We start from the raw sequence: 72,089 nt of genomic DNA, 5'->3' as shown, positions 1-72,089 counted from the left end.
GCTGCTCCTTTGAAGAGAATAACACCTTAGAATCTCAACCTGCCAACTATCCCTCTTAGAACGTTCCTCTTTTTGTATTTCGACTTGACGGTTCTTGTCAGAGGACATAAACTAACTATTTGGTCCCTAGAGACCCTAGATTCAGAACCACCACTTATTGGCAACTCCCGGCAAAATCACCACCTGTCAGGACCTAAAACAGGCCTGACACTAGCTCTCTAGCACTAGCTGGACCTCTAAGACACACAAGACACCCCACACGGCCTTGCGGCCACAAGCATCTAAGGCTCACACTATGCTAAACTCTAATATCGATTTTGCATTTGTAATAGGACACAGTCCAATGTTTGCCTTTCCCTACTCCTCAGAGCGAGATCCCATAACATATATGTATAATACCTCGTATCACATACACAAGAGGCAACCTCTTGGAAACACTACGGCCTCACTATAGCTCTCCTACATCAAGGGGATTGGCCCAAAGATGCGATGCCTCAACATAAAGAACAAGTGTACAAGCTCCACTCTTTGATTTATCGAACGATCCAGGAGTTGATGTTTCCTCACTGAACTTACCCCAAGGAACCACTCATCTATCCTATAGTAAGGAATTCCTCACACTCTCAGCGTTGGTCAATGTTTGGCATACAAGTGCTATGCATCCAGGATTTTATACCATGTGGCATGCAAAATGCAAATGTGGATGCCTATTGTGCACAAACATTTTATTCTAAAACAAATCAGTAAAGTGGAGTGTAATAATCAACCCTTCAATAATTTCTAATCTATACATTGTTGTTATGTTGCTAGAGACTAGCATCGAGTTTCCTCGTGCTACTAGTCTCTTTAAACTTAAATGATTATCACCCTATATGACATGCACAAGAGCAAAAGATCAAGCTTTACTTCATTTTTCACACTTAAACGCTTCCACAACCCTTCTTTTTCCCCTACTGTTTATGTGTTGAATCGTTGCATAGGTGTAGGGTTTTGTTTTTTGTCATTTTCAATGTACAAAGCAATAAAAACGCACTAAAAAATACAAAAAAGGATGAGCTGAGACTACACCTCATGCCTCAACTTTGCTAAACATTCATGAACATAATTCATATTTTTCCTTAATTTTTAAAGCATGAAAATTCATTTTTATCTATTTTTCCTATTTATTTATTCATAAAAATAGGTTTTTTTTGCCTATGATGATTGACTAATTATGAAAGCTGAAAGATGATTTTTATCGGGATTTTATTCCATGTGAATCTCTTTTCCCCACCCGAAACCAACAAAATCTTCATTTTTCCTCGAAAAATGCACATTTCATGTTGTAATTTAATTATTGTGACTATGTATCATTATGATTTTGCATTTCTTTTATGTGTAGCCCTCAATCATGATGCAAACAAGATCCAAACAAATTTTGGTTCCATATGAATTTCATTTAGACCACCAATCATAAAAAAGAAGCAAATTTCCTTTATAAAAATGAGACATACCGCTTATTTGCATGTTACGGGTTTTTTGATAATTAATACGCATTGCCAATGGACCAATTAGTGATCATCCTTCAGTGCTGAACACCTTCCCTCAATCTCCTCTTAATCTTGGAGTGATCCGATCACTGTCGAACAAGTGACATAGCATTTGCAATGGAAGTTGTGGCGTTGGGTTGCCGTCAAGGGTATCATGAGATAACTCAAAGAGCTATATGCATATGTTATGGTGGCTAGGATATAGGAGTCGTGGGGTACAATGACTCCGATTATATAGGGCATGCAAACAATAGAAATTCCACCTCTGGCTATGTCTTCACCTTTACAAGAGGTTCTATTCTTGGATGTCTAGGGTGCACAACCCTCTCTACTACCAAAGCAGAGTATGTTGCAGCCACTAAGGCTTACAAGGAGGCTCACTAGTTAGGCCATCTAGTGGCAGACCTTGGTATTACTGACATTGTCCCAACACTACATTCAAATTCTATAAGTGCTATCCAATTAGCCAAGAATCCAATCTTCCATGTGAAGACGAAAGACATTGAGGTACATTAGCACTTCATCAAAGAGGTCGTTTAGGACCAGTCTGTTGACATTGTCAAGATCTCAATTGACCAAAATCCTACAGATTTGCCAAAAAAAGTCTCTCCATGGAGCATTTTGCCTTCCTTAGGAAGTTGATGGGCATTGGATGAGATGACGTCTTTCCTCATCTTGTTGTACTTATGTACATTTGTACTTTGTCACTTTTTTCTTGTTCTCTCCTCACTATGGACACAATCACCTTTAAGTGGGAGGTTGTTGGGGGTGCCTTCACCTGTACCTAGCCACCCATGTATTACTACACAAATAGTACTTGCACACCTGTATACTGCAGGTGGTGGGAGCCCATCACTATCACTCCACTCTTTATTATTTAAATGACATTTGAATAAAGGGAAGGCCTGTCACACATTGTGACTATTGGAGTTTCCACATCTTATGTCTCTGTCTCTTGCTCTTGCTCCTTCCATCATAGATGTTACTGCTACTCGCATGCTTCCACTTCAGACTCACTCCCTTCAATATGCTATTACAATGGTGTGGTGATAAGGCGATGCTTGTCCCATAAAAATTTACCCACTAGTTAACTTGAGTTACATGGCTTACTTTTTCTTGTTAAATTTTTAAAGTGCAAAATCGATTGTTGTTTTAAAATTACATATATTAACTAATAGAAGTGACAGTTTCTCACGTGTCTATAGAAGTCACATTTGATTAGAGACATGCAATGGATGTTTCTTATGTCTCAAGAGTCACATGTAAAGAGGGACAAGCAGAGAGAGAGAGAGAGAGAGAGAGAGAGAGAGAGAGAGAGAGAGAGAGAGAGAGAGAGAGAGAGAGAGAGAGAGAGAGAGAGAGAGAGAGAGGGAGGGAGGGAGGGAGGGAGGGAGGGAGGGAGGGAGGGAGTTCAAAACACTCACCATTGCCATGGGTGTTTCTTATGTCTCAAAAGTTTCATGTAAAGAGGTATAGGCAGAGAGAGAGAGAGAGAGAGAGAGAGAGAGAGAGAGAGAGAGAGAGAGAGGAGGGAGGGAGGGAGTCTAAAATGCTCACCATTTCCATGGGTTGAAGGGTGTGACCATCTTGTGAGTTGGGAGAAAGAGAATGTCTCCAATGAAGCTTTAGAAGCTACTCAAATTGCCTACAACAAGTATAAGACCATGTATGTTGGGAAATATGCCTTCCAATCGAGAGTCAAGGTGCACCCTTTTGATATCCTTTGCAAAAATAAGATGCTTTATTCTTCTAGAGCTAATACACTTCAAACAGGAAGAGGTTTTTTGGAAAGCCTCTTGGAACTTATGCTCAAGTTGCCATTGACAGGTCCTATTGTCAATATACTACAAAGATAACAATGGCACCCATGCATAAGAGGCTCTTTGGTGTGCCAAGTTCATGTTTCCAAGTCTACAAGAGGAGATAATAGTTAGTAGAAATTTGGTTTTCACAAAAAATTGAACTTTACTGATTATTTCAAGTGGAAAGAAGAGAACAAGATTGTGAGTGATGGAGTTAATTCCAAGCTTCTTGGGTGCCATGTCCCTCTCAAATCACAAACAGGCCAAGCTTTCTTGTCAAAAATGATTTTTGTGTGCTCTTTCAAATTAAGAAGTGCTTATATATAGTTGTAGAGACTAGCTTCATCCCACATATATAAGCTGTTGGACATGTTGAATGCTCTACTTAATGGAAATGTAAAAGTACTTTTTTAAAATTAATCATGGCTATCAATTTTTGTGGTTGTGTCTAGTTAAGAATGGGCAACCTATTTATTGATGTGTGCCCTATAAGTTGCGATGGTACTATTGGATGTATGAGAAGTTGAGTGTGCAAAAAAGGAAAACCATGTTTACTACTTAAAAAAGAGATTCTAATGAATAGAGCATCTTGTTTGAGTTCCCCCCTCTCCTCCAAGATAGCCATAGACACAAGGACATTCCCATCTTCCTTAAGATAGCTAGCATGCAGAGGGTGTCCTCCTTGTATACACTCAACTAGGGCAACTCTTGTAATGGAGATTTGGCTCATCCAAGGCCCCGCCTCATGGATTGTGGGATAAAGTCTTGCCACAAAAGATGAAGCCAATGGCCTACTTGAGCTCCATAGTCTCTTCACGTTCCTCTCTAGATGCTTGTACACTCAAATGATTGTGGGATCAAGTGCCTTCATGCATGCCAAAGCATTAGGTTGCCAATTGTAGAGCCATAGGCTTGAAGTGGCCCAATTAAAGCCATAAGTGTGGTAGGCAATCAAAGCTCAAAATTGTTGTTAGTAGCACACTTCCATGAGCCTTTGAGGAATGAGTACGGAAAATCCATTACCTAACAACTCAAAAGAAAAATGTGAGGCACATCAAGGCAACATTGGTAAAATTAGCCCTAATTTTCATAACGGAAGGTAGTTAGGAGTTGGAATGAGCACTCTTGTTGGATTGAGACTTGCTCATTGCAAACAACAAGTGTGGCATTGGTCACTAAAACACACCATGTGTTTGACATGCTTCCTTCCATGGGATGCTATGTTGTGGAGTGAATTTTCAGTAGGGTATACCAAGCATGGGGTTCGGGATGGGTTGCAAAAATCCTTTGGATAGATGCAACTAGTGAGATGCTCATAAAAACAATTGAGAGAAGTTTCTAGCCGAGGGCTTTGCTCAAAGTACATACACATAATGGCCCACAAAAGAAAATCCTTCTTTGCACCCTCTCCCCCTCTGTCCCCACCCTTTTAGCACGTCCCTCTTTTTATTGAAAAACATAACGAAGCATGAGAGGGAAAAGGAGGATGGTATCCCTTTCAAACTCGTTTTCATACCAATTCACCCCAGCTTGAATTTGGACATGTATTCACTTATCAACAAAGAAGCTATATGATATAGAAACACCATGAAGACACAAGTAACTTCATGGGATGGCTACTTTAAATTATGCTTCTTCCATTTGAGATGCATGATGAGATTCATATAGCTTGGTATTTTTTGTTAGTCATGCATCTGTAAGTATGCTATACTTTAAGCAACAAGGCAAGCTATTGGAAGAGCAAATATACATAAATATTTATTCACATTTACAACCTTGAAACTCATGCAATCATCTAAGTGTTCTCTATTTTCATTAATAAGACAAGGTTCGAAAGACTTTACCTAGAATCTTACTCAAATAAAGGAAATATATTCATTTATGCTATGCATGAGCCTCATTATAGTAGACAAGACTGCAAAATGGCAAGTAGTTTCCTTTTCCCATTTTATTTTATATAGATAAGGGTGGTTCCTCTAAGAATGTCTTTAGAGCTTGCATACTATAAAGCATCAACAAAGTACTCATCGGATGCAAATGACATGGGCATTGCACAACTTTTACCACACATGATAAATGCATGGATATCCAAGGCTAGTGAACTTGAGGCAACCTTCGAAAGTTTGACCTACATAATGTTGTAATTTCTTTGAGGCTTTTAATCCATTTTAAATCATTTAGATGCCTCATTAACGATACATAAGTCAAAACTACATCTACTTTCATTCCATCCCTTTAGTGAATACCTTTTTACAAAAGTGGTTGATTGTATACTAAGCATATTCTAGGGTGGATTGCATCTTGCTCCATTTAGATTTTATACATGAACAAATGGCATAGTACCTATAAGGGATCGATTTATGAAGCACAAACAACAAGATATCCTTACAGAACTATTTAGATGGTTCAAATTGGAATATGTTGAAATGGCATTTAGGCATAAAGAGCAAGAATCCATTACTTGTTTTTGAACAATATTTTAAGCTAAGGCAACATCTATGCAACAAGGATCCCAAGAATGTTTCACTTAATAATTCAAACTCATCGCCTTCTCATTGAAAATATGTTTACAATCATGTGACTTGGATTTTTCACTCCCACCAAGGCACACCATGTCTTGTGTAGAAGTTGAGGTCTTCCATCTGAGCTTCGGCAATGGGGATCATGAAATGGTCACATCCCTATCCTCGACTGTTTAAGGCAGTTACAGCCCCAAGCTCTCTTAAGCTTCTCAATGCTGCCTAAGGTGGCAATCCAACATTATGCTCGATGTTTTCTATTGATTGGTTCATGGCCTTGGATATCAACGTCTAAAAGGTACTTGAGATACTTAATAAGTATTAAGCATCGAAGGGCAAGCAATGAAAGCTTGGTTGTGTAACCAATGGTCAACCTAATAAAATGGACTAAGGACTTCATTGATCTCTTAGCTGCTCCATGTTTTTAATGTTTTTATTGATCTCGATGGTGTGTCCTGGCTCATGTAATCGAAGGTGTGCGCAGAAACGAAGAAGATGAATCGTTCGTTTTCCTTGTCTACTACGTCTCACATCTTTCTCTGCTCCATCCAACCATCATCTTCATCATGGTCTCAAGGCTATCGATTGGTAAAGCTGAAGCCTGCAAGTAGGTGTGTCTTCCCGATCCCTGTTTAGCCTCTTTGGTTTTACATATCTGAGAGAGAGAGAGAGAGAGAGAGAGAGAGAGAGAGAGAGAGAGACCGACCTTGGGCTTCTACCAATTGGTGCTTGCAGGCTGTCTTGCCCTCTCTGTCTACCAATTCTGTGCAGAAGCAGTCAGAAAACACGGGCCTTGAGAGAACAGGAAGATCAGAGCGAGAAGTCCTTCTCATCCTCAAGATTTACCCCGCCATTACCCAACTCTTTTAATTGGGATTTTGAAGATGATGCTGCCGGGCCGCTTGGCAGAGCATCACGGCCAGGGCCTATCATTGAGGATGAGGACTTGACTTCATCTAATGCTGAATACAGGAGATACAGGAGAAAGGCTAGAACCAATGAGCCAGATGGGTCTTCACTTCTGAGTGGCAGGAGAAGGGCTAGAACCAATGAGCCAGATGAGCTTTCTTTTCTGAGTGGCAAAAACAACTTCATCCTGGCTGGCATCTTTGTGCTTGGCATTGGGGCAGGGATTGCTCTTGACTCTGGTCTGAATGTGGAACCCAACAATGTTGCATCTCGGGAGGTCATCGATCGTCAAACACCAAACCCGGACATATGCTTGGCCAATGGGATGAGCGCAATGGTTCTTGACCATCGTCTATTCATCACCTTCAATCCGTTGAGTTTACTAACCTAAATACTTTCTGTTGTAGTTTTTCATAACATGTGCGTGACATATGTAATAGTATTTTAATGCTCTTTCATAGCATTTTTATTTATGCTTTATCTTTTTGTCTGTGAGATAAAACTCCCTTCTCTAGGTCACTGGATTCCTCTTTTGTTTGTCGATACACGTCTTAGTTATTCTAACACTTAATAGTAAACCAAGCAATTTACTCATGTTTAACAGCAGTATGTACACTAGGGTTAGGTGAGAAGGCTGGGATCAGCAAATCCACTGCACTCCAGCCTTGCGCATAGTCCTGCACTCTCATGCTCCATATGGATAGAGTGTGCCTGCTGTCCTGTCCAAGGAAGATGTCTGATCAGCCATGACCACTCATACTTGTGATATCTTGATCTACAAATTTGTTGTCCAGCTTTCCATTCTTGCTGATGATTATTGGAAAGGGAAATGTGCTCCTTTATAGGAGGAAGTCCAGAATTGACCGACCAACCAACCAATCCACCGATTACTGGTTCAATGTGGTCTTTCACATCAGCAATTTGCCTACTTGTGCCTGCTTTTGCTGCTGGTACATCCATGCCCAACCTCCCTTGTATCTCTCTTGATGATGTGACATATTATGTTCTCTCTCATGGTCACTTGGTTGAATCCACAAATTTGAAACCAATGTCTCGAAGATTGCTTAAGGCTCTAACTCATGCAGTGAGGACTCGAACTTGTTAATGTTTCTTTTTAGCAAGGATTGTCCTCTTTCATGGACAACTGTTAATGCTACCATAATAATTTAGCATGACAAGTTGACCAGCCAAATGCCTAGTCATTCTGAGTAAGCAACTCTTATGCCCACACTTGTCCAAGCAATTGTAAGATCTGACAACTCCATTTATGAGACATCATCAGCTGGATGCCCTGAAGAAGCCTTCGAATTACTAACTAGAAAATGCGGAGTTGGTTAACCATCTTAGGATAGTGCTGAGGTCTTCTTTGAGTAGATGCTTCCAATTGTGGACCTCCTTCAATCTTACTGAGGCATGCACTAGGTCCTATTGTTAACACTCCTCCATTGATTGGCACAACCAAAGCAGATCCATCTCCCTAGACAGATGAGACACACTTGTTGAAGAGCCATCGACAATAAGGAGGAGCAAGAGTAACTGGCTGTAATGATGTAATCAAGGAATTATGTATGGATGATAATAGAGACATGATGTGTGACTGCCTATATATGGGCATTGGATGCATGAATAGATCGACTTGATGCCAAGGATGGCACCAGCTGAAAATGGCTGCCCAGCTGCCGACATGGCTTGAGGACAAATGCATTCTGATCGGTGTGCAATGTGAACAGGCCTACTGAACTGGTGTTGTATGAAATGGAGAAGAAACCCTAATCTCTACCTAATGTGCTTGAAATGGAGAAAACTAACACACGAGTGACCAACAGACACTGGCAGTAACAGAGCTCTCAAAAGTCTTCATGTTGGTCGGATTGAGTCTCACAACTAGATGTACACAGGAGAAGACAATGAGCAACATGTCTGCTGACACATAACCATGCTACTTTGAGGCAAGTATCATTGCAAACTATTTTACCGATAGATTAGTCAATTCAACATGCTAGCTTTCCCAACTTATGTGAGAAACAGTCTAAATGGGAAGTTTGACTGGACGGCACTCTTGTGTTATGCTGATGTTATGCCATTATAGCTTGTATGCTATCACTGTTTGCAGTTCAGTGCATCATTGGATCACATGCTTTGTTATTTGCAAAATGAATGCTCACTGTAATACTACAGGCGCTTTATGTTTGCTTTCGTGTTTTGTATTTTACATTATGTATATTCGTTTTGCAGGTTCAATGTCTTTGTATCTCAGGCAGAGGTAAAACCAGGTTGTGTGCTGAGGCAGAGCAATTGGAATGTGCTGGAATCACGCGGTTTAATTTCAGCAGATGATGTCAGGGACTGTCAGAGAAATATGAATACTTTTGGTTTTGTTGGAGATTTGAGACAAGCACCTGAAATCAGCTGTGTGTATCACAGCGAAAGTGCAGAGAATCAGTTCTTGAAAGATCCAGCAAAAGCTGCTCTCGGAGATGGTTTTCAACCCAAGGATTTCAAAGAATAAAGTTTATGCAGCTGTTTACAAGTTTCTCACTTACCATTCATCAAGGAATCCTCATCCCAAACAGGCAGTTTGAAGGGCTGTTTATACAAGTGCAATGGATGTGCAAAAAATCTTTACAAGCTGGTCTTCAATCTTATGAAGCAAGCGATCAAAGAAGGCGGCTGACTTTTACTAAAGTCACCTGCTTGATGGTGATAGGATCAAAATATCTTGAGGTTAAAGTGATTAGGTATTTAGTGATTGTGAAGTATTCACATGTAAATATGTAACATAATTCATGTGGATAAAAGCAAAGACAGATTATCCTGTACACAGATTGGCTGCCTTTCTGTGGAAAGTAACAAATCCAAATTTTGTTTCTTTTCCCACTAAATAAAATGAATTTATATATATTCACAAATGTTCAGGTCCACCAATGGATTCTGCAGGTTGGGTAGAAGGGTGCTAGAAGATGGTTACAGTGAATGCCAAAACTGGCTGGCAGTTATGGTAATTACTATTTTGCAGCTTCTAAAGTGAATTGTTTTTTTATTATATTTGTCTGCTCTAAAACTGACTTAGCAATGAGGCCAACTTTATTTCTTATGCAGCGTTGGCCAAGTGTAGAGAAAAGTCTCGTTGCAATCTGCATTATTTATTATAGTTGCATGACTGGAGTAGCAATTTGCTTGGTATCAACAGCTCTCTGGAGTTGAAAAGCTTGCCTAACGTATTATTTGGAACGGTCATCACATTGTCAGCTTATTGAATGATCTCTTTGTTATTTGACATGGTACTCTGGACTGGTTTGCCTTCTTTCCTACCATATACTAGCAAGGGTGGATTGTACTTTCATTTATGATTGATAGCAATCATTCAGTTTTCAGATTGACATGGAACTTGAAGGTAAAATTTCTCAAATTTTGAAAAATGCTGGCCCCTCATTCTCAGGGAGCCCATTTCTATTATATTGACTATGTGGGTCTGTCACAACCAAACCCTTATTTTTGGGTTTTTTGGTGAAACTGCTGGTTTTCAAAGGTCTGATTGGTGATTGAGCAAAAGTGGACACAGACACACGGGCTCACACAAAAACTCACACACACATTGTGGAATGCTTGTTTCATTCAAGAATTTTATAATACATTGATGTCTTAGGGTAAGGCATCTTATAGCTGATTATACTAGAGTATGAGAAAATCGAAGTAACACTCAAATATTTTACTTTCTTTATGGTTTAAGTTGTATTGCATGAAGGAAATGTTTTCTTATGCTGATGATGGCTGTTTTAAGGAAGAAGGTAATATTTTTAAATAGATTAGGTGGCCTAATCAATCACAAGAGCAACATAGAACAACATAAACTAATCTCTCCAAGAATTGTATCCTCAAATTGGGCTGTAACATTAAGCTATCCCTTCCATACTATATGAGAGAGAGAGATTTACTCGTCTTTTGAGATGCCTCATAGATTACAAGATCAATACCATATGCAGTTAGATATCTAGATGCAACTTGCATAAGGGTGTGAAGAGCACAAATCTAACCTAAAAACTACATAGGAATTAAAATATTCAAACCTTAGAAAGAGGCCCCCTTCATATGGGGTCCTTGAAACTCCCGCATGTGAACCTTGCTTGCTTGACATGCAACCCACTTGGCTGCCTTGTGTGCCACCTTCATCTTTGGGATTTGATTTGGCTTCTTTGTGGGCTTATTTGGTGAGAGCTTCTTTGCAACCCACAACTTGATGCACTTAAGTTTCTTACATTGTCTCGAAAAATTGATTTTGCTATCAAGCCCACCAGAAGAAAGGATAGCTTGATGGTCTCTCATTTATGGATCTACCATGGCTTTCAAACACCTAAAAAGCTATATTTCTTGAAGATATTGATCTTAGTATTGAGATTATCAAGTTTTAGTGTGTTCTCTTGGCACTTATTGTTTGCAAATCTCTTCAATTGCATGATGCCACCTTGTAAGGAGATCTACACACGTGCATGTGCACGTGCACACACACACACACATGGCTATGTTAACATTCTTTTATATGCATCAAAGACATATAGGCCAAAAAGACATACATCAAGGTTCTAGTTACAAGCTGGTGTCTTATTGGCACAAAAAGAAACTTACTTCATGGCACCATTGGCACAAAAAGAAAAGCAACTACTAATATTATAAAAATTATTGAATACTTAATGGTCCAAATTTTAACTTAGTGCAATTCTTTGGGTACATCTCATTGTTAGGGTAAAAGTTGAGGTCTAACTCTCATCCCTAGGTGTTGCCCTGTGAGATTAGTGATATTAAGAATTAACATATGTATGAACAAGCCCTTGCATAAAAAAGGGAGGGGAGTAGAAAAAGGAGAGAATTGCTCCTCAGGAACAAAGACTGTAGAGCACAAAGATTGTTTGTGTATTCCACCAAGGAAAGTGAGTGTAGAAACACAAGGTTGTTTATTTGTATTGCTAAGGAAAGGGCGTAGAAATGCAAGTTGATTCATCTGACAAAATGATTAACAAGCAAACAGATGAACTATGTAATGGACCTACTACGAAGAGGATTGTGATAGATGGTAAATGACTTTTTGATGGAGGTTGTCCCACTCACACAAACAATGTCGGAGTGTGGTGTGGATAGAAGAGAACTAGTTTTAAATGATTAGCATATGGTAGGTGGTTTTCTAGTGGGCTACTTTTAATGAAAGATGGAGGTACTAGGATATAAGAGACTCCTTTTATTCTCTAAACAACAGAAAATGAACTAGATTCACATGCAATAGTTTCAAACTATCATTCAAACTTCACATTTGCAAACAAAAACTTGAGCACTTAATACAATGCACTTCTAATTAGCCTTGTGGAAAAAGTTAGAATTTGTAATTAAGGACGCATTTGATTTGTACTTGGCCTTTCAAATCCAATTTGGACCAATTACTTTTCTATGTTCTAGTGAATTAACCAAGTCCCAAGTCTAATATAATGATGCTAGTATACTCATATTGCATACTCTAATTGCATGCTAACTTTCTACTTTTGACTATGTATAGCCTTACCCAAACATAGCCATTTGTGCATGTTCACCCATTTATCCTTTTTTCCTCCAATCATATGGTCCAAAGTTGAAATTGATTCTTACACATCAAGAAAACTAGAGTAAGTGTCAACAGACTCATGGCTATGAAACATGATTACTCCCCCAAGTCACATGGTGGATTGAACAACCTTCATTAGAATGTACTAACACAGAATTCTACTTTATTGTAGAATTTTATTTAAGGATGTCAATGTTGTACTGAAGTGCTAGTTGCTTTTATGCTTTCACTTCATAATTAAATTTTGCATTGGAACGATGTTTTTTTTTCTTTTGTGGCTATTGTAACCTAGAAGGCTTATTTCTTGCAATCAAATGCATTTTTGGAGTGTGTATTGTGCTCTTTCTGCAAGATACTACAACTTTTCCCCAAGCTTATAGGATATATGCTTTGATTCATCTCATTATATGCCTATTTAGACTCTCATTAAAGTATGACTGGGCTTTTTCAATCACTTTTAATATGAAATACGGGGATAGATTACAACATTGGAGTGTTTCATACAATGGTAAGGATTATTCCTTCATGATATGATTGTGAAAAGTATATATCATACGACAAGCGAACCATTGGATATTTGGACACAGTAATTTGCTTTGGAGGAGTTGTACATATTCTCTTATTCAATGGCATTGGAGACTAATATTTGGACCAACAAACTTCCACTTAAAAAGTGCCTCTTCCTTTTGACATGTATTATTAGTGTTGTTTCTATGGGGTTCTATGCTTGCCATTGAAGAAATGCCCATCTTACTTGTCATGAATAGGATGCTACAAATAAGAAATCTCCATGTAACTTTTTAAAGTTGTCCTTGCTCACAAGAGCTTATTCAAGAGGTGTTTGATTCTCTCAACCTCCATTTTCCTTCTTTAGGATTTGGCAAGCTCTTTTCTTTGGTTCTTCCCAATTAGATTCAAGTCCTATGTCTCTTTCTTTTCAAGGTATGCCTTTGGACACTTGGGACTAATTCAAAACTTCATAACCTAGCTATCGTCACAAATATGTATATTTTAGAATGTTCTAGGTTTTGACAAAAAGTCCTTAAACATTCGAGAAGGAAATTTTAGAAGCTTTCTTTAGAAGAAGTTTGTAGATCACCCAGGTAAATGTTATGTTAGTAGTGCTTATTATTGATGTAATCAAGGCTCATATCATTGCTTATGTCATCAATGCTTCTATCGTGACTTATGTTAGTGCTCACCTAGAAGCTTCCCACCAATTAGTATAAATAGGGATCTTGGGCTACAAGACCTTAAATCTTGCCAATACCATTTGTGAGACTCCTAAGGCAAGTCCTCTTCCACTTCATGTCTTATACTCTATTGGCCTTGTATCTAAGTCTTGTCTTGTACCTGCTTTTGTGTAACAATCTTATACTTTAATCTTGTAATAAAGAAAATAGCCTCATATTTGAGCTTATTATATCAATTTTCTATTAACTCATCATCTTGTATTTTTATAATACATGTGCAACCAACAATGCTCATTCTTGTGAAGTTCTTATCACACATGTCAATTTGGCAACATTCCCACTTTCTTGTGAGCTATGATGGAGAAAGTGTTGGAAGTGTGGTTGCCGCCTTAGAAAGCATACAATAGTAGCTACAAGAACTACGTGAAAGCAATGCTTGATCTTAAGTGGAGAAACCCAAATCCTTGAGTCTGGTCGTGCAAGGGCTCCAACAACTATGTGGAGCCAATAGGAGAAAACACCAAACAATGTCATTTGACCAAACTTCTACACTAAAACAAAAGGAGCCAAAATAAATTTAATCGAGCAAGATCAATGTTTAGAGATCTTTTACAACAAGAACTTGGGTTATTCATTTGCATGCAACCAAAACATTGTCTTAATGATTCTTCCTAAGCCAATCTCCTCTTGGGTACAACCCTCACTTGGTTTTCTCCCTTGTGCGAGAGAGAATCATTTCTACTCAATGGTTTTGAATCCTTTGCATGAAAGCATTGTCGATAGCAACTTCCTCTAGCTATGAGACTGTACAATGAAGCCATGCAAATCTCTATCGCTCCCTTCAAACCAATTTCAACACAAGAAAGATAATGACAATGAGTCAATGGCTTATGTATGTATTGTAAGGAACGTAGACATATTGCCCAAAACTATGCTAAAAAAGGTGCACAACATTGTAATCCGATGAGCCTAGGAAAACATTAACATCCAACCTCAATAAAGACCATATTCCTAGACTACAAAGATTCCTAGATTGATAAAGGCCTCTTATTATTTGAAAATCCCACATCTAGTTTCATCATGCTAAATAATGATTGATATACCAAATGGTCAAAGAAGCATTATTATTTAGCGGAGCTACATCATGATTCTTGGACAAAGATTTTGCAAGGCAACAAAACATCATGCTCATAGAAAAATCGTGTCTAGTGGTGGCTGCAAATGTTGTCAATGGTTAGTTGCTTGCTCATGGAGATGTAAAGAACAAGACCTTGCCTATGGGGGTAACCTTGAGTAAGGAAGCATTTAGGATAGTTCTTAATATTATCCAATGCCCAACAAGTCCAATTGTTATTGTTTTACCCTAGCTTGAATTACACAATCCTAATGTTGATTGGAGATGTTGAAGGGTAGAGCCAAGACAAGGACATTGTGGTAAAAAGCAACATTTGCGACCACTTTATGTTGGAGCAAAAGAGTTTATGCATATTGCTAAAATCCTTAATTTATGCAACACCAATTAATTCTTTCACCAAAAAGAGCATAGAAACACTATCGTCCCAATATTTTGATTATGAGGATGACTAAATACTTACTTCTTAAGCATCAACCCCATGATTGTGCCATTACAGTACAAGAGGGAACCCAACCAATGTTTGGTCCAATACTCAAATTATTACAAAATGAGCTTACGAAGCTCCAAAAGCATGTTGATAAAAGTATAACCAAGGGGTTTATCCAAACATTCCAAATTACTAGAAGGAGAACCATATTGTTTGTGAAGTAAAAGGGAAAATGCCTTTAAATGTGTTATACTATATAGGCCTCACCAAAAGTCACTACCCTTATGAGCAGAGGCTGCATGGCAAGTATTTCATAAGTATTCAAGATAGAGACTAGTAATGGAGTGCCTTTCTTTGCTGAAGGGGCGAGTGCTTTGGAATGTTTGGAATGTTTGGGTTTATCCAAACATTCCAAATTACTAGAAGGAGAACCATATTGTTTGTGAAGTAAAAGGGAAAATTTCAAGATAGAGACTAGTAATGGAGTGCCTTTCTTTGCTGAAGGGGCGAGTGCTTTCAGGCAAGGAACTTTCATCACAAAAAAGTAAACAGTGTAGCCACTCATGATTACTTAAGTTTTGGACCCCAACACTAGATAAGATTTGAATACTTAAATAGCAAATGATCTCTTTTCATGTCCATGGAAGACCAATTGGCATCATCGACGGTATCATCAACCAAAAAGTGGATTTATCTTATAGGAATGGATATCCTTTTTAGGCCATATTGTTTGTGAAGTAAAAGGGAAAATGCCTTTAAATGTGTTAGACCATATAAACCTCAACAAGAGCCACTACCCCTATCATTAATATAAGAACTTTTTGACCAACTTGATAAAGCCAAGATAATTATCAACATTGAGCTTCATGGCACTTATAACCTTGTCCAAAAAAGGTAAGGATTTGAATGGAAGACAACCTTCCACTTAAGATATGGCCATTATGAGGATGTTGTCATGGCATTTGGACTTGGTCCAACATTTGATGGCATTTTGGTTATCTCAAAAAATCAAGAGCAATATGAGCATCATATACGCAACTTCATGACAATTTATGAAAGGTTAACTTATATAAGAAAATAGAAAAATGTTTTTCCATCAAATATAGTAGAGTTTTTTGGCTATATTATCTTTGAAAGAGGAATGTCTGTGGATAAATTAAGGTGAAGACAATTCTTAAATGAGAAACATCCACCTTTGTCTAAGGATGTATAATGCTTCTTGGGTTTTGCAAATTGCTATAGTGTTTTCATTAAAGACTGTTTTGAGATTGCTACTCCTTTAACGATATTAACTAAGAAGGATAAATTGGTAATGGGAGTTTGAGGTAGGCATTTCAAACACTCAAGAAGGCCTTTGTAATAGCACCAATTCTAATCCATGCAAACCCATCTAAACCTTCTTTTTTTCAGGTCGATACATAAAAAATTGCACCTACTGCTATCTTACCCTAAATAGGTGATAATGGTCAACAATACCCTATCTACTTCCACTCTAAAAAATACTCAAAAATAGAAATCAACTAATAGATTCATGATAAGGAGCTTTTGCCTAAATTCTTTGAAACTTTGTGACACTTTCTTAGAGGAGCACCTCATAAGGTTACACTTTATACAAATCATCAAGATCGAAAGTACCTCATGACTTTCTAAGTCAACCACTGACAAGACAAATGGACTAACCCCTTGTCTAGATGGAGTAACTCCTCTTGTGGATTTGACTTCATATCTCTAACTAGTTCAGTAGTCAACTAGTTATATCCAATAACTAGTAAGTTTTTTATGACTATGTTTTCCCTCTCCAAGTTTTAAAAATTGCTCATCATGAACCTTTTGCTAAAGATATCAAACAACAATGACAACAACAAAGAGGAAATAGTCTAGGAGACTTTGAGAAATTTGATAGGCTGCTCTAGCATTAGGGTCTTATCTACACACAGTCAAAAGCAACCAAATTGCAAATATGCAAAAAAAGACATGACCTTTGAACATCAAGGCCTTTTGGAGTGAAGAAATCATGCACGCTCATGATACTTGTAATAGAGAAAAATTTCTATGACATCATCACATTTTTACTTCAATTCTCAACTATCCCTAGCAAGCAATGGTTTTCTATATCAATGGGCTTCATAATACATCTACCTTCTTCAAGGGTTTGGACTTTGTGCTTGTGATGGTTAAAAAGTTCATAGAAATGGCATCTTTCATTCCAATGATGAAAGCAATCAATGAGGAAGGAATAAGGCTCATATAGAGAACTTGCATTGCTACTATGGATTGCCTAATATCATTACCTTAGGATGTGGACTGCAATTCATATCCAATTTTTGGAGAGTACTCTTTAATCTCTAGGGTGTACGCCTCAACCTCTCTTTTAACCTGTCATCCACAAAGAAATGGAAAAATAGAGAGGGTGATTCTTACACCAATACCTTTATTATACAATGAATTACTACAATCAAGACAATTAGGCAGATCTAGTACCCTTAGCCAAGTTTATCTCCATCAATCGTACTCATGTTTCTACCCAACATACCCCATTCTTTTCCAACTATGGGTAAAGTCCTAGGATGGATATCCACACATAATATCAACTAAATAATCCACTTATCTTAAACCCAGCACAAATTTTTTTGAATATTCATTAAGAATTAGCTATACATTTTAAAAGATCCCAAGATAAATATAAGTATAATGCATATTATCATCTTATGCAACATCCATCATATTAGATTGAAGATTGAGTTTAGCTTCTTCAATATAATTTATATTGAATACGTCATGTAAGAAAGCCATTGGTTTTGAACCAAATCAATCCAATTACTTATTAACTCTAACTACCACATTCTATCAAGATTCATCCAATTTTGCATATTTTGGTCTTTGAACCATGTTGTAACTCTATGATCCCATGAAGATCCTTATAATCACAACCACCCATAGAGATTGATGGTCTTTTAAAAATCCTAATTCAAGGATCTTGCATGGAAAACTCTTGTACCTCGTGCATTTAAGATTGTGATACAAGTGATCTTCAGTTAACCTCCAAGAATCACTTGTTAAAATTCAAGAGTCTCATCCACATCATCCATCAAAAGCCACATTCTTAAGAACCAAAAACACCATTCCTTATAGAACTCATCACTAGAGGGGGTAATGACACAAATATCTAGATTTTAGAAAGTTCTATACATCCATGAAAGGTTTTAAAACATCCTAGAAGAATATTCCAAAAGCTTCCATGGAAGAAGACTCCAGAAAGTTGCTTATGTATGTGCTCATGCTAATAATGCTTATATGTGCTAATGTCATTAAGGCTTACATAATTGCTTGTCATTATCTTTTGTATCATTATTTATATTAGTGCTTCGCACCGCAAGAAGCTTTCGATCAATTAAATAAGAGTTTTAGGCTACAAGCCCTTCAATCTTGCTAATGCCAATCACGAGACTCCCAAGGTAAGCCGTCTTTCAATTCATGACTTGTATTCCAATCTTGCCTTGTATTCAAGTCTTGTCTTGTATCTTTCCTTGGATATCAATCTTATGCTCAAGGTTCATATTTAATCTCGTTATATTAATTCTCTATCAAATCATCATTGTAGGGGGTAAAGGTGTCTATGCCTAGTTGCCCACAATTGCTCACTATACTTTGTACCTACACACTTGTACACTGCAAGTGGCGGATGCCCATCACTATCACTTTATTCTTTATTCTTTCAAAGAATTTTGAATAAGGAAAGGTCAATTACACCTTGTGACAGTTGGAGTTCCCACATATGGTGCCTCTCTCTTTTGCTCTCTTGCTCCATCCAACCATAGCTCTTGCTTCATTCTTGCTTCTATATGTGTGCTTCTGTCAAGATTGTGGGAGAGAAGGAAGGAGTCTCGCTTGAAGCTTTCTTGCTTGCACAATGGGGGAAGACACACAAGGGTGGAGGCTAAAAAACAGTTTTCCTCTTCTTAGTTGTGTAAGCCAAAAAGAACTCTCTTACAAAGAAATAGAAGAACCCTGTATATATGGGTCTCAAACCAAACTCAACTAACTAAGGTGGCATACTAACTGAGCCACAAACTAGAGTAGATAAGGATAGCTATCGTGTAGCTATTATTCAGGGGCGGTGTACCAACCGCGTCTGCAACTAACACGTCGGTGACATAAATGCACAACGGTCACCCTGGCGTATCACGAGTGGAGCTTGATATCTCAACACTCCCCCTCGATCTCAATCCCAATTCCTGCACACCAAGCAGGTCTCTGAACTTGCGCAGCTTCTCTGCGCACAATGCCTTCGTGAATATGTCAGCTATCTAATCCTCTGTGCTGACATAAACTAGATCAATAAGACCTAGTAAAACCCTCTCTCGCACATAGTGATAATGCACCTCAATGTGCTTTGTTCTAGCATGATAGACTGGGTTATTTGCCAAGTGTATACTACTCATGTTGTCACAATAAATGACAACTGGTCCATCTGTAGACTGATGCATATCATAAAGTAGCTTATGCAACCAAGCTACCTCACATGCAGCCATTGCTGCACCCCTGTACTCAGCCTCTGTGCTCGACAAGGCAACTGTAGGCTGTTTCTTGCTGCTCCAAGTGACTGCAGCACTCCCAAAAGAGAACACATATCCACTGGTAGATCGTCTATCAGAAATACTACCAGCCCAATCAGCATCAGTGTATCCATGCAACTGTATCTGAACCCCAGTCTCATAAAATAGTCCATATTGCAATGTGGACTTCACATACCTGAGTATGCATCTAGCCGCATCCAAATGTGGTTTCCTTGGAGCCTGCATAAACTGACTTACCAATCCAACAGCATAGCTCAAATCTGGCCTGGTAATAGTCATATAAATCAAACTTCCTACTATGCGTCTGTACATAGTAGGGTCTTCTAGAAGCTCACCTGCATCTGTGCTCAGCTTCACATTTTGCTCCAAAGGAACTGAAATAGGCTTACATCCTGTCATCCCATATTTGGACAGCATGTCCAATCCATACTGCCTCTGCAAGAGCTGTATCCCACTTGGTGATCTAATCACCTCAATGCCCAAGAAATAACGCAGCTCTCCCAAATCCTTCATCTCAAACTTCTGCTTCAATAGCATTTTCACATGAAGGATATCTTCATCACTGTCACCTGTCATAATCAAATCATCAACATAAATGACAAGCAGCATAATACCTTTCTCTGTTTTTCTCACATAAAGTGAGAAATCTGCCTTGGAAATCTGAAAGCCAATAGTGACAAGATACTGTCCTATCTTGTCAGACCATGCTCTAGGTGCTTGCTTCAAGCCATACAAAGCTTTCTTCAACCTGCAAACAAACTCAGGATGAACAACATGCACATAACCTGGTGGCTGCTCCATATAGACCTCTTCTTGCAAATCACCATGCAAGAAGGCATTCTTTACATCCATCTGATGTAAAGACCATCCCTTTGATGCAGCCATAGCAATGACTGCTCTTACGGTTGCCATCCTTGCAACCGGACTGAATGTTTCTTCATAGTCAATGCCATATGTTTGTGCATACCCCTTGACTACTAATCTTGCCTTGTATCTGTTTACAGAACCATCTGCATTGTGCTTCACCTTATAAACCCACTTACAGCCAATTGCATTTTTACCTTTAGGCAAAGGTATCAATTCCCATGTAGCATTTGCATCCAAGGCATCCATTTCTTCATCCATGGCTTTCTCCCATTTTTCTTTTCCCATGGCTTCCTCAAAAGAAGTGGGTTCTGGTTCCTGTATCATTTTAACCATATATGCATAGTGAATGGCTGTAAATCCATCATATTTCAGCCTATCCATAGGATACCTAGCTCTCGTAGACCTGCGCAAAGTAGGTTCACTCCCAGGTGCTCTCAAAACATCCCTGGTCTTCCTTACTCCAGGTGTAACAATAGAAGGAATACCCAACTCATCATCAATGCTCTGTTCTGAGCCACTGGATTCACCATCCACATAAGAGTGACCTGCATTCACATCAAACATGGGCTGATCAACCTTCTCTTTTCCTTTTCGTGATACCTGCATACCACTATCTGCATTACTTTGAGAAGATTCTCCTGATCTCAATCTGCCTGTCCATGGCGAAGAATGTGAACCACTGCTAGAGGACGCTCCAGGTCCACTAATATTTTGTGACTGCTGCTGTGAATTCTGTGCAGCATTACCATTTTGTGCATCTACATCATCAATCACATTTACTGGTTTATACCAGCTACTCATCTCATCAAAAACAACATCTCTGCTCACTGTAAACTTACGAGTAGAAGGGTTATAGCATCTATACCCTTTTTGCTGCAGAGAGTAACCAATAAAGATGCACTTCTCAGCTTTTGGATCCAACTTGGATCTCAACTCATCTGGCACATGTACATAGGCAATGCAACCAAAAATTTTCAAATGAGAAATATCTGGTTTCCTACCAGTATACCTCTCCTCTGGAGTCATTCCATGTATTGCTGCAGTGGGAGTCCTGTTCATTATGTAGACTGCTGTAGCAACTGCTTCAGCCCAATAAAAATCTGGCAGGTCTTTTTCATTGAGCATGGCACGAGACACCTCTCCAATATGTCTGTTTTTTCTTTCTGCAATTCCATTTTGCTGTGGGGTATGACTGCATGAATATTGCTGCTTTATGCCATGCTCCTGCAAGAACCTTGCAAACTCATTTGAGAGGTACTCTCCCCCTCCATCTGACCTTAGGCATTTTATTTGCAGGCCTGTTTCTTTTTCAACCATAGCTTTAAGAGTTTTGAAATGCCCAAAAACTTCACTTTTCTTTTTCATAAAATACACCCAAACTTTTCTGCTACAGTCATCAATAAAACTGACAAAATAATGACAGCCTCCAAGAGATGCAGCTTTAGTAGTCCACACATCAGAGTGGATTAATTCCAATGGCTTCTCACTCTCTTGAACATGTCTAGGAAATGGTTTCCTTGCCTGTTTTCCAAACTGACAGGCTTCACATACCTTATGCATTTCTGCAACCTTGAATTTTGGCAATCCTGCAACAATATTTTGGGCCTGCATTGATTTAAGTCGATGTACATTAACATGACCAATGCGTTTATGCCAGATATCAATATCTGCAACTACACCGGTCCCATGTGCAAACATTGCTGCACTCAATTCAGACATGTCTGCATCCAATGTAAACATTCTGCCCTTCTTCTTTCCTTTTGCTATCAAGCGACCTTTATTTTTCATATCCTCAACAAAGCATCCATGAGGATTAAATCTGACCTGCAAGCCTTGTTCAACCATTTGACCAACTGAAACCAGATTCTTGGTAATATTCGGGACATAAAATACATCGGACAGGTATTTCTTTTTCCCACCCTGCATAGACAAGGGAATTTTTCCAATCTGCACAATAGGATGTGCAGTATCATCACCAGTCTCCACAAATCCTGGTTTTTCCATTTTCCTTGCATCCTCCATCCATTCTGCATGACCTGTCATGTGGTTTGATGCACCTGAGTCAACATACCATACATCATTGCTTTCTTCTGCACTTGTCATAGAATTGTTCATGTGCTGCACCATGAACAAATGCTCATTTCTGTCATCACCCTGTCTACTAGAAGATGCATAATTCCCTTGTTGCAGTTTTCCATTCATGATGTCATTCTGCTTTTTATAGCAGTCTTTAGCCATATGACCCATTTTACCACAATAGTAGCATTCAACATTACTGTTTGCATTTTGGCCTCTTTGCCATCCACCACGACCTCTTTGGCTCCCCCTGCCTCTAGAGTTACCACGTCCTCCTCCATAGGACTGGTTTTCTTGAGTTTGCTGCATATTCTGATTTCTGCCACGGCCTCCAAATCGGCCTCCTCTACCTCTGCCTCTACCTCTTCCAGCATTTGAGTAGAAGACAGCTTCTTTTGAAGTTCCTCCTGAAGAAGATGCACCACCATTTCTCTGTTCCTCAGAAATTAGAAGAGCAATCAACTCCTCAAAATCAGGAAATCTTTCACGAACTGAAATGGATGTTCGAAACTGTGCATAATCCTTTCCTAGACCATTCAAGGTCACGGAAACTAAATCATCATCTTCCACTGGCGACCCAATGGAAGCAAGTGCATCTGCAATCTTCTTCACCTTCATGTGGTAGTCGTTGATGCTCATACTTTCTCTTTGCACATTATGCAACTCTTGCTTGAGCTGCATTTTCCTGGCTTGCGTATTTGTGCTATACATTTTTGACAAAGTATCCCATGCCTCCTTTGGCGTACTTGCATCCTGAATATGCACAATCATAGAGTCTGAAATACTGATAGACAGCCAATACATAACTTTCCTGGCTCTCTCATGCCATGCTTTGAATGCCTGCATTTGCTGTTGATTGGGAACATCAGGAAGAACTGGTTCTTCTTCATTTCCTGCAACAAATTCCCAATATCCTTTTCCCATAAGGAAATTCGTCATTCTAAACTTCCATGCCTGGAAGTTGTTCTTGTCAAGCTTTTCAGTGACAATCTGTGAAAGAGAATCAGACGCCATTACAGAATACTGCAAGAAATTCTGTCACTGCAAAAAACACAGCTTCACCCTCACAAGGGCAAATCTGCAAAACTGGCGAAAGTGGTATTTGACCACACAGTCACTTCCTAGTGACGATTTTGCATAAACAGGAACCAAGGATGATTCTGAAACTCCCAATGTCTCTGCGCACAAGCATACGATGCAATTTCTACAGTAACTTTTCACCGACCTGTAGAACAGTGGTCGCACAGCATAAAACTGAGCCTTTTCCTGAGTGCGTGCAGAAAACTTCCGTCTGCAAAACAGGCCCCGAAATGGCCTCAAATCAAAAAAACAAGGTCGCCATGGGCTAAAGCCCTCTCCCGCAGCATATACTGCCCTCTTGCTTCACCGCGAAGGGCGTCTCAACCTGAGACAATGCACTCCTGCAATTTCCGGCTGTGCTACCTGCAGAGATCTGCTCCCAAAACAGGAAATGAAAGCAACACTGCTCCTCTTACCAGACCACCGCGAGCTTGGCTTGCTTTCTTGAGCTCCTTACCACGAACAAGGCTCTGATACCATGTCAAGATTGTGGGAGAGAAGGAAGGAGTCTCGCTTGAAGCTTTCTTGCTTGCACAATGGGGGAAGACACACAAGGGTGGAGGCTGAAAAACAGTTTTCCTCTTCTTAGTTGTGTAAGCCAAAAAGAACTCTCTTACAAAGAAATAGAAGAACCCTGTATATATGGGTCTCAAACCAAACTCAACTAACTAAGGTGGCATACTAACTGAGCCACAAACTAGAGTAGATAAGGATAGCTATCGTGTAGCTATTATTCAGGGGCGGTGTACCAACCGCGTCTGCAACTAACACGTCGGTGACATAAATGCACAACGGTCACCCTGGCGTATCACGAGTGGAGCTTGATATCTCAACAGCTTCCACTCAAGCTCTACCTTTCACCTAGTATTAGAGCTTGGACTTGAGCAGCTTCACTGATCATTTGCTTCAGCTTGTAAAGAAGTTTCAGCTCAAGGTTTCATAGCAACCATTGTTTCTTCCTCCTAAGGTATGCATTGATTCTTACCTTCTCGCAGCTTGTCGAGGAGCTTCCCAAGGCTTAATTGAACCTTGTTGAGTAATTAATAAACTAATAAGAGAACATTCTATCCATTTGTGTGGATACAGAGCATGTTGCAGAAATCGTGGACAGCTAAGGTAGCTTGATAATACTTTTATATTTTGAACATGACCTTTGCATACGATATCGGATTTAAGTGTTCTATAGGTAGAAAATGAAGAGCATGATGAGAGCTACAGATCTAAGCACTCATATAGTTAATTTTGTGCAATTTTTAGTTCTCTATTTTACACAAAACAGAACAATTCTGGTTTGGACGACAAGCATTTGATTAGTTTATGCTCTCCTAATGCTTATGGGTAATGTTTGCAATGCCCAGATGATGCATTGATGATCCAGAAGGCTTTTGGTCTAATTAGAGCTTAATTGGCTCAGTCATTGAAGTGTTTGTTGTTGTAATAACTATTTGGACAGTAAGCATACAACAATGAGCTTCATGCTTTGAATGCCTATTGTGCCTATATTGTATTTCTGGTATATTACATATCTACGGTGATGTCTAGCATGTGATGTATGAGCCCAAATATGGTTATGACATACTTTGGCACTTGGGTTTGAGCTACATTTGATGTAGTATTTGATATAGTTGGGCTTTGGCCAATTGCTTTGAGCTTTCGTGCTTACTCACTTTTGAGTATTGAAGCTTCATTGGATACTTATGCTAATGGATGTATTTATGATGCACTTAAGATTTCCAAATGCTTTGATATATATGCCATGATCTTTTCTTGCTCACTTTGCATTTTGGATTCGCTTCCAGTGGGGGACGTGTGTACTCACTTGGCAAATCTTGGTTCTTTGAGATAGTGGGACTCTTGGTTCATGTATATGCTTTCTTGTATGCTATTGGATGTGGTTATCTTTGCTTGGCTAATTGATTTGATTTTGTATGCTTTGGACACCAGCACTTACCTCTATCTCAATAGTTTGTCAATGATGTATATATGCATATTGGTTATGTATTAAGCGTCGTTGCTCTTTGCTTAGTTGTGCATTTGGTAAATCTATGCAGTGGCTCTTGAGATTTTCCATATGCATTATGTATATGCTTATCGAATGTATGGTTTATTGACACTTTGAGTTTGTGAAACAGTCTTTGGTACTGGTGGTGGTCCATGCTTAGTCACTTCTAGTTACATTTTTTGTATCTCGGTTGGTACCATGATATCCCTGGCAGTGGGAGCTTGCTTTCTTGGCTATGTGCCCACAGTTGGATTGACATATGCTACTTTGTTTATTTCAGCATTACTATAATTATAGTTTTTAATATTCTTTTGGAGAGTAAATAATTTGTTTTGGCACTCTATTGATTGTAGTTTGTGGAAAACTATAACCTCATTTGTTCCCACCCTTTTGAATTAGTTTTGGGACTATTTCACTGAGTTTAAAGTAGACCATACTCTTTTCATTTACAAACATTTGCAGTCATTATGGTGGGTTCATCATCCGATAGTGCTATCTTCAATTTTGAAAAGCTTGATGGCAATAACTTCCAATACTAGAAGATACAAATATAGCAACTTTTAGTAAAAAAGAGGTAGGTTAAACCATTGAAGTTAGAGGGCATAAAGCTTGAGCCTTATGATGCAGAGAATTAGGCATAACTTGATAAGCTATGTAAGTCCAGTGTCAATCTGTCATTATCATAGCATGTATATTTGAATTAGGCATAATTTGATAGGCTATGTAAGTCCAGTGTCAATCTGTCATTATCAAAGCATGTATATTTTAATGTCATTGACATTGAGGGTGGTGCTTATACATTATGGAAAAAGATTTGTGATCTTTATGACAAACAACGTCCTACATCTCAGTTATACTGGTTGAAGAAACTTGTGGACCTTTGCATAAAGGAGGGTATGGCTATGTCTACTCGTTTGAATAAGTTTCATTCCATTTTCAACCAACTTGTATCGCAAGGCATTTAGTTTGAAGATAATATCAAGTCTTTGTTCTTACTTATTGCACTACCTGAGTTATGGGGCACCTTTCTCATACTGCTATGAGTGCTCATTCCCTTGAGGGTGATTTTAAATGTAATGATGTAGGGAGTGCTCTACTATACTCATAGAAGAGGTGAAGAGGAGGAACATTGATGCAGCTTGCACTTCTCATGCATTGATTGTTAGAGGCAAAAATGGTGGTAATGGCAATAATGACTATGGTAGAGACTCATAGCCCAATAGGGGCCGAGCCTCAGTCTCATGGGCAATCTCCTAATAAGTCCTATGGACATAAGTCCTCTTTGACATGTCATTTATTGTGGACAAGAGGATCATATTAGGCCGCAATGCCATAAAATATGCAATGATAGGTACAATGAGAAAGGTAAGGGGAAAGATAAGATAATGCAAAGTCTGATTATCATAGCATTATCCCTAGTAAGTCTAGCGTAAAGATTAAAGAGAAAGGTAGTGCAGCTTGAGTTTGATTATGACTATATCTTAGTTGGTTCATCTCTTGATGTCATAATTAATCGATGCTTCGTCTACTTACAATGTTGGCTGCTTGATTCGACGGCTTCTTTCCACGTTACCCCACATTAGGATTGGTTTCATATGTATTGTAGCACTATAGGTTTTGCAACATTGGAAATGATACTACATCGGATATCATTGGCATTGGGGATATTAGATTGCACTTTGCTTTAGGCAACTCTTTTGTTTTGGATAATGTACATCATGCATCGACTTTGGCCAAAAGCCTACTATCTAGTGAACAGTTGGACAATGCAGGTTATCATCTCTTTTGGTGATTCTGCATGGAAGATTATCCATGGTCGCCTTGTTTTTTCTCAAGGTGTCAAGGTTGGTAGCCTCTATCCTCTATTTGTATCTAGGTCTATTGATCATGTATTGGTTTTGTGACCAATTTTCCACATGTATCTTTATGACATCGTCGCATTGGGTACATGTCTTTGAGAGGAATGAAAGTCTTAACTCCTTTGCAGTATCTTCCGCCTCTTGATTACTCGCATAAAAAGTTTGATTATATGTGCATGGGTGAGCCTCTAGCACTTGTGCATTCGGATGTATGCGGTCCCATGCCCTATCAATCATTGGGTGGCAATAAGTACTTTGTGACCTTTATTGATGATTATCCACATAAGGTTGGGCTTATCTTATTAAGTAGAAATTGGATGTTTCGTTTATATTTTAGCACTTTGTTGCTCTTATTGAGAATCGATTTGGGAATAGGTTGAAATGCTTACCGTTTGACAATGGGAGTGAATATATATCTAAGGCATTTGAGCAACTTTGCAATGAACACGGTATTAAGCGTCAGTTGATTGTCCCATACACCCCACCTGAGTATGGTATTGAAGCGCATGAATATGACTATTCAAGAAAAAGTTCGTAGTATGCTTAATCACACTGGCTTATCGCAATATTTTTGGGTTGATATAGGTACTCCTATTGTGCATCTCATTAATAGATCCCCATGCACTGCTATTGGTTGTCAAATTATAGAGAATGTATGTTTAGGGAAACCTCTATCATATGCTCATTTGTAGATCTTTGAATATGAAGCTTTCTGCCATATTTCAAAGACAAGTGCAATCAGTTGGATCCGAAGTATGTCAAATGCATCTTTCTTGGATATGGGGATGCAAGTGAGATGGGCTATCATCTTTGGGATCCACAGGCTCGGAAGGTTATTCATAGCCATGATGTAATTTTCCATGAGGAGAAGATACATAAGTAGTCTAAGCAAGTAGTTGAGGTGTGTTGGGTGGTCTTTGAGGAGGAGCCTCCTATTACAATACAGCTAGCTAGACAACCTATAGTGTACATGATCATTCTATTAGACAGAGAGGACATGCCATACAAGCCCCACATCCAACTTTGATGTGCTCTACTAGAGCTTCATGTCCTCCTAATCACTATGAGCCTCTATGGATTATTTCATGGTAACAAACTATGATGATCCACTTACCTATGAGGAGGCTATGTACAGATGTGATTCTCATTCTTGGGAGAGGATTATGCAGTCTCAGATTGTTTTGTTGTAGAAGAACCATACACGTAACATAGTTTCCTTCCCTAATGGAAAGCATGCATTGTCATGCAAGTGGGTGTACGAGTTGAACAGTACCCCTAGTCACCCTAAGCAAGTATATAAGGCTAGATTGATTGCAAAGGGTTTTAAAAAGGAGCATGGTGTTGACTTCAATGAAGTCTTTCTCGTCTAGTCAAGATGACTGCCCTATACTTGGTCTTGGCCTTGGTTGTTCAATTGGATTTTGAGCTTTATTATATGAATGTTATGATGACTTTCTTACATGGATACACGATGAGATTTATATGTAGTAACCTAAGGGATTTGCAAAGAAAAGCAGGAAACACCTAGTATGCGAATTGAAGAAGAGTCTTTATGGGCTTAAGTAGGCATCTAGGAAGTGGTACCATAAGTTTGATACTTTTATGCATTCGTAGGGGTATTCCCACAATGATATGGATCCATGTTTATATAAGAAGAAGGTGTGTGATAGTAGCCTTATTATCTTGGTGCTTTATGTTCATGATATGCCTTAATTGGGAGTACTCATGCTGAGTTGAATGCTTCAAGACATAGCTCAAAAAGAGCTTTGAGATAAAGGACATGGGATAAGCCTCACATACACTTGGTATGCGCATTACATGCAATTGCTCTGAGGGACCTCTCAACTTGTCCCACAAGAAATACATACACATAGTACTTGAGCAATTCCATATGTAGGATGGTAAGCCTATTGACTATCCTTTACCTTCTCGTGTGAAGATTAGTCAAGTTGATTGTTCACAACTAGATGATAAAAGGGTTGAGATGGCCAAGGTTCCATATGCATCTGCAATGGAAAATTTGATGTATGCCATGATAGCCACTCGTTCAAACAGAGCATTTGTGATGGTAGTTGTGGTATGCTATATGGCTACACCTAATATGCGAAATTGAAATGCCGTAAAGGATATCATGGGATATTTGAAAAGCCACTGCAAATATGTGCATTTTCTACAGTAGCCAAGACACAAAAGTCATGGATTATATTGACTCAAATTATGCATGACATTTAGATAGTAGGAAATCCACCTCTAGATATGTCTTTATCTATGCTAGAGGTGCTATCGTGTAGGATGAGATGACGTCTTTTCGCATCCTATTGTACTCTATGTATATGTACTTTTTTTCTTTTTCTTTCACTCCTTATTGAGATACATTCGCCTTTAAGTGTGGGAGATTATTGAGGGTAAATGCACCTATGTCTAGCCACCCATATTTACTCACTATACATTATACATGCACACATGTACAGTGCACATGACAAGTTGCAATCATTGTCACGTTATTCTTTATTTTTTCAATGACTATTGAATAAGGAAGAGCCAGTCACACATGACTATTGGAGTTTTCATATGTCGTATCTCTCTCTTGCTCTCTTACTTCATCTACCATGACTATTGCTTCACTCTTGCTTCCGCTTATGTGCTTCCACTCAAACTCTATCTTTCAATCATCTTGTATTATTATAAGATGTGCACAAGCTACAATCCTCATTCTCAAGTTCTTGTCATGTTCATATCACTATCTACCTTTGAGGGTATTGTTTGTAATGGCTATACTTACTTTAGAATATCTTTGTACCACTTTTTTAATAGCCTTTGTAATAAAGGATAGACCAAACCTCCATATAATGTTTTTAAAAAGTCATTTTGCACTTTGTAAGATGTAATAGTTTAGGTGATTTACATACAAATTATCAACATAATGTTTTTCATTTGAAAAATGTGTATAATGATGTGCACATATATATATATGTAAAAAAAGTCGTTAACCTCTAACAAAATATTCAAGCAATTCATATCTAACTATTGCACAATGTGAGTTACTCTTGCAAAATATGCACAACAAAGATATTCACAACACATGTATATAGGTCAATAAACATACATAGGTCTAAGTCAATCAAAATCACATAAGATGAATCATGGAGTCTACATAAATATAAGCTACCAAGATCCATATATGCTCGTAAGTCTATACCACAAGAATTTTCATCCCTATGGTTCAATATCTTGATGTTTAAGATCTCATGTTAACTTGTGTATTTACTCATTGTTCAACATATAATGTTCAACAACTAATGCATGCATCACTACAAGATATAGATAATCAAAGTCTCTCCAAAGAACACATTCAAAACAATAATATAAAGTCACAATATATATAAATATCTTCACAAAATATCCAAGCTATGCATTATCTTCTCTTTTTTCAAAAATTTGTATAGAGTAGATAATTCAATTTTATTTGTTGTTAATATGAAAACCTTGTCCTATGAGCTCTGCAATCCTTGATGTGCAAGCTTTGTTGTATAATTGCACAAAGTTCAGAGCTTTATGAAAGTCTTGTCCATGTAATGTCTATTCTATAGTTTTAAGAACTATAGCATAGTAAACAAAGTTCTGGAAGTGCAAGGCCATATAGTTTATATAACCCTTCATTTAATTATTAATTATAGTATTGAAATATTTGAGCGTTTGTGCTTACACACTTTTGCCGATATCGATTCAATCCTCTATTTTGGCTTTTCAAGCCCATTTGCTAAATGTAGCAGATAACAAGAACTTTATCAAACATAGCTTACTTTGAAATACAAGTTAACATTAGATATTTGGCTAGCTCTTGAAGAATTTCAACTTAGCAAATATGATCCTAATGGTGCTATACATGTTCAGCCCTCCAACTCCATCAAGGTTCAACAATTATCCATAACTTCATTGTCAATACTATAGGCACCTATATCGTGTGATCACTCCCATGAAAGTTAAATATCCCTTTGTGTCGTTTCTTCGAATCTTCCAAATGAATTTTTCACATATTCTCTCCTAATCAAGTAAAGCTTCAAAAGTAGTAATGTCACATTGTGGAAATTGTTACATGACACGACTTTATTGATAGACCACACAATAAGTTACCCTCGCATGATGCTTTAAGTCGGAATTTGGCAACTCTTTCCACACAAATCTTGTTGCATATGAGATTCAACCAAACACAAATACAACTTTAAGTTGGATGTTGGCAACTTTCCATGCAAATCTTGTTGGATATGATATTTAAGCGAACACAAATATACCTTTCTCCAGAGCACTTGAAAAGACTACAATATGCACGAATATTCCTATGCTGAAAAAGAAAGGATCATTGGTTAAACCCCCTTCCATTTCTCCAACCATCAAAAGGGCATGTGATGTTTCTAAGGTGACCCTTCCATTGTCTCTTGACAAGTATGCACAAAAGTATGAATACTTTTCAAATATAGATAATAGAATGATAAAAACCTACGCACTTGCCATGCGCACACGTGCTAATACCTTTGCATTGAATATATTAACAATGTAGGTTATGTAAGATTTTGCAATGGATGATTCTCAATCTCCACCTTGTCACACAATTCAGAACATTCCTTCGAATACAATCCAGCATGGGAAGTGACTCAAACTCTGCAGGAACGTTATAAAATCCAACCCAAATGCACAAAGGCAAGTACACATAGGATAGTCACACCTTATAAACTTCACTCAAATGCACAGAGGCAAGTGCACATAGAATAGCCACACCTTATAAACATGAAGGCTTTCCTCAAATATACGTCTTGCTTCATGCTTTGTTACATAAATCCGTTCTTTTACAGAACTTTGCAGCAATATATATAAAGCAAGAGCAGCTAAGTGTACATTGTATCATGCCTTAAAACAAAACAAATATCAATGACAACTAAAAGAGCTTGATAATAGTCAATTGGCTTGTATGGATTTTGCTTCTTGAATCCAGTACTACTGATGAAACTTACGCCAAAACGTTAAGCCAACATGCATATTTAATGCATCAAGCTAAAAAGGAAAGGCAAGTGCATATCTGATGCATAGAGAGAATATTGGTTGTGGTGCTTCAGAAGAGACACCCTTACGCATATATCTTTAAACATAAAGGGAATCTCTTCCCTTCATATGGCTACCTCTCTGCAAAATATGCTACGGGCAGATTGTCCGTCTCAACAAAGGTCAGGCATTTGTATCTCATGTCTAATGACATCCTCTACATCTGCTGCAATCAAATAAGTTTTCAGAATTCAATGATAGATGGCCACATTTCTGCTAAAATTGCATCTAGACCAACATGGACTATTAACCCCCTCAAATGAGTTAATTGATTGAGAAATTGCACTTTCAGAAACCAAGGCCTCACTTGTACAACATGTAACTGGTCCGACAAAGCACCATTTTTAAGTAAGAACCATTGATCGACATTATCAATGCATATAAGCATGCATCTGGTCTAGCATCTGACCAGAAATCAAGTACTGAATTTAGGCATTATTGATCAACATTATCAATGCATGCATCTAGCCTTGTATCCATCACCGGAGATTGAGCAAGTTCTGCTCATGTCTTCAAGATAAAGCTCACTGCTATGAGAGCTTAAGGATAAATCCTCCAACAGCCATTTTGCATCACATACTTTGCCCTCACAACTCTTCACCTCGAGATAGCTCGTCAATATCAAGCTCAACAGCCAGAATGGGTGAGTCATCCCGCTTTGCATCCTCACTTGCACAATTGCAGACATGAAATAACAAAGCTTCAGATAAACTACACAAACTTTTTGCAGTAGACGGAAAACATTTACAAGCATGTATGGAATAGTATTCTACCTATTATTAATATATCCATGGTCAGATGATGAGCTATAAGCATAGATCACTCTTCCTAAAATATTTTTCATGGGCAAAGGCCCAAACCATCTGCTATCCTTAGCTACCTGCCATACAAAAAACAAGCATGCCTTAAGAACCTCTCTTCTTCCTCTCATGCATCCTGAAATGTAGCATGACTGTCAGAGAGAGAACAAACCACCACCTCTCTTTTTAGTAAGCTGTTTTCTTCTTTACTCCATAACATTGTATTCTAGCCCCTCAAAATCAAATATTCAGCTCAGAGATCGTCAACAATGAGAATGGATACAAGTGTTCATCTGACTTAAGGACAGTTCCCGTACTGAGCAATGTAAAAATGATCCTCACTAGAAAAATCCCTGGGAAACCCACCACCTTTAGCAACTGCCTAGATGGAAAAGATGATAAAAGAAGAGACCTGTTTGAAATACAACTACATCCATGAGGCAACTGAAACAGCAAAGATCTTTCATATATGACCATGTTTCTTCCAATGTATCACCCAAGCATTGATGGCTACCACAGAAATGGCCATCCACCAGGGCTGAACACGAGTGACAGAGACTTCATCTGCCATCAGAGTGCACCTAGGGTAGATCCAACAATGACATCAATTAAGACTACCTAGCTGAAGAGACATCCATGCCTGCTCCAAGGTAAAGCACAGACTTGTACATCATCCCAATGTCAGCAAGCATCCACTAGGATAGAACATGAAAATACAATGACCAAAGAAGTCTAGTCAAATGTCCAAGCAAGGATAAATCATCCTGAGACAATACTTCTTTATGAGCATTCCAACCAAAAATGCTCACGAACCCTCAAGATAATGTGCTGAACAGATCCATCCAACTAATCTACATGTGATCTGCTAGAGCTTGTGGGAGGGCCTAATATATACAAAGATCAAAAGGAATACTATCATCTTAATCAGTAGGACGGAAGTGACAGATAATTCAGTGTTCTTGATAATATTAAATTGGCGTAAACCGCATGGGAGAGGTACAAGACAAACTATATGGGGAAGAGCTTGCTCCCATCACAGGAAGGTTAATCCATGTGTCTCTCAGTAGAAGATACCAGGCAACAACTTGTCTTAAAAAAGGCAACATGCTTGCTTTACAACAAGGTCCTTCAAGTCTTTGTATTGAATGTCCACGGCACAGCCTCAACCAAGCCTGATTCTTCCACAAGGACACATCAGATCCCAAGTATCACAACAAAATTACAGAACAGTCCCAGTCAAAACAAAGGAAAAAGAAACATTGATGATGAAGATGAAACAACTTCATGGCCACAGAACACCTCACTTATTCTTATTAAGGTTACGGATGTGACTGCTATAGACCAGCAATCATTATTGAGAAATGTCAAGATACAGACTTTAAAGAAAATGACTTCCTCTAGTTAAGGATAGAGAGAACAATGGTAAGAAGTGTTGGGACTAATCCTGATGTTAAGCTAGCTCCCAAATTTGATGGCCCTTCCAATCACTAGAAATATCAATGACAATGGTTTTCAGTTAGATTTACCACCGGGTTCACCACATTGGAAAACTCGCAGCACATTGTATAGTTCTTGCACACATGCCTATAAGCCAAGTTCTAGAAATCCCTTCATTATTCAATTATCCAACTCGACGACAAATGGAAAGCCTGCAATTAATCCTCATCAATCCAGTCGGCCCATGATTTCTATTGAAAAGTTTAGCATACCTCCTTTCCTAACCATTTTGTTTTCCATCGAGCCTTGTCAAACTTAAGCAAAACTCAATCATGCTCTTTTCACTACACAGCTTTCCCACAATTAGAAGTAGCCTTATTGCACTCAGTTGAGCCTAGCTGTCCTCACAAGACCAACTGTGATCATGCAATATATAAATGGAGCTAGTCAATGGTCAAAATGGCTAAGACTCAAAAATATGAGAGATGAACACCCAAAAGCAGTGAAATATTAAATGTGTATGTGCAATGGTAGACTACATACAGTTAGAAATATTGGTGGATAACACTATGTAAATGCCTCTTAAAATCAAATAGGCACATGACAAGGATAGAAGTGAATGTACATAGTCTGTAAGTCTATGCTGCAAAAATGCAATGTGAATGTACATAGTCTGTAAGTCTATGCTGCAAAAATGCAATGCATCACCCCTCAAAATAATCTATTAGGCAGCACTAAGTTTTGTTAGAAAACTGTTGTCAAATGATTCCTTCCTCATAAACACAACTGAAATGTAGAACAAAAAAATTGTGTCTAATTAAGTAATGTATAAACTATTGTTTTCCCTGCTACTCCCAACATTAAATCTTCCATAAGCATACCATTTCTAATAGTACATAGTTGTCTCTAGGCATAAAATATGCCATTAAGCCACCTCCACCCTATCACAAGTGTTCCCTCGTGTTAGGCACCTTGGAACTGCCAGCTTATAGTGTGATTCATGAATGATGCATGGACAGTCTCTCATCATGGGTTCATTGGGCATTCATCAGCAATGGTGGTCCATTTAGACATAAGTGCTGGGTCTAGAAGGATGTAACCGGCATCAAGGGAAACATGAGATCATGAATATTGAAACATAAAATCCAAGGAAAGTCCTCGTATAAACCACAGGCCCTACGAGGTCAACATGCCACAGCTTCCATGACATAGCATCAAGCAGTAAGAAAAAGGACTGGGAACCATGTTTGCTAAACTGCCTGTAGATAGTTTCATATGTGCCATGCCCTTGAACTCGAGCCTGGAAACCCTACAGATTACTTAATCAAAGGATTTCCTTTAGTAACCCTAAGGTGGATTCATTGGCCATGAATTCCAAGCTCCAAAGTCCACAGTTATCGAGCTTCTGAGTTCTTGGAAGATTGGACTCTCCTCTCACCTCACAATCATGGCTGTGATTTAGAGCAAACTGCTGCTTGGATCAAGCACCTATAGCTCCTACGAACTTCAACTTCAAATCGCCTCTCAGACCTGAGATCTATCGCAAACCTGTGTTTCCTACTCTTGTTAAACAGTCAAACCCCTGTAGTTACATCAATTGGAATGTAACATGCCTTTATGTCTGAAGGAGGCAAACAATGAAGGCAGGAAGTCAATAAAGTTATAGCTTGCAGCTGACTGGGAAAGCCCATGATAAGATATTTCAATATTTTTTTGATGCCCATGGCACTGACCTAGGTAAGATGTTTAAACACAATCTGCCTACCAACTGGGTGGTGAGCAATGGTGAGACCAGTTTGAAAGAAAGTTAAATCAGAGTTTGCATATTGAAAGTATGGCTTTGTATGGTTGTACACAGCGATCATCTCAAACCATTACTAGAGGTGTTTACAGAGAAGAATGCTATGTGCATATGCAACGTACTTAATCGAAAGTTAAATCAGAGTTTGCATATTCAAAGTATGGCTTTGTATGGTTGTAGACAGCGATCATCTCAAACCATTACTAGAGGTGTTTACAGAGAAGAATGCTATGTGCGTATGCAACGTACTTAATCTCTCTGTTTCATATGTCTACAAACATTTCAACAAAGCACACAACAGTTCTATGTTAAGACAACTTAAGAGAATTCACGTCTATTAATACCTTCAGGCTCATAGACTCATTGTCACAAAGAACCCAACTTAAGAGAATTCACGTCTATTAATACCTTCAGGCTCATGGACTCATTGTCACAAAGAACCCAACAAGATCCCTTTTCTAGAACAAAAGGCCTATCATTTGGATCACTTGACTCTATCTCATCACCTTCAACAGCAGCCACCCTGCGTACGCGTTCTTCTTGTGGATCGGAGGGATCTTTGTGAAGAACCACATCCCCTACAAAAACGTTCCTGCTGACTACAGTTCAGATTTAGTATTCCGTGTTGAAAAGAAGTTCCCTTCAAGAGAGAGAAAGTTAACAGAAAAAAACAATCCAGTACTAGCACTTAGGTTCCAGCAATAAAATGACTAGAAGCTCGTCCAATATAGAAGCTTCCCAAACACCCTCATGAAATTCAAAAGCCAATTACAAAACACAAGATATTAACCTCCAAAAATCAGTAATTCATTTGCATGTACTTGTAACACAAGATCTTGAGCTATAACCAAAAAGAAGATCCTCCTGAGCTTTACAGAAGGCTCAGGATTATTATGTGAAACTGATTGTAACCATTTGTGAACCAGACCAGAATGCCTTGTACCATAATACAAAGGTTTGAAGCTAATCCAACATTTACCACAGCACATCAAAGTCATGTCAGTTTGTTTTGAGATTGTTTGCTTTTAAGATGCCCTCATGGTTCTGTCTTGTTCGAAAGGAAAACTCCTCATTTTAGTTAAGTAGAAATACACATACACACTCTTTCTTCCCCATGAAACCGCTGCTCTTATATCATCAATGTATACATGCAATAGACTTCATGGCAAAGTCTATTCTAAAGAATCCCTAGTGGTCAGCAGACACAAGCAGCATAGGGTGGGGAAACTTTGAAACAGAAGTCATAATAGCAATCTTTGAGAAGGAATAAGCAGAAATTCCATGTAATTAATAGGCAGGACAGAAGAGGAGAACACAGTGAAGTAAGTAAGAGAAGGGAGGGCGGGGGGAGGGGAAGCAAAACAGTGTGGGTGTCGTAAAATTTTCCACTTGGCATTCCAAATCCCTATTAAAAAAGGAAATGTTTTGGACCCAAGGGAAATGCGACCTGGTGCTGTTTGGGACAAAAGAATGTGTGTTTGGGGATTTCCTGACCTGTTTCCAAGGCTTAGGCACTTCCAACAGGCGTTCTAGGGTCTTTTTAGCTTCTATGTCAGCAAGCTCTCACATAAGAAGCCACAACTCTGATCATAATGCACATTTGTTTTCCAATGAAAATTTCCAAAGGTATGCCATCTTGTGTGGCATATAAAGCACCCTTCATATCACATATGAATCATGATTATTAGGTCCAAAGAGCAGTTCCGAATCACAGGGATTTTTTCAAGGTAGCATGTGCTAGAATAAAGAATATGAAGCTACCAGAGATGTCCTTATTACCTAGGTGTTGATATCCTTTTTTATCTTAGCAGTTAGTCATTCAATCAGTCAATCAGTCAATCAGTCAATCTATAAATGACACATTCTCTGTTTTGTGATTGTAATATGAACAAGTCCCAATGTAAAGTTATCCAAATCATAAGACAAAAAACCAAACTCCAAGTTAGCCACTGTGAGACTTCCAAGTATTCGAAATCTTATTTATCTTAAGAGAAAAGAATTACTCTGCTAACAAATCTCCTTGGGCAGAATCTCCAGAGTACAAAATTAGCCCTCTCAAAAAATAAAAATATACAGCAAACAGGGGACGTCTATTACAGGGTCTGAATGAATAACCAATCAGGAGGTCTATAATGCCAAACCATGCATAAATCAAAATGAAAGAAGGTCCCACAATGCCAAATCCTGAGAAAAGTATTTCTCCTCCTCATAGTCTCTAAGTCACTGCATAGCCTCTCCACATCCTGTGCAGAGTATGGACAATCTTTGTAATCCTGGGGAGAGTCTTTGCAATGGATATGTCCTGCAAATCTATAGCATGATTACATATAGCAGTCCAAATAAACCAATTAATGATAACAGATACAAGCTCCCATCTGTGACAGTGCCTCTTGGTCCACTCTAACTGCAATTAATCTGGTGTGGCTATCCTACTCAAGAGCTGACTAAAGATGAGAAAAGAATGGCTACCCTAAACATATTCATAACCACAAGCTGGGCCTCTATCTATGACCCAAGCAACAGTCCCCATGTGACTATCATAGTCTTTGTTGTGCCATGAAAAATCATCTTGAAGGCTTTCCATACCTCTTGAGCCTTGAAGCAATCCCATATATAGTATCTCTGCATCTTCTTTGGCTCTCCAGATCTAGCACAGGTGATTGGATCCCTATGTCTGGAGTCTATTTGAAGGATCACTTGGTACATCGTAAATCAAGAACCACAGTATTGTCAGACTTCATTGGGGTTCTCTTTCATGGAATAAACTTATCTTTGCTATATAGACGTCCTCAGATCGAAACGACAATAATAGCATAACAAGGTACTCATATTGCTGACTTGAGCATTCAGTCTCTTTGATAAGCATGGGTAGCCTTCATGGGGAGAAATACAATCATGATTCTTGCAGCATTTGCAATAGATGTAACTCTGGCTCCTTCCCCATGAGGGATCATTCACAATCCCTTGGAGTTCCTAAGCAGTTTGCCTACACAGCATCCTCCAAACCACAGATTGTAGATCTAATGAGGTTCTTGCCCGAGGATTGAGAGGTGCTGCACATGGCACGTTGAGGCTGGACCTAGTCTACAAGCTGTCAAAAGACCAATAATCAATGTGCAAGATTATGTGAAGCTTGTGTGCAATGATGATGGACAAAACATTCCAACTAAAACTGCAATATTAAGCAAAGCTTCAGCATTACACACAAAACTAAAAGTTTTAAAAGAAAATGTCCATGGAAGAGCCACACATAACAAAGGTAAAACAAAACAAAAAAAAATTGCATTAATGTTGGTTTTAGCCATTCCATTTGGGGAACCTTTGGACACTTAGAAATTTGGATGAGTCCTCTGAATGCTGCTTGTCCACATGGCTTGACTACCTGCACACCTATTTACCTTCCAATTCCAAAACTCACCTATACATCTAGTTAATTTCTCATTCCAACAATTTACCTGCACCTACTATGTGATTAAAAACATTGCATAAAGTAATTGAAGTACAAAAATCAATAATAGAAACATATATACCTAAAACAAGGGAAAGGTATTTTCCGAATAAGTACTGTCTCTTCTTGTGCTGACAACGTAGGTGCCATCTCCTCTCCTTTCACCTTTTTAATTATAGTCATGCGCTCTTGAAAAGTGTCTTTCAAGAACCTATTAAGGAGCTCCCTCCCAGAAATTTGGCCAACCTCATAGCTCTGATTGTAGAAGCACATTTACTTAGACTTGCACTTCAGAAAAACAAATAAACAGACAGAAAAATTTTGTAGTGAAACAAAACTGCTTGTCATCTATTCAAAACAATGGTAGGTCTATGCACAACAGCTACTCACTTGATAGAAAACAATAGTATGTTGATGCGCAACAGCTACTAACAATAGCAGAAAATTAATAAGTAAATTTAGGAGAATTCAAGAGCAGACCATCAGATAGCATTCTATGCAGCACGCAGAATATACTCTTGTAAGTTATAAAACTAGTGAACTCTTTGAACTCGCCAAGCAAATGCTACAATAAACAAGGCTACAAGTAAAATAAGAAATATTGGCACAAAGCTTAATAGTGAAACAAGAATGCATAGTTGTCAGGTACAGTGATACCATACGTTATGATAAAATACCGTACTAAATGGTACCTTGAGATTTTATAAGGTACAGTATAATATAAGTACGAAAAAGAAATTGATTATTTTTTATTAAAGATGATACAACAAATTTTTTAAGTCTAAATAGCAATGCGATTAGGGTATATAAGACCAATACTCGTGCATAACACATATGCCGCATGTGCAACATACGCTACAACTTACAAGTACATAGATAGGAGTGGATACATCTAGATGAATGACCATACATATTAGAGAAGTGTAGGCGAGCAAGAGAGAGAGAGAGAGAGAGAGAGAGAGAGAGAGAGAGAGAGTGTGTGTGTGTGTGTGTGTGTGCGTGAATACTTATAGGTGTGTCCACCAATGCTAATAAGGTGAACTCATTACTAAGGAATGATTGTCTCAAGGCACATTTACCACCAAGAAGTTAAAGAAAAACCTTGTGTCAAAGCATTTCAATAGCATCTGTTGTGATCGTTGAGAAAACTCATGCCAAAGGAATTGGTTATTCAAGACAATGATCACCATTTTCTTGCTCAATGATGGGTACAATCCAAAACAGGGGGAGGGCGATGTGGTCAAAAAGGCTCTGTTTTGTCATACGAATACGTATGGTGTTGTATCGTACAGATTATACCATACAAATCAGTCTCTACTATGTACGGGGACAGCCCTGCAAGAATGATTAAGCTTCAACACACCTAAATTCTATTCTACGAAAGTAATGAACCAAAATAGTGCCAGCAAGTCTTATTTCATGTTGTCATCTCTTAGTTGTGAGCTTTGTCAAACTTGGACGGAGCCGGAGGAGCTCTAACTGTTCTCAGCCCTTTCTTTTGTCTGCATTTCAGTGCATTACAGTCTTAGACAATTTTTTGGGTGTGTTCACACTGGCTACCACCTATCCAGGTCAATGCATTACACTTTTACAGATTTTTTATGCTTCCCTGCCTGCGTTCACACATTTGGAACTGGCAATCAGTTTTTGTGCAGGCAGCTGCATTAATTGCAGCCACCAGACAGCAATTGGCCCATTCTCCCTTGCCATCAGTGATATATGACAGCAATTGGCCAGTTTGGGGCTACTCCTGCTATTGTCTTTGCAGAGTTCCTCTATTCTTGTGTTTTCTCTTTTCTCTTGTGTTGTGCAGTCTATTACAGCAATCTTCTATGCTTCCATTGCCACATCCACTTCTAACATGGTATTAGACATTTGAGTTTGGCCTCTGAGTGCTGTTTTCTACTGTGGACAATCTGCCATCATGCCTTTCTACTGCTGATCAGCCTCCTACTATGTATTGCTGTCTAGGCAACCTGTCCCTGCTCAAAATCAGAATGATTTTCAGCCCCTATTCCCTGTGTTCAATAATCAGCTGCCTCCATTTTTTATTTTCTGCATTATTTTATTGCTGACAACTGCAGTTAATGCTTTTCTTGTCTACATTTTATCTTACAGCCGCTGCATTTTCAACATTTAATGCCTCTACAGACTGGGTGACAGCATTTTCAGCCTTCTAACAGTGTGTATTGACTATAATCAACCTGACTTTTCCAAATTTTGCAATCGTTTTCTAATCAACTCCTCTTTACACTACATGTGAACTCCTAAGAGTGCAGTTTGTGCTCTGTTTGGTTGTATTCTCTCTCTATCTCTCTTCTTTTCTTTACCTTCTCCTCCTATCCTCTCCAAATGGCACCTCCTATTGTTCTACCAATGATAAACTTCATGGCCCTGATTACTTAACATGGAGTGTTGTTATGAAAGCATGGTTTGTGCACTGCAGAAGCAATTATGGTATGTCGTTTATGGTGCTAGTGAGCGTCCCCCAACCACCTACTCCTATCTATACTATCTCTTATTTTCACATCTCGCAAACCTGCCACCAAATCTGGCATTGCAAACGTGGCACATATTCCAAAGTTCAAAGCTCAAAAGATAAGAATATTTCTATTTGGAAAAAAATCTATTTCTACATATCCGTAACCTCCCTTTTTTTTCTCGTAATATCTATAACCTCTCTCTCTCTCTCTCTCTCTCTCTCTCTCTCTCTCTCTCTCTCCACATGGTGGGTGGTGCTAGGCGGTGCATTCTCTGTACACTCCACATGGGGTGCATTCAACTGCTGATCAACCTAAGGCCTCTGTCAATGAACTCCGTGGCTAGTGCTACAAATCACTAACAATTTGGAGTAGCATTTGGCCAGTTGGTGGTTTCATTTGTGCAAGTCCTGGGTGAAAAATCAAGGGGCAATTGGCCCGAATTGATTGCTAATGTTGCTACAACAAAGAGGCTTTTGGAACAGCAAAGGAGATTGTGAATCTCAACTTGTACTCATTCCATTAGCAATCAAGTTAAAGAAATACCGAAAATGGCACCAGTTTTGGGGCCAATAGGATATCTGATATCCGAGATGATTAAGGTAATTTGTGCATTACAAGTTATATTCATTTGTTAATTGCTGTAGTTAAGTGCTTAATCAAGGAATTGCCGCCCTTTCCAAGAAGAAAGGTTGGTTTCACCATTGACACTTACTAGCTGATTAACTATTCTAAGGCCAAACTGACATCAACTAATATCCAAATGTCAAAAGTGGTACAGCAATGGAAGCATAGACAAGTGCTGAAATAGATTGCTGAAGACAAGACAAAAGAGAAAGAAAACAGAAGAGCAATGCAAAGAAAGAGAACTTAGAGATGTGCTCGGAAAATGGAATCCATATACCAAACATGAGAATGACGCGTACAACAACGAATCTCTCGCTCCAAGGCACTAGTACTGGCTCCCTCTCTCCATAGAATTTGTAGGTGATGATGTGACTAAATGAGGAGGGAGCCAGATATATAAAGAAGAAAATAATGCCAAAATAGCAGCAAGACTTCCAACATTTAATGCTGGTCGGCCAACATAAAATGCCCCGAATAAGCATCATAATAACCATAATAAAATACCTAAATAACCTAGCCATGCCCGACATAGGTCAACTCACACATGAGCTATCTAGACTGCTAATACCTGTCACAAACATGCCATGATCAAGTGTGCAGATTAATTCTTGCTCATGCCATATGAATCCACACCCCATACGAACGCACCCTTAACAGGACATCCTCGAGCCAACCAAGCGAACCCACTGTGAAGGAAATTGCCAGGGTTTGCACTGAGGAGAGAGAGTGTACGGCCACAACAAAAACACAAAGAGACAAACATAGACACAGACACAAAGGGCAAAACTCAAACCCTAAACACAAAACTCAAAACTCAAACACAAACACAAGAAGGGAGAGAGAGAACACAACTCTGAAGTGAATGAATCCTGTAAATGAATGTAAGAGTGTACAGTGTGCTCAAGGGCAAAGCAATGTCGGAGTGTGATGTCCACCGAAGACGGATCCCAAGTCTATGACCACCAGTAGGAGTGCTGAATAGTGAATGGCAGCAGGCTGGTCACTAAAACGCAGCAGTTTGGAGGCTGGAAACTAGTAAATGCAGCAGTGTACCACTAATCGGAGGCTGGAAACTGTGCACAGTCTGCTGTAAACAGCAGGCTGAAACAATGTCTAAGAGTGTCAAGGCTTGCAATGCTGAAAACACAGGCTGGCTGACCCTAGAGATGATAGACAGCTGGCTGACCCTAGAGATGATAGACAGCTGGCTGACCCTAGAGATGATAGACAGCAGGCTGAACAGCAGTCTGGGACAATCTGGAGCAATCGCCAGCAGCTGAGAGTTGTCGCCTACAGCAATGGACAGGCTGAAGATAACGTGGCAGAACACAGGTTGGCTGACCCTAGAGATGATAGACAGCAGGCTGAACAGCAGTCTAGGACAAACTGAAGCAATCGCCAGCAGCTGAGAGTTGTCGCCTACAGCAATGGACACGCTGTAGATAATGTGGCTGCAGTCGATGATGGCTGGACAGCAGATGGAGGCAGGTTGCAGGCTGGAAACTGGGTGCTAACAGCAACAAAGAGTGTGTGGGCTGGTGTAACTTGCAAACAAGGATGATAGCTGAATGGGGGCAGCCTGTCTATTAATAGATGTGGAAGGGCGCCCCAAAAATTAGGGTTTCCACTAAACTCTCTCGAACCGCTCCCCATTTTAGGGTTTCCACTGAACTCTCTCAAATCACTCCCCGTTTTAGGGTGTTACTCTAAAAGAGCATTTTTAGTCTGTTTTAGGGCTGTTTAAGAGGCTAATCAACAAGTAATGCATATTTTAGCTCAACACCCACCCTTGCCATGTCATCATGGAACCTTTAGAAGATATGCCATGTCATCGCTTGCATCATCGATGATGTTATCATAGAACATTCTAGAAGATCTTTAGCCGCTCTCCAACACCTACACAAGGAGAGGCTCACCATAGAGCTCCCCAATCTTGCCAATGCCAGTCTTGGAAGCTCAAGGAGTCGAGATCTCCAAGTAAGTAACTTCAAATTCCAATTCTAGTCCTTGTCTAGTCATGGTATCTAGTCTTGTCTTATCTTCCATTATACTCTTGTTATCTTGTCACCTTGTAATCTCATAGTATGGGATCTTGTCTAGTATTGTCTTGTATCTTGTTCATCCCCGTCGAGGGAGATCTTGTAATTCTGATATCTTGTATCCATACGTACGGTTCCGGTTTGTGGGATCCTTCATATCCTATTGAGTCATCTTGTCTATACCTACAGTCCCGAGTTGTGGGATTTTTCGTATCTTGTTAAGTTATCATTGTACCTAGTGCCCCTACATGGAATTATCTTGTAATCAGAATTCTTGTAACAAATCTTACATCTAGTCTAGTCTCGCAAGCGCAATCTAGTGCTCCCATAACGCCTTGGAAAAGCCAAGATCTTCACAACGATTGATCTATGAGGGGCTTACAATCTTGTACGGATCAGAGAAGGAGATGAAAGAAAGACAGTCTTCTTCACAAGGTAAGGTCACTTCGAGTATGTTGTTATACCATTCGGTCAATGTTCCTACAGTGTTTCAACATATGATAAATAATATCTTCCGAGAGCATCTAGATGATTTTGTAGTTATATAATTGCATAATATCTTGATATTCTCAAAAGATCCAAAGGAGCATGAGTATCATGTAAAATTAGTTTTGGAAAAGCCCAGAGGAAAACGACTATATGTAAAACTTGAGAAGTGTTTTTTCCATCAGATTAGAAGTGGAATTCTTGGGGTACAATGTCTCCCAGAGAGGAATCTTCATGGACCCAAAGAAGATTGAGACTATTCTTGACTAACTGACACCCACATGTGTCGGTGATGTCCAATGTTTCTTTGGCTTTGCCAACTTCTACATAATATTTATCAAGGATTACTCAAAGATAGTCACACCACTCACCAAACTCACAGGAAACTCAAAGTTCTCATGGATCCCAGAAGTCGAGAAGGCCTTCCAGACCCTGAAGACCGCTTTCACCACTGTCCCAATCCTAGTCCGCCCAGATCCTACCAAGCCATTTTTCTTGGAGACCAATGCAACAAACTATGCCTTAGGAGCCATCTTGTCCCAACATGGAGATGATGGTCATACGCATCCAATGGCATTCCACTCAAGGACGTTCTCCTCTCCAGAGATAAACTATGAGATCCATGACAAAGAACACCTTGCCATTGTAGAGGAGCCATCTTGTCCCAGCATGGAGATTATGGTCATATGCATCCAGTGGCATTCCACTCAAGGACGTTCTCCTCTCCAGAGATAAACTATGAGATCCATGACAAAGAACACCTTGCCATTGTAGATACCTTTGATACTTGGCATCATAATCTAGAGGGTGCAGCCCATAAAGTTATCGTCTATACAAATCACAAAAATCTAGAATACTTCATGACAACCCGCATCCTCAATCGAAAGCAACCCCACTAAATGACTTTTTATCCAGGTTTAACTTTGTCATTACCTATCGTCTAGGACGCCAACAATGCCAATCACATGCTTTATCAAGAAGATCCTACCTAGCACCTAAGAAGGGAGAAGAAGATTTTGTTTAGCAATGACCAATGCTACTCAAGCCAGAGCACCTCTAGCTAGCAGCCATCTCCAGTTGCCACCAAGACAACCCTACCTTGATCTAGTTAATCCATAAAGTCCTGTCACATGATGATTTGGCCAACAATATCAAGAGAAAAAATCAAGAGGGAAAAGGAAATGAAATTTATGAAACTAATCAATTGTAATACTATAAAGATCTACTTTACATCCCTCTAAGAAAGCCGACGTTGGAGGGGTTTTAGTCGAAAGGTTGTATCTACTAGGAATCAAAGAGAGAAGAAAGTAGAGAATAGAAGATAGAAGAGAAGAAAAAGAATAGGCAAAAGGTACAGAAGATAAAGACAAAGCTCAATAATTCAAAGCACCATGTATTGATAAAACCTGAGAAGATAAACAAAATATTTGTCTAGGACTACTCGAAAGCAATCGCCAAGCATTAGATTTCCTAGAGCTCCTTGGTAGACTAAAAACATGCACTAAATACTAGCTTCTTCTCTACTACTCAAATGGCAAATCTGATGGTTTCATTGGCTTTGAAATGGGGGTAAAACCCCTAGATGTCTGCTCAAAATTCTCCCAAATCACTCCTCCTTCCCATTTGGAGTGCTGTTTGCTGCCTAAAAACTGCGATCGTGCGCTACATAAATTTAAAAGCCTCTCTTTTTATATGAGATCTTCTAAAGCTAGCTGAAAAGCAACTTGCTTTTTGCACGACACCCTATTCTAGAAGTTTACTATACCTTTTGAGGATATTTAGAAGAAATACTGTCCAAAATATCAAAAAATAGGATAAAATTCTCCAAAAATCTCGTATTTTTAAACCATCCATACTATGGACACTAACACTAATGACTAATATAACATTGACTCTCTAAATTAATAGGAAAGCCATATGATGATGCACTCCAAGGTTTTTCACACTGTGTCTACGTAGCGGCACAACATCGAGACTCCAAGTACTCCAACAACACCATGACACCCCAACAGCAAGACACTTTGGAGTTAATAAAACCTTAGAGCTCATTTCGAGAGATTTTTTATGGCCCCAAACGTGGAAAGAAGTTAAAATATATAAAATCATGTGATACCTACAACAAGGCCAAGGTACCTCATCACAAACCACATGGCCTCCTGTAATCCTTGCCCATTCCAACGTGACCCTAGTCTTCCTTGTCCATGAATTTCATAACAGATCTTTCCAAATCAAACAAATATGACTCTATTCTTGTTGTGGTAGTTAGGTTTACAAAAATGGCACATTTCATCCCTACTACCAAGACCATCACAAGCGTAGCTACCGTTACTTCCTCAAATACATTTTCAAATTACATGGACCCCCAGACGACATCATTAGCGATCGAAGTTCCCAATTCATATCTAATTTTTGAAAGAGTCTTTACAATCTCCTTAGAGTCCAAGTTAAGTTATCCATAGTCAATCATCCACAAACTGATGGTCAAACAGAACGGGTAAATCAAGTCTTGGAACAATATCTCCGTTGCACCATCAACTACCATCAGAATGATTGGTTTGAGCTCTTACCCTTTGCAAAGTTTGCTTATAATAATAGTATCCATGCTGCCAGAGTGCAGCGATGCGGAAGCGTAGGACAAAGACTAAGAGAGAGAGAACACAGAGAGAAGAGAGAGAGAGAGAAAAGGAGACAGTGTAAACGCAGAAAATCTGCGGTGTAGTATGCTGTATAAGAGTGTAGAAATACACAAGGGGGCAGAGGAAATATCTACGTATGTCTCCGACTTAATGACCTCGATCTCTGTCAGCCCGAGCACAGTCTATCTCAGCCAACAGATCTTCAAGATCAGAATCTGAAATCACTAAAGAGTGAATAATGAAGTGTGCCACAAGAACCGACTATTAAATAGCCAAGAAATAATTAAAAAACAGCATCAGGTCAGCTGCATTAAACTGTAGTAAATATTGTCCGACTACAGCAACCTATCCGACTGCAGGTGCTGACATGGCACTAATGTCCACTTTGTCCAAGAAATGACTGGCTAACACCCCCTCTCAAATCCTGGATGGGTAAAAAGACTAAGGAATCTGGAATGCTGCCGAAGAACAGCTTGGGGAAGCGCCTTCATGAACAAATCTGCAAGATTATCCCCAGTCTTGCAGTACTCCACATCAATGGTCCCATCCAAAAGCTTCTCCTGAATGAAGTGATACTAGATCTCAATGTGCTTCGTCCAGGCATGGAATACAAGATTCCGTACCAAGGCAATGCAACTCTCATTGTTGCACCGAAGAAGAGTAGGACAAGTCTGGGGGCAACCAAGCTCCTCCAACAATCTCCGAAGCCACACAACCTCACATGTGGTGAAAGACGCAGCCTAATACTCTGCCTCAGTAGAAGAAAGGGCTACCGTGGACTGCTTCTTGCTACTCCAAGAGATAACACCTGTACCCAAGATAAAACAGTAGCCTATAGTAGACCGTCGGTGGTCCACATTGCCAGCCCAATCCGAGTCACTCCAACCTGCAAGAACCAGATCTAAAGCATCTGTACCTGCCAGATAAGAAATCCCTAAGTCAGAGGTCCCCCTCAAATACCGAAGAATCCTCAAGGCAACCTACCAATGCAACTGTTTGGGTTCGTCATGAACCCTGCCAAAAGATCCACAGCAAAACAAAGATCAACACAAGTGTTGAGAAGCCAAATCAAGGATCCAATCAACTGACGGTAGCGTGAAGCATCCATCACGAGAGAATCTGAGTGTGACTCGGATCCATAGTAGTAATGGGCCGATAAGTCTCCATCTCGAAAGTCACCAAGAGCTCCTAAATGTACCTTTGCTAAGAGATGAAAATCCCCCTCTAAGACTGATAAATCTCGTGATCCAAGAAGAAATGAAGAAGCCCCAAATCCGTCATCTCGAATGCCTGATGTAAAGTTGTCTTGGTCTCTCGGACCTTCTGTGCATATCCCCTATCAAAATCAAATCATCAACATACAACACAAACAACACACGACCAACTGCGGAAGTGTACACATAAAGCTGCGGATCGGCCTTGGAGCGCCGATATCCCAACTTCGACTGAAGAAACGAGTTAATCTTCTCGTTCCATGCATGCGGAGCCTGCTTAAGGTGTGACGACGACCTCTCGGTGCTGTCTTTGGGTAGGCAACACCCACCCTATGGAGCCTGCCTCATGAGGGATCACCCTCTAATCGGTAGCCCCACAGCAATGCGGAAGCGTTTTTGGAGGTAACACGGAACGCGACACGGAACGCGTCACGGAAAACCGCAGGTAACACGTAACGGGCAAGGTAACACGACACGGAAATGAGGTAACTCGATTTGTATATTATGAAGTGCAACGGAGGCACGAGAATAATTACAAGAAGCCAAGAAGGCTAGAGGGACGAGAAAATCACAGACAGAGGGTGGACGCTATCAACGTGCATACCACGACGCCATCATGTGGGTGAGGGAGGAGTACTACCCTCATACACACCTCTCCTTAAAAGAACGACGCCCTCGTGTTCAATGTGCAAATGAATGGACTTGCACGCAGAGCGGTGTGTTGAGACTCAAAAGTTCGGGGGTCTAAACATGTCTCACTATCAAGACAGCCAGTGTCTGCCCGCTAGACCTAACCTATGACCACAAACTTGGGGGTCTTTGTCGACTCAATATCAAGCCGACCAGTGTCTTCCCACTAGGTGCCATGCCCACTGACTCAATTACAGGTGTGGAGACATGGTCTTATTGACTCAAAGATGATCATCCACTGACTCAATTTACATTTGTGGAATGATCCCAACCTGGCTGACTAGGAAGAGAAAAATAATATTGGAAACACATCAATTCAACCATCTGCTGACCAGATTTACAATCACAGAATGGAGAATAACCAAGTTAAAACAAGTTGTGTTCACTTGAAATAACTGAAGGTCCTGACAGTATGAGTGTGCAGAAACTGTCAGTGGACTGAAGAGGCGAGGCGCGTAACTCAGCTGGGAGTGTGCCACGCCATGAATGCAAGGGCCCATGAAGAGGCGCCCTGAGGTTGATGGCCCCAATTGGCCAAATCTGTCAATCCAGTCTGAAAGTGTTTGCGCGAGGTGCGCTGTGATGGCGCACCTCCCCTTAAAAGAACTTGGGCCAGGTAAGCCCAAACTTTCTGATTATGGCCCCAATTGGCCTGATTTGTCAATCCTTGGATCATCTGGAAAAGAAGGCCCCAATTGGCCTGATCTGTCAATCCTTTGTTCAGATAGTAGGTGCGTTGTGATGACGCACCTCCCCTTAAAAATAATTGGGCCAGGTAAGCCCAATATTTTCGAGTATGCCGCCGTCTTGCGAAGGTAGCATTTTTGGTGGTGCATAAAGCACCCAATAAAGGGGGGATAGCCGTTCCTTTATACTCGTGGCGACGCGAGTCTTCAGCCCTCGTCTTGGCAGCTACATCGCCAATTAACCGAGCAGCAGCCGTTCTTTTATACTCGTGGCGACGCGAGTTTGCAGCTCTTGTAATGACGCCTCCAGCGCCAAGTGCAATAGGACTTGCCGTTCGTTTATACTCGTGGCGACGCGAGTTTCCAATCCTTAGAATGACGCATAAAGCGTCCAGTGAAGAGGAACTAGCCGTTCGTTTATACTCGTGGCACCGCGAGTGTTGGACTGCTCTCCTCGCAGCTTGCACATAAGCCATTCTTTTATACTCCTGGCGACGGGAGATCTTTATCCTTCGAAGATGTACTCGATTCAAGTACCAAATAGTAACTGGATAAATGGCCGTTCGTTTAGGCTCCTGGCGCAGGGAGCTTGGTGTCTTTTCAGGCTGAACCTGAGAAGTGCCCGTTTCTTTATTCTCCCGCGGCAAGGAGTCTTCATGAGACCAAGTGCCCGTTTCTTTATTCTCCCGCGGCAAGGAGTCTTCCAGATAAGATGTGCCCGTTCGTTTATTCTCCCGCGGCAAGGAGTCTTCAAGGTAAGATGTGCCCGTTCGTTTATTCTCCCGCGGCAAGGAGTCTTCAAGGTAAAATGTGCCCGTTCGTTTATTCTCCCGCGGCAAGGAGTCTTCAACATAATGTGAAGCAAAGTTGTCCGTTTCTTTATCCTCCTGGCACAGGGAGTCTATGAACAGATCTTCAATAAGCATAGCCATTCGTTTACCCTCCTGGCAGAAGGAGTCTTCGAAAAGATAATCAATATGCATAGCCATTTCTTTATCCTCCGGGCACAAGGAGTCTTCATTTTGACATGTGGCCATTCGTTTACCCTCCTGGCGCGAGGAGCGTTCGAAAATATCATCAATCTGCATAGCCATTTCTTTATCCTCCCGGCGCAAGGAGTCTTCAACAAACTCTTTGGCCGTTCGTTTATCCTCCCGGCTAAAGGAGTCTTCCACACAAACTGTTACCGTTCGTTTATCCTCCCGGTATAAGGAGTCTTCAACATAAACTGTTACCGTTCGTTTATCCTCCCGGTATAAGGAGTCTTCCACATAACCTGTGGCCGTTCGTTTATCCTCCCGGCTAAAGGAGTCTTCCACATAACCTGCGGCCGTTCGTTTATCCTCCCGGCTAAAGGAGTCTTCAACATCCAGGATGGCCGTTTCTTTATTCTCCCGGCGAAAGGAGTCTTCACAAGAAGATGTCGCCGTTTCTTTATTCTCCCGGCCAAAGGAGTCGTTTAATTGTAGCTCATGGTGAAGGACCGTATCTTTATCCTCCTGGGTCAAGGAGTGAAGAAATGTGTCCTCAATCTCTTCTATGGCCCGTTCTTTATCCTCCTGGGTCAAGGAGTCAAGGAATGTGTTCTCAATCTCATATAACGGATACTCTTCAAACCCGAACATGACCTCCAGCAGCCCGACAATACCAACGGGAGGGTCACCAATCCGCGAACTCGCATCCGGCTCCGTCTGGCCCCTTTTTCCCTTGAGGGCTTCACCCCATCGCGGCATAAACTGGTCCATGTCGGTCTCCTTCCACAGTAGGATTTCATCATCTGAACTTGGGAGCTCGGTTTCTGCCTTCACCTCTTCGAACCTGACGATGGCCTCCAGCAGCCCGATGCTACCAAAGGGAGGGTCACCAATCCGCGAACTCGCATCCGGCTCCGTATGGCCCCTTTTTCCTTGGCGGGCTTCACCCCATCGCGGCATAAACTGGTCCATGTCGGTCTGTTGTGAGGATATACAGACCGCTCTCCCTTGCTGACGACTATATTCCTGATCTGCTTCTTCTTCTTCTTCTTCTTCTTCTTCTTCTTCTTCGTCTTCTTCTTCTTCTTCTTCTTCTTCTTCTTGTCTTCTGGCCGTTCGTTTATTCTCCCGGCTCAAGGAGTCTTCAAGGATGTTCGCGTGGAATGTGGCCGTTCGTTTATCCTCCCGGCTCAAGGAGTCTCCACCTTGCGATCTGGCCGTTCGTTTATCCTCCCGGCTCAAGGAGTCTTCATTCTGTGATCTGGCCGTTCGTTTATCCTCCCGGCTCAAGGAGTCTTCATATTGTGGTCTGGCCGTTCGTTTATCCTCCCGGCTCAAGGAGTCTTCATTTTGTGATCTGGCCGTTCGTTTATCCTCCCGGCTCAAGGAGTCTTCATTTTGTGGTCTGGCCGTTCGTTTATGCTCCCGGCTCAAGGAGTCTTCAAATCTAAATGGAACATGCGAGTACGAAATCGACTGCATGCCATAGGGAGAGAAAAATGGTTGGGGATGGGCTAAAATTGCCTCATCGACGACATTGCATTGTTCCAGTATCAATCCATCTGATAATAGATGCGACTCTGAGGTCGTCTTTTCTTCAGCACATTCTTCTATCAAGACGTCATGAAATAAATAACTAGGCCCAAAGGCCACTGGTAAGCATACTGGAGGTTGATGGACCACGGTTTCCTTTATACTCGTCCGTTCCACTACGAGTTCTTCAGGCTGATCTTCTGTCTCTGAATCCGACCCAGAGGTCGCTTGCCATTCATAATAGTCTTCGATTAGCACTCCATCTACCATGTAACTAGGCATACTGGCCCCTTGTATGTAAACTGGAGGCTTCTGGGCCACGGTTTTGTTTATACTCGCCCGTGCCGCTACGAGTTCTTCATGCTGCTTCTGCATAGATGACTCACTGTCGACGACTGATTCATAAAAATTTTCACTTTGGTGTTTTTCGGCCTCAAAACCAGTTTTTTCGGCTTCTTTCTGCTCAAATCGCCGTTTTTCGGCCTGAAAACGAGTTTTTTCGGCTTCTTTTTGCTCAAATCGCCGTTTTTCGGCCTGAAAACCAGTTTTTTCCACTTTTTTCACATAAAAATTCTGATTTTGCCGTTTTTTAGGCTCATTTTTGGACCAGTGAGTCAAAATTTTGTGTTTTTCAGCATAAAACTGCTTATTTTGCAGTTTTTCGGCCTCTTTTTCAGGCCTATCCACACTTTTGTGCTCATTTTTCACTTTTTCTGCACCTTTCTTCTTTTTACCCATCCTACTTTGCCCAGGCTCACTCACCCGGGGGTACATTACGCACCAGCCGAGGAGTTTGCTCTGATACCAAGTGTGACGACGACCTCTCGGTGCCGTCTTTGGGTAGGCAACACCCACCCTATGGAGCCTGCCTCATGAGGGATCACCCTCTAATCGGTAGCCCCACAGCAATGCGGAAGCGTTTTTGGAGGTAACACGGAACGCGTCACGGAAAACCGCAGGTAACACGTAACGGGCAAGGTAACACGACACGGAAATGAGGTAACTCGATTTGTATATTATGAAGTGCAACGGAGGCACGAGAATAATTACAAGAAGCCAAGAAGGCTAGAGGGACGAGAAAATCACAGACAGAGGGTGGACGCTATCAACGTGCATACCACGACGCCATCATGTGGGTGAGGGAGGAGTACTACCCTCATATAAGGCCATACAAGGCCTTCTTCAACCTGTAAACTTTTCCATCCGAGGATCCAAAGCCAGGAGGCTGCTCAACATAGATCTCCTCCTGCAAATCACCATTCAGAAAAGCCGACTTCACATCCAACTGATAAACAGGCCATCTCCTATGGCCAGCCAAGGCAAGAACAGCTCGAATAGTCGCCATACGAGTAGTGGGGGCAAAAGTATCATGGAAATCAATGCCTGGGCGCTGAGTAAAACCTTTAGTAACAAGGCCAGCCTTGTGCTTATCCAAAGAACCATCGCTAAGGTACTTGGTCTTGAAGACCCACTTAACACCAATCACCTTCTTGTGAGAGGGACGAGGCACAAGAGACCAAGTGCCATTCCTCTCAATATCCTCCAACTCAGCTTCCATGGCCTTCTGCCAATGATCCGACTGCAAAGCCTCCTTCATGGAATTGGGCTCTCGATCCTGCATAACACGGGTCAATAAACAATAGTTGGAGCAAACAAGCTCCGAAGAATGTGCCTGGTTCCTCCATGACCTCCGTGGTCCATCCTAGGGTTCCCACTCCTCAGGGACCTCCTTGATCCCTGAATCTCGGAGGGTGTCACGGGCCCAACGAGGAGGACCTCTCCCCGTCGCTCTCCATCTGCTGAAGACTCGGGAACCTCCACCGACGAAAGCTCCTCAGGAGTGGCCGGTGGAAGAGAAGACTCTGAATCCGAAGAAGAATCTCCATCAAGAGGCTCTAGCTCCAAAGAAACCGTCTCGAGAGCCCAACTCTCCCCTAGATCTCCAAGGACGGGTGCTCCTCACCCCCCTCTGTGGCCGGTACTTCCACGAACCGCACATCTCGGCTTGTGTAGACATCCTGCTTAATGGGATCAAACAAACGATAACCTTAGAATTGGGAGCTATAGCCAACAAAAACCTGTCGTTGCGAAGCCGCCTCGAACTTATCACGCTGCGTCTTCGGAATGTGCACATAAGCGTCACACCCAAAGATCCTGAAATAAGAGACATCACGCTTAGTCCCAAAGTAAGCCTCAAAAGGTATCATCCTATCAACGGCCGAAGTGGGAGATTGATTAAGGATGTGAACTGCGGTAGCCACTGCCTCGGCCCACAGAGACTGAGGTGTCTGTCGGTGCTCCATCATGATACGTGCCATCTCGATCACACTTCGGTTCTTCCGCTCCAAAATGTCATTCTCTTGGGGAGTGTTGGTGTTAGCAAACTCTTGGTGAATGCCCCTATCTGCACAAAAACAAGCAAACGCATTAGACATAAATTCAACTCCCTTGTCTGAACGCAAGGTCTTCATTCGGCGTCCAGAATGGTTCGCCTCGAAGAGAACCCAATCCTTGAAATGAGAGAAAGCCTCCGACTTCAAAGTCAAGAAATAGGCCCAAGTCATCCTACTATAGTCATCTACGATCAACATGAAGTACAAGCCCCGCTTCAGGGACTCGGTCCTCATCGGGCCACAAAAATCCGTAGATACAAGCTCCATGGGTGAAGTAGACCGCCTAGAAGCTTTATTAGAAATCGCATCCCAATGCAGTTTCCCATGAATACAGGAGACGCATGGCTGATGGCTCACCACTATGCCCGGCAAGCCTCGGACAAAGAACCCTCGCGACGCCTTCCGAAGGTACTCGTAGTTCAAGTGGCCAAACCGAGTATGCCATAGCTCGGACTGTGTCTAAGAAGTAAGAAGAAGAGAAGTAAGAGCTGAAGAAGACTTCAATTTGTAGACTCCATGCTCCTCATACCTACAGAGAGAATCTTTCTCGATCCATGATCAAGGACTCGAACAGTATCACTGTCAAACTCCACCAAGAGGCCAAGAGCACAAATCTTATGAACCGAAAGTAAATGATACCCCAATCCTAGCACATGCGACACCTCAGAGGTGTGGGTACCACCACGTCCGTCTGGAATAAGCTGCATCTCACCCCGCGCAGCAATAGACACAGAAAAGTTGTTGCCAATGAGAATCTATGTACGCGAAGATCGCAAATGGACAACACCAACGGAAGGAGTCATGTCCCGTGAGGCACCGCTGTCCACAATCCACTCTCGAGCCTAGGGAGCTGTCATCGCAACATCAAAAGTTGTCAGTGTAGAGTCCTCAATGACTACTAAGCGTAGAAAAGCAGCTGATGAGGGTGCAGCCACCGCTCCAAAGTCCTTCGTGTCCTTCTTCTTGGTATCCTTCTTGTCTTTGTCGGGGCAATCCTTCTTCTAGTGACTGGTCTTGCCACAAATATGGCAAGTTGATTCCTTCTCCTTGTTCTTCTTGGATTTGTTGTCCTCCTTCTTCTTCTTTTGGTCCTTCCCCTTCTTCTGAGAGGCTTGACCAACCAATGCCTTCGATTTGGAAGCATTCTGTCCCTTCAATTGTTCCTCCTGGTCCAAGACCATAGGAACCAACTCTTCCCACCGAAGAGTCGACTCCCGCTCTGAAGCAATAAGAGCGGTATAAGAAGTACCAAATCGTGGCGGCAACTGGGATAGTAAGGTGATCGCCATGTCTTCGGAGGAAATAGGCATCCCCGCATTTTGAACCTGCATTTGAAGCTGTCAAAGCTTATTGATGTGTTCCCGAAGCGAATAAGACTTATTCACAAACAAAGTCCACATCTGCACCTCCAAAGAAACCCTCTTCATCAGGGTCATCCGATTGTACGTCTAATCGAGCTCCAGCCATATCTCACGAGCCACCGTCAAGTGCTCGATGTGAGCTATCACGACTCTGGTGCAAGACAGAAACAGAAAAGATCGAATCCTGGCATTCACTTTGTCCCAATGAGACTGGGCCTTGGTCAACTCTGCACGAGCATTGGAAGAGGGTTTGCACTCATCCCTCACCGAGGGCCTGTTAATCTCCTCCATCACCAATTCCGTCAAATCATAAGCCTCTAAAATGGCCAACATCATCACCCGCCAGATGCGGTAATTGTCACCATCAAGCTTTTGATCCGTTGGAAGAGCCGATAGGATAGACACCTTCCTGTCCATGATCGCCTAGAACTCCAAATCAGTCTCTGAAGACATGTTAACCTGCAATACCTGCACAAACGCAAAAGCAACCCCCTCTAACTGTGAAAACGCAGCCTTCTAGGACTGATTCCTCCACTTCCCAAACCTTCTTTACCCACCGGAGGCGATGAAAAGGTAAAATCTGCAATGGAAAGCCTCAATCGCAGCCTTACTCACCTTCGAACAGCAATAACCTGCAGCAAATTCACCGATTAGACTCCTTTCTCGATGCCCACGCTCGCTTCAGCCTTGATCCAATGCACAGCCCTCTCGCTCGCCCTCGAAACCTGGAAACGCAGCCTCATGTCCCGCTGAAATCGCCTCTTCAGATAGGTTCAGCCCTCAGTCAGTCCATCTTCACCGCTCTGATACAATGAAAGAGTGCAACGATGCGGAAGCGTAGAACAAAGACTGAGAGAGAGAACACAGAGAGAAGAGAGAGAGAGAAACGCAAACAGTGTAAACGCAGAAAATCTGCAGTGTAGTATGTTGTATAAGAGTGCAGAAATACACAAGGGGGCAAAGGAAATATCTGCGTATGTCGCCAACTTGATGACCTAGATCTCCGTCAGTCCAAGCACAGTCTGTCTCAGCCAACAGATCTTCAAGATCAAAATCTGAAATCACTGAAGAGTGAATAATGAAGTGTGCCACAAGAACCAGCTATTAAATAGCCAGGAAATAATTAAAAAACAGCATCAGGTCGGCTGCATTAAATACAGCCGACTGCAGTAAGTACTGTCCGACTGCAGGTGTTGACATGGCACCTGCTGACGTGGCACTGATGTTCACTCTGTCCAAGAAATGACTAGCTAACACATGCATCTACCAAGCAAACTCATTTCTTTAAAAGATATGGCCAGCATCCAAGGATGGACGTGCATCTCTCCAATCAAGTCAAGAACCTTACTGCCCGAGATAAAGCTCCAACACCTAGCAGACATACGCCAAGAACTTAAGCAACAAATCCAAAAGGCTCAAAATCAGTACAGGCACTATGCGGACCAGCATCATCTCCAACATCCAGCATACATAGTCGGTGATAAAGTATAGTTACTGAAACATAACTTCCAGACAATAAGGCCCTCCACCAAGCTAGACTTCCAAAGATTTGGGACCTTCACTATCATAGCCCAAATCAACCCAGTTGCTTACTGACTCCAACTCCCCAGCACCATGAAGATCCACCCAATCTTCCATGTTTCCTTGCTCAAGCCATACCATAGCTCACCACTAAGGGGGAAGAGATCTAATCCCCAACCACTTGTCCAGATTGAATATCATAAAGAATTTGAGGTCGACCATGTCTTAGACTCCAGGATCTCCCAAGGTTGACTGGAATACCTTGTTCACTGGAAAGGATACGACATCAATGATCGCACTTTGAAACCTGCAAAATATCTCTTTTGAGCATCTCTCAAAGCTTAAAAATTTCACAAGAGAAGTCCAACAAAACTTGGACCAAACCACCAAGCCGCTCCTCGTGGAACTCGTCATTAGAGGAGGAGGTGATGTCATGGACATGCCATGATCAAGCGTACGGACTAATTCTTGCTCATGCCATATAAACCACCAAGCCGCTCCTTATGGAACTCGTCATTAGAGGAGGAGGTGATGTCATGGACATGCCATGATCAAGCGTATGGACTAGTTCTTGCTCATGCCATATAAATCCACACCCTATGCGAACACACCCTTAACAGGACATCCTCGAGCAAACCATGCGAACCCACCCTTGCCATGTCATCATGGAACCTTCTAGAAGATATGCCATGTCATCACCTATATCATCAGTGATGTCATCATGGAACATTCTAGAACATCTTTAGCCACTCTCCAACACCTATAAAAGGAGAGGCTCGCCATAGAGCCCCTCAGTCTTGTTAATGCCACTCTTGGGAGCTCAAGGAGTCGACACCTCCAAGTAACTTCAAGTTCCAGTTCTAGGTCCATAACTATTTCGGCACATTTTTGTGGGGGTTTGGGGCAGCATCTAGCAAAAAGGCATGGCTCGAAAGAGTGACCAGCGAAGGGCCACCATATGAGTCTTCGTATCAAGAATAGCTCCACCACCCGTCAAGAATTCCTACATGCAAAGAATCCTTCTTCCACAACATGAAGCAGACATGCTTCGTGAGGACATTCAGAGTGGCAATAGTGCAAGGCAAAAGTGGGAGAAAGTAAGGGAGCATCGATAGCATGATGGACTGCACAACTTTGAGAGATGTACATGGAAGGGCCAAGCCTAGAGTTTCCAATAGACAAATTTCGCCTCTATTTTTTGTGAAATCCAATCCAACAAAACTTTAGGCTGAACATCAACCCCCAAGGGATACCCCATGTGTCTAACAACACTGCCACGATCAACCCCTACGATCCCAAGGACTAAAGGTTAGGTTCAATGCAGTTGACAAGGGAGGAGTTCTCAACATTGACACAAAGACCAAAAGCATGACCAAAGAGATCCCAAACATTTAATGCCTTACGGAGATTATCACTTTCTGCATTAAGGATCATGAAGGTGTCATAGACCAAAGACTGTGCAATAAACCAGATAGCTGCCCAAAGGCCACCGTATGAGATAACATATTAAGTACCGGATGAGTTGCCAAAGCATCATTCAAAGGGCAGACCTGTCTGACCAAGCACTGAAGGGGAATGGGATCGATGATACCACCATTTAACATCACTAGGGAGGATGCATCAATACTAAACATGTATATCAACTAGGATAAAACATAGCCCAAATCCCATGATATGCATAAGTTCTGAAATAAAGGACCAATCCAGATAATCAAATGCCTTTTCCAAGTCTAGCTTGAGTAAGACCACTTTCTAACTAGAATGCTTGGCATAGTCAATCCCCATTTGTACATTCAATACATTATGCAATATAGTCTTGCCCTTGATGAATCCATAAAGATTGGGGTGCACAATGTCAAGAAGGCACTTGTGAAGACTTTAGAGGATATTTTATACATTGACCCCATTAGAGAGATGGGTCTCCAATGTTTCAATATAAAGGGAGAAGGCATTTTCAGGATCAGTCTAATGACTCCGTCCTTCCATGATGTTGGTATAAGCCCTATTTCCCAGACCTACTGGCACATGGTGATCAAGGGTCCTTCCTTAAGCATTGTGGGTACCAAAGCAAATGCCCCAGGACACACTTCCCATGTCATCGAGTACACTTGAAGATTGCTTTTGAATGCCCAACCGACCAAGCACAATTTGGGCATGTATGTTTAAAATCCCCCTTATTGTAAATATTTCCCACATGTAAGTACACTAACAGAAGTGGGCTGAATTTATCATTAAGACTGATCATCAATGTTCAAGATCCTTCTAGACTCACAATAGATTTCAAGAAAAACAATTTGGACAAATCAATGTTTCATATTTTTAAATTGCCCCCACTCCAAGGCAGCCACATGGGGTGCATAAAGGGACGGGACTGGGGGGCAGGGAGCAAGGAGGAATTGCCGTCACTAATGACTATACAGTCACATGGGATGGGATGTGGGACTGAAACTTGAAATCCCCCCAATCTTCAAGTCCAAAAATGACCGTCACTTGTGACTGCGCTCCAGTCACTTACGATTATGCTGCAGGGAATGTGCCTTGTGAACACGAATGCTATCATCGTGCAGATTCGATGTATGCTGAGTCTACTGGAAACACAACAGTACGACATTTTACAAAGTCAGGAAGACACTGGCAAACACCACTCGCGATTATCCATCCCCAACTTCCTGGAGAATTTACGATAAACAAGCTAGTGCCTGTGCAGGGGACCTTGAGGCCTAATGAATTACCGTGTCTGATTTCAAAGAGCGGTTGCTTGCATTCAAAATCAGATGGTCAGATGGTCCGATTCTGAAACAGTGAATGCATCGGAGTCATAAAAACAAACCGGAAGACGAACCTTGAGACCGGAGGCAAGGGAATCACGTGCTTTGCTGAAGAGGTAGCGCAGGCGGTAAAAGGAAGAAGACATTGATGGAGCACACAGTCTGCGCTCTCAGAGCTCCGACGATCTCTTTACCTTACGCCTCCCAGCGCCCATGTCTTGAAGTTGACTCGATATGAAATGACACATCAGTGCTTCCTGAAGTCACATAAGAGGTTTTTTACATTTTCCCAGAGGGGAAAAGGAGCCTGATATGACGCGAAATGATGTATCTATATCTATGTGTATCTTTTCTTCTACATCTATAAATCTTATATCTATATAAGATTTCCCGAGGCCGTCACCGAACCTAACTTTGCATGTCCAAGCCTACATGGTAAATATACAATTTTTCTCACAATTATTTACTTTTAGGATTTTTCTCAAATCCATATTATCTATTATTGTAAGATTTATCGAGGCTGTCATCCAACCTAACTTTGCAGGTCCAAGCCTACAATTTTTCGAGCCTACATGGTAGATCTACAATTTTTCTCACGATTGTTTATATTTATGATCTCTCTCTCTCTCTCTCTCTCTCTCTCTCTCTCTCTCTCTCTCTCTCTCTCTCTCTCTCTCTCTCTCTCCCTGTGTGTTTACATTCCATTGCATCAGACCATTAGGTCCTCAAAGAAAGTGACGAAAGACTATTAGGACTATGTCACAAAGAGAAAATCACAGTGCTAGTGTAGAGCGAACAATGGCCAGCCAGTGGGCAGCAAAATCAAGAAGAACCAGGTCAGTTGATATCATAGAAGAAATTTGCCATAACACTAAACTTCGAATACGAGTCACATGACCATGGATGTCTAAGACCGAATTAAAAAGAAAGGCATTCCGAGTTCGTCAAATATGCCACAAGGCAGTCCATCTAAGGAACTGGAACAGGCAGGAATAATCATAATGCAAAGATGGCATGGAGGGCAGCTTTCCCATAATCCATGACCGGGCTATTATTTGAAGCTAAGTCGTCGCAAGCCAGACGCGAGAAATAAAACACCAGATCTATCGCGCTACTGGACAAGAGGCAAAAAAGATGAAGCGATGTTTCATCAAATGTAGTGCAAAATACACAACGACCAATAGAGATCTTTCGGGCACGCAGCACCTCTCCAGTTGGAAGACCACCAATCAACTGTCTCCACAAGAAGACTTTCCCCTGATAGGGAATCTTAGACTTCCAAAGCTAAAGGAATCTTTCTTGCCACTTCTTTTTACCGTCCCTAATATGCCATAATGTATTCACCTTTGTAATGACCCATCTCTTGGCCTCCACCATCTGATGGTATATCTGGTTATAGCATACCTCTTCTCAAAATCATCCAGAATCACAAACTTCCAGTCATGCCATGGATACAATGGCTGTAGCGTTGGTAAAGGAGAAAACCTCTGAAGTGTGACTTGTATGGATGACCAGATATCACAATATCCACGGGGTACTTGAAAGTGTTGATGAATACGCCGAAAAGAGTAAAGACAGGACTGCCCAAGAATAACACCATCAAAAACTGTCTACAACCCCAAACGAGCCATCCGATTAAGCTTGAGTCTATGCAAATCTTTGTCCGGCCAATCCAACAACCTAGAGGAGGCTAAGACCTCTTCTTGCAGTGAATTCGCCTCCTTGTGAATCTCAAGAGGGTGCCAAACTGAAAAACGTAAGATCTCCTGCCATGATGCAATCAAATGAGAAAGGAGAAAAGACTGGGTGCTCTTAATTGGCCTCAAGGAGTTGAGCACATGCCATTAGGCGGCACAATATAACCGTATTACCATGAGATGCCAGCCTTTGAGGTAGGTTGCTTGCTCTCTCTCTCTCTCTCCTCTCTCTCTCTCTCTCTCTCTCTCTCTCTCTCTCTCTCTCTCTCTCTCTCTCTCTCTCTCTCTCTCTCTCTCTCTCTCTCTCTCTCTCTCTCTCTCTCTCATGTCAGTCTGGGTGGGTTGTGTTGTCCGCCAGGAGGGGGGCATATCGTTAAGGGGGGGGGTGGGGGTGGGGGGGTGGGTGCATCGTGGAGGGAGGCACGTCATTAGCCAGATAGAGGGGGGGGTCATCAGCCAGGAGGGGAGGTGCATGCGTTGTGTCATCGCCCCCAAAGAGCCGCCTGTTAGGCAAGAGAAGGGGGAACACGTCAAGTTAGGATGCAACGTCGCCCATTTGCCCCCCCTCCAATGTAAATGTGTCAATTTAATGTTAGAAATCTTAGTTATTGAACTTTCCATAAATGTATTTTAAACATTTAGTTGTTAATCTAGGGGTAAACAATGTTTCTTAGTTTCTAAGGTTCAAGGTTCAAGAGAGAGGGAGGGAGGGAGAGAGAGAATTTGTTATTACATATTTGTTTTATATATATATATATATATATATATATAGACTTATTTTATTAGTTTAGTATTTATTATCATTATTAGTGGAGAGAGAGATTGTTATTGTATTTGTTTATTAGCGAAGAATTTATTGTTGGGGGTGAGAGAGAGAGAGAGAGAGAAATTGTTATTATATATTTGTTTAGTGAATTATTTTGTTGGTTTAGTATTTATATAGATATAGATTTTTATTATTAATATTATTAGTTATTAGTTTATGTTTATAATAATTTATGTTGTGTATAAAGTGGTGTACAAATTAGTTGAGTTGAGAGAGAGAGAGAGAGAGAGAGAGAGAGAGAGTGAGTGAGTGAGTGTGTGTGTGTGTGTGTGTGTGTGTGTGTGTGTGTGTGTGTGTGTGTGTGTGTGTGTGTGTGTGTGTGTGTGTGTGTGTGTGTGTGTTTTGTGTATTAATAGTTTATCATCATAATAGTTATTATTAGCAAGTTTATGTTAGTAAGCTTGTGTATATATGTTAGTAAGTTTATGTTGTTATTAAAGAGAGAGAGAGAGAGAGAGAGAGAGAGAGAGAGAGAGAGAGATTATTAATTATTGGTTAATTATTAGTTTTATTGATCGATCATTGATTGATTAATTAATTGAATTTATCGGTAGGTTGGTTTGTTAGTAGCTTTTGATTAAAGCTTTGCTTGATGTTGCTCTTTATGCATGTTTTGGTCTTTCAAGTAGTTTTTTACGATTGTTTAGGTTGGTGGTCTCTCTCCTTCAATTAGTGTTGATTTGGTATAGTTTTTTTAATAGTGTTGATTTGTTATTAATTAATCTTGTGGCAGCTATTTTGTTTGTTTTGTGTGTGTGTGTGTGTGTTTGGTTCATTAGTAGTCTATCATTGTTAGTAAGCTTGCGTATGTATGTTAGTAAGTTTATGTTGTTATGAGAGAGAGAGAGAGAGAGAGAGAGAGAGAGAAATGATTAATTATTGGTTAATTATTAGTTTTATTGATCGATTATTAATTAATTATTTAAATTTATTGGTAGGTTGGTTTGTTAGTAGCCTTTGATTAAAGCTTTGGTTGATGTTGCTCTTTGTGCATGTTTTGGTCTTTTAGGAGGTTTTTTTACCATTGTTGTCCATGTTCGTGGTCTCTCTCCTTCAATATGGTGTTATGCTATATATGTTTGGTTTATTAGTAGTTTATCATCATAATTATTATTATTAGCAAGTTTATGTTAGTAAGGTTGCACATGTATGTTAGTAAGTTTATGTTTGTTATGAGAGAGAGAGAGAGAGAGAGAGAGAGAGAAGCGGGGAGGGAAATTATTAATTATTGGTTAATTATTAGTTTTATTGATCCATTATTGATTAATTAATTGAATATTACTTAATTATGGACTCTCTTTCTCTTAACGCAAGTGTGAGAATATATATATATATATATATATATGTATATATATATATATATATATATGTATATATATATATATATATATATATATATATAGGTTTTATTGATTTAATTAATTGATGGATAAATCAGGTATGGGAGAGAAGAGGGTGCGAGGGAGAGAAAATTTGATTGATTAATTTAGTTATGGACTCTCTCTCTCTCTCTCTCTCTCTCTCTCTCTCTCTCTCTCTCTCTCTCTCTCTCTCTCTCTCTCTCTCTCTCTCTCTCTCTCTCTCTCTCTCTCTCTCAGCTTTTGAAATAGTGGAGTTTTTAATATTGGATTTATATAGAGAGCACCTACCCACACACTTTAAATATGAGGATCTACATTAGATTAGGATAAACATTTTAAGATATGCACTTCAAGACACGGAATGGAAGATATCAACAATATGTGGATTTAAATCTATGTTTATTTTATTATCTTCTAGACTGATTTTAAGACATGGAGTGGATGATTTTGTACTCAAATCTCTCTCTCTCTCTCTCTCTCTGCTTTTGCAATAGTGGAGTTTTCAATGTCAGATTGATGTAGAGAATACCTACCTACGCACTTTAAAATATGAGGATCTACATTAGGTTAGAATAAACATTTTAAGATATGCATTTTAAGACATGGAGTGCAAGATATCAATATTTTAAGATATCAACAATATGGGGATTTAAATCTATGTTTATTTTATTATCTTCTACATTAATTTAAAGACATGGAATGGAAGATTATGTACTAATTTTAAGATATGTATTACCTTTGTATTATATTGTCAATCCCTGTAGGTACTGGGATGGAGCCTTATATCTTGAACTCCAAAGTAGGGACTACAAATTTCTATACATGTGTTCTTCATGGATAATCAAGTATCAAGCAATGACTTTCTAGGGAAAGATATTGTGTGGTGTGCACCCTTGGACCATAGGGGTCCATCTTATACATGCGAATGAGATTAGGCAATGAGGCTATTTGTCCTGGAGAAAAAGCCTCATTCAAATTGAAAAGTTGGCTCATTGATATTTCTAGTGTTTAGTGCACCACGGGCTAAGTAATAATGCTATTTATTCATGACTTTCATTATTGAGAGATAGATCCATCCTTTACTACATGGAAATTTGCTTGAAATACTCCAATTGCACCTTGAAGACATGTGCATGACCTGTATATAAGTTAGTGAAAGAGCCACTTGAGTTCTGTGTGTGAGATAAATAGATTGAAACCTCACTCCAAATGTTGCTTGCTATAGCAAATCCTATTAGAATCAATCTTATGACCTATATGTAAGTTAGTGAAAGAGCCACTTGAGTTTTGTGTGTGAGATAAATAGATTGGAACCTCACTCCAAATGTTGCTTACTATAGCAAATCCTATCATGATCAATCATATGGTCTAGAGCACATATGTTTCAAATTTAATGCATTGGAAGGCTAATCTAATGCCATCTAGGATTTTTTCAAGTTTCTAAATTTTAAGAATAGTTGATATGCACCTCAATGTCAATGCATCTATTTTGCATAGCATGGAGGCTTTTGTAGCAAACAAAGACATGTCTGCAGAGCAAGAAATGCTATGTGATGCACTGCCATTGTGCAAATGAATACATGCAAGGTGAAAGAGGTTACAAGGAAGAAGGCAATTCGTTGTGCACTCAAGCATGTTGGAGGGTATGATAGTTTTGTTGGGTTCTTGAGAATCATTCATCGCTTGGACGGGATTAAGAAGCAAGTGAAGACACTATTTCGGCGTCAAAGAGCTTCAATTTCTCTTAGTGAGAACGTTGGTAGCCGTCTACAAAGGATTGAGAGAATATTGGAGGAAAAATATGAAGAGAACCTTGGTGATGGAGTGAGGATACCGGATGAGTTAGAAGAAATGAAGGGCTATATAGGGGATATATATGACCATATCTAAAAATATTGGCCACATGCTGGATCCTTGGATGATCATGATGAGAAAATGAAAGATCTTATTGACAATGCAGGTCGTATAGAGGATGGAGAATATGAGTTAATTGTTCATAAAAATGAGAGCCTGGTCACACCTGGGAACATTGCCCTTGATGTGCAATTTACTTCTTTGGAAGTTTGTCTTAATAGGTTTTTGGCAATGTTGACCCGGATGAATCCCCGCGTAGGCTCACCCCCTTACACTAAAGAACATTTCCCTTGATGTGCAACTTGCTTCTTTCAAAGTTTATCTTGATAGGTTTTTAGCAATGTTAAATTGGATGAATCACCGCATAAGCACATCCTTGGATCCATGGTTTGCATGGTATATATATAACCTCTACAAGACTTATTTGATTGATGAAAATCTCCATTTTGAAATGCATTGTCTATCTTTTTCAGATTATAAAACTTTTTTAGAACCACTTAAATAGTTTCTTTTTCCATATTTTACCTTGATATTCTTTTGGTTTCGAGCCTCAAACACCTTTGGATCTACAACACCTTTGATCCTTTGGCAAGCCCTACGTACGGATGTAGATGGATGAACATCCATTGGCAAGGCTTGGAGAGAGAGAGAGAGAGAGAGAGAGAGAGAGAGAGTGTGTGTGTGTGTGTGTGTGTGTGTGAGAGAGAGAGAGGGGGGAGAGTAGACAATGCTTGGTTGGCCTTTATTGAGTGTTGTGTAAACATGTGCTCACTCATGGCAATATACACATTTTCTTATGCATGTTGGACCTAATGCATGTCTATTATTTTTCTTTCAAGTTTTGAATATGCTCAAGACTAGCATATCTTCAAGTTTGAGTGGTGCTTGCTAGGTCTTTGGTGACGAGAGTCGTGTGCAAATGTGGATGAATGGATATCCGTTAGAGAGAGGGGGCTTATTAGTTGGCCTTTGGTGAGCACCATGTATGCATGTGTTCATGCATGGCCACTTATGCATGTGCTCATGCATGACTATTCTTTTATCTTCGAGTCTAGGTCACCTTCGATTTAGGGTTTTTGATTGTAAATGCATTTATCGATTGTATCTTGAATAGCTTTGAGATTTCTCTATTGGAACTCTTATACTCTCTTGAAAGTTTTGTGTAGTCATCATGGAACAAAGCAATGCCATGGACGATGTTCCAGACATAGTGCATTCAACTCCATTGATTGCAGTCGATTCTGTGGAATTAAAAAAAAACAGCCACCATGACATCATCTCTTCGACACTTGCCTGCTTGGAGTCATTTACATGGGTATGAGAGATAGTTCTAATTGCATCCATTGGCAAGGCAGAGAGAGAGAGAGAGAGAGAGAGAGAGAGAGAGAGAGAGAGAGAGAGAGAGTGTGTGTGTGTGTGTGTGTGTGTGTGTGTGTGAGTGAGAGAAAGGGGGGAGATTAGACAATGCTTGGCTGGCCTTTATTGAGCATTGTGTATGCATGTGCATGAGCATGGCCATATATGCATATTCTTATGCATGTTGGACCTAATGCATGTCTATTCTTTCGCTTTTGAGTCTCGAATATGCTCGAGACTAGCATATCTTCAAGTTTGAGTGGTGCTTGCTAGGCCTTCGGTGATGAGAGTCGTGTGCAAATGTGGATGAATGGACATCCATTAGAGAGAGGCGGGTTACTAGTTGGCCTTTGGCAAGCACCATGTATGCATGTGCTCATGCATGGCTACTTATACATGTGCTCATACGTGACAATTATTTTATCTTTGAGTCTAAGTCACTTTCGATTTAGGGTTTATGATTGCAAATGTGTTTATCGATCTGATCTTGAATAGCTTTGAGATTTCTCTATTGGAACTCTTATACTCTCTTGAAATTTTTGTGTAATCATCATTGAACAAAGCAATGCCATAGATGATGTTCCAGACATAGTGCATTCAATTCCATTGAATGCAATTGATTCAACAGAATTAAAGAAAATGGCCATGACATCGTCTCTTCGATGCTTGCCGACTTTGGAGTCGTTTTAATGAGTATGGTAGATAGTTCTAATTGTATTTACGTCAAGGTGTTGTGCACTTTTATTGGAGATAATTATTTGTATATGTTGTTGTAGCCAAATGTGGAGTCTAATAGAGTTAGTAAAGTTAGTGTGCGAAAAATGAAAGAAGTGACAAGGCAACAGGGAACGCATGTTGTAAAATCTACAAGAACAACAAGGGTTCGAAGGAACACAAAGATTGCTTTAAGTTCTTCAGACTTTAAATGTCTTGAGACCAAGATGAATGAGCAGATGGAAATGCACACGAGTTTATGTACACGTGTCGATCATGCAATTCCTTAAGGAAGTGTTTTGATACATCTAGTTAAAATTCTGATTGTGCATGCAATGGGATTGCGATGCCTTGAAGCAAGAGGTTGTGCATTCAACTATTTGTTAATGTGGTTTTGGATGTTAACCCAAGTGGGGAGTGTTTGATGATTTCATGGCTAGGTCTGAGATGATTGATTGCCATGGAAATGAAAGGGATGTTTTCCCTAGCAATTGTTACTATGCTGGTTGCTTCAGCTATGGTTGATTTCCTAAAGGAATAATTAAGGAAGGATGGCACTAGCTATCCCCCGCAAGCTGCCAAACCCTAACCAAGGGGGTTATGCATCCGCACCGGGAATGTGGACCGAACCCATCGCGAGAGGCCCCTCTGTGGAAATCACTTGGCGTAGGAGGATGCTTGGGTGCCATTGGGGGCTCTGGCTGCTGTAAATCCCAATGCCTCCAGGCCCTACACAAGTGTTCTACGTGACTCGAGACGGGATCTCGAGGTCTTGATACTAGTTACAAGGCAGAATCTTGGAAGGATAAACCTTCAAGTTTTATTGCCAGAAGATGGAAGGATTTTTCTGCAGAGGCAAAAAGGAGCACTTAATTCTCCTTTATGGGTAGGAGACACACATTAATCTGAAGATAAGTTAAGGAAGTGTTTGATCTTGTTTTATCTTGTCTTTGTGTCTGTGGCCTAAATTACGTAAAGGAACCTGTGACTAACAAGTTAATTAAGGAAGCTGCTTTTATGTTTCAAGCATAATGTGGTAGGTAATTAGATAACTAAAACAACCCTCGAGGGAAGCGTGGTGGATGTGACCAATGGGTCTATCCTATGGAAGGGTGGTCTCGGTTAGCCGAGAGCTTTCCTCAAAGGAAAGGTTAATAAGAAATGTTAGGAAAAAGTCAGTCTATGACCTTAGACAATGTTGACTAGGAATCCAGACTTCAGGTCGATCTTAGCGGGAACGGCCCAATAAGTTCCGTTGCAGGGCAGACTCGAGAGACCCTAGTTGGCAAACCCCGGATCATTCCTTGGGAGTGCCGGGCGGCATCTTCTAGATATATCTCTCGATGGACTGCTAAGAGGTATCCCATGATTTGAGGATCAGGCACGTTACATTTCTGTACCAATACATGCCAAACTTGGCTCTTCTAATAAGCATAATTCGTACCATCAAGCTTAGTGATGTTGAAGATAGCACTATCAATGGAAGAAGATGCCATAGTGCAATCCAAAATGGTGCAGACAGTTCAAAATTGCTTGTTGTTTTCTGCTGTAAACAGTCAAAATACCACTAAAACCAAGGCAAAATGACCACGAATTGATACCATCAAAAGTACATAAAACCAGGATGATTCAACATGAAAATTCCATTTCAGTCCATGCATAACTGCTTGGTGTAATAAATTATAGCCAAGTACAATGAGAGTAAACTGTAGGCGAAATGAATGCACCAAGTCAACCACTAACTATCAAAGCATAACCAGCATCAAGCGGGCATAAAGCTGGCACACCCCCTATGTATAAGGCAAAGCGTACACAACACTGGCAAGACCTGACACAAAGAGGTGTATGCTCAGAGAGTGCAAAGCCCAAATCAACCCAAGTACACCTATGAGAACCGCATCATATCAACCATGCAACATCCAAGTGAAGATCCCAGTCTCAAGTATCCGAATGCTCAAGTAGCATTAACCACCTGCTCAATGTCTAAAGCATATCAAGATGCTCCCATTGGCACAAAAGTCGTAAATATCAAACAAAGAAGCTCAACAAGGGCATATGATAGCATCAGTGCCAAAAGATCCAAGATCAAGCATCAATAAGACCTCATGAGCATATAGGCCATGTAGCATCCATACATAACATCTATAGACATCAAATACATCCAAACTGTAACTCTGGCAAGTCAAGAAATAGCCAAAGTAAGCTTTCAACAATCAAATGTCAAGCCAAAGAAAGGCTCAGTAGCATCCAACTCCAAATAATGTAACGGGCATGTAGTAGTGGCATAGGCCAAGCATGTCAAGACCAGTCAGACATAAGCAATGTACATGCCATAAGTATATTAGAGATGAAGATCCAAATGTTATGCAAAGCAAGCTCAAGCTCAACCAATGATTCGAGAGAAAATCCAAGCTCTATGTTGATCCCCGAGAGTCACTACATCAATATATACATCCAAGACATAGCTCGAATCTAGGCATATCCAAATATAAGCAAATAAGATTCAACCTTGAATATTCTAGTAGCAAATAAATGTCCAAAATTGAGCAAATAGTGGCTCAATCCAAGCTCAAAACCATAGACAAACCATAGGCATACTTTTCCATATGTATAGGCACCAACTGGCATAATCGGGCATCAAATGACTATGTAGCATGAGCGTAAAGTGTAATGACAGAGGGATGACTTGATTTGGGCTGGTGTAAAGCAGTCAATGACTGAGTAAATT

At 40.5% G+C, this 72,089-nt stretch overlaps 2 protein-coding genes across 5 annotated transcripts; one reads left to right on the top strand and one right to left on the bottom strand.

The window, feature by feature from the left end:
- Nucleotides 1–6,240: 6,240 nt before the first annotated feature.
- On the top strand, nt 6,241–9,668 carry LOC148023194 (uncharacterized). 2 transcript variants are annotated; one of them, XM_087696180.1, is made up of 3 exons: nt 6,241–6,461; nt 6,586–7,131; nt 8,995–9,668. In XM_087696180.1, exons 1-3 carry the CDS (start codon nt 6,346–6,348, stop codon nt 9,266–9,268), a joined length of 936 nt encoding a protein of 311 aa, XP_087552306.1. In that variant the 5' UTR covers nt 6,241–6,345; the 3' UTR covers nt 9,269–9,668. The 2 variants fall into 2 exon arrangements, with proteins under 2 accessions (XP_087552306.1, XP_087552307.1); XM_087696181.1 differs by having other exon boundaries at nt 6,260–6,457.
- Nucleotides 9,669–32,832: 23,164 nt separating this feature from the next.
- Nucleotides 32,833–61,859, bottom strand: LOC148023193 (mitochondrial ATP-independent inner membrane protease subunit 2-like). 3 transcript variants are annotated; one of them, XM_087696178.1, is made up of 5 exons: nt 61,628–61,853; nt 40,228–40,400; nt 37,106–37,289; nt 33,433–33,539; nt 32,833–33,328 (listed from the first exon to the last, which is right to left on the bottom strand). In XM_087696178.1, the coding sequence occupies exons 1-5, from the start codon at nt 61,697–61,699 to the stop codon at nt 33,247–33,249; spliced, it is 618 nt and encodes a 205-aa protein (XP_087552304.1). In that variant the 5' UTR covers nt 61,700–61,853; the 3' UTR covers nt 32,833–33,246. The 3 variants fall into 3 exon arrangements, with proteins under 3 accessions (XP_087552304.1, XP_087552302.1, XP_087552303.1); XM_087696176.1 differs by lacking the exons at nt 32,833–33,328; nt 33,433–33,539 and adding an exon at nt 34,399–34,637 and having other exon boundaries at nt 61,628–61,859; XM_087696177.1 differs by lacking the exons at nt 32,833–33,328; nt 33,433–33,539 and adding an exon at nt 34,399–34,631 and having other exon boundaries at nt 61,628–61,859.
- Nucleotides 61,860–72,089: the final 10,230 nt, after the last annotated feature.

The sequence above is a fragment of the Lygodium microphyllum genome, chromosome 16, assembly GCF_053477565.2.
Source record: "Lygodium microphyllum isolate KBCC chromosome 16, Lygodium_microphyllum_v1.1.10, whole genome shotgun sequence".
In the NCBI taxonomy this organism is placed as follows: domain Eukaryota; kingdom Viridiplantae; phylum Streptophyta; class Polypodiopsida; order Schizaeales; family Lygodiaceae; genus Lygodium; species Lygodium microphyllum.
This window is presented reverse-complemented; position numbering and strand designations above follow the sequence as displayed.

Excerpts from the sequence above, each read along its gene's own strand:
- LOC148023194 (XM_087696180.1), top strand. The coding sequence starts at position 6,346 with ATGAATCGTTCGTTTTCCTTGTCTACTACGTCTCACATCTTTCTCTGC. Across the intron at positions 6,462-6,585 it reads AAGCTGAAGCCTGCAAGTAG|GCTGTCTTGCCCTCTCTGTC; the intron begins GTGTGTCTTCCC and ends TGGTGCTTGCAG. Across the intron at positions 7,132-8,994 it reads CTATTCATCACCTTCAATCC|GTTCAATGTCTTTGTATCTC; the intron begins GTTGAGTTTACT and ends TTCGTTTTGCAG.
- LOC148023193 (XM_087696176.1), bottom strand. The coding sequence starts at position 61,699 with ATGTCTTCTTCCTTTTACCGCCTGCGCTACCTCTTCAGCAAAGCACGT. Across the intron at positions 37,290-40,227 it reads ATACCTTTCCCTTGTTTTAG|GAACGTTTTTGTAGGGGATG; the intron begins GTATATATGTTT and ends TGTAGTCAGCAG. Across the intron at positions 34,638-37,105 it reads ATGAGTCCATGAGCCTGAAG|AATCAGGCTTGGTTGAGGCT; the intron begins GTATTAATAGAC and ends TCCTTGTGGAAG.